This window comes from Bos taurus, chromosome 9, assembly GCF_002263795.3.
Source record: "Bos taurus isolate L1 Dominette 01449 registration number 42190680 breed Hereford chromosome 9, ARS-UCD2.0, whole genome shotgun sequence".
In the NCBI taxonomy this organism is placed as follows: domain Eukaryota; kingdom Metazoa; phylum Chordata; class Mammalia; order Artiodactyla; family Bovidae; genus Bos; species Bos taurus.
In genome coordinates this window covers 64,659,938-64,732,026 of record NC_037336.1, presented here as the reverse complement: position 1 = coordinate 64,732,026, position 72,089 = coordinate 64,659,938, and the positions used below count along the sequence as shown (strand labels likewise).

At 38.9% G+C, this 72,089-nt stretch overlaps 1 protein-coding gene across 1 annotated transcript; it reads right to left on the bottom strand.

Annotated features, from left to right (window-relative positions):
• Window positions 1-42,265: 42,265 nt before the first annotated feature.
• Window positions 42,266-70,085, bottom strand: TBX18 (T-box transcription factor 18). Its single transcript, NM_001192462.2, has 8 exons — window positions 69,779-70,085; window positions 68,429-68,633; window positions 66,092-66,193; window positions 62,813-62,984; window positions 56,599-56,766; window positions 51,868-51,932; window positions 45,179-45,273; window positions 42,266-43,580 (listed from the first exon to the last, which is right to left on the bottom strand). The coding sequence occupies exons 1-8, from the start codon at window positions 70,083-70,085 to the stop codon at window positions 42,856-42,858; spliced, it is 1,839 nt and encodes a 612-aa protein (NP_001179391.2). The 3' UTR covers window positions 42,266-42,855.
• Between the last annotated feature and the right edge of the window lie 2,004 nt (window positions 70,086-72,089).

Sequence of the window (72,089 nt, the reverse complement as noted above, 5' to 3'; positions counted from 1 at the left end):
TTATGGTGATCTGTGGTCAGTAATCTTTGATGTTAGTATTGCAAAGATTATGACTTGATGAAGACTCAAATGATGGTTAGCACTTTTTAACAGCAAGTGTTTTTTAATTAAGCTATGTACATTTTTAAAAATATAATGCTATTGCACATCTGATAGACTATAGTATATTATAAAAAGGATTTTTATATATAATGGAAAACTTTACAAAATTGTGACTCTCTTTATTTCAATATTCACTTTATCAAGGTACTCTGGAACTGAACCCACAATATCTTCGATGTTTGCCTCCATTTTAACACCAGCCATTTGTCAAACTCTTTCCACTTAACCTAACCATATCCTTTTCAGTATGTATTATTATCCCAGGATTATTGCAGGTTGAACAACTTGCCTTGGGACACTCAGATCATACAGTTGAGTAAGATCAGAAGCCAGGTCTGTCCCTCCTAAAATCCTTGTTACCTTTTTATATCATTTTCCACTGAGAAAATATTTGATCCAAAGATGTGTTCTCCAAATACAGTAGTCCCTTGATATCCACTGGAATCGACTCCAGGACTGCCCACAGTACCCAAATCCACGTACATTCAAGTACCTTATATTATATTGGCATAATATTTTCACATAACCTATTTCGCTTCAGTCATGTCCAGCTCTTTGTGACTCCATGGACTGTAGACTCTGCCTCTGTGCAACTGGAAACAAAGGCCCAGCCTTATTATTTATTTTGCATCCTCTTAATGCACTTAACTCGGAGCTCACAAAGCAGGTGCTCTAAATATGCTCTTAACATTTGAAACATGAAGAACTGTGATTGATTTTTACTACATGAACCTGATTTGTGTGACAGAACTATTGTATCCACTTGACAGGCTGCAAACTCAAGACCCAAGAGCATAGTCAACATCTAGTCTGTTTTTGAAAGATGGAACCTGGAAGGATTGCTCTGTCAACTCAACAAACTACATGGATATAAATAAGAATGGAATGTATGTATGTTTTAATGAACCAAAAAAGATGAATAGAATGCACTAGAGAGTCTTCAAAGCTTAGAGAATGAAAAAGCATGAATCTAGGAGTTGAACTACCTAGGCTTGAACCCAATGGTACCACTTCAAGCAATGTGACCTGGAGAAGATGACATCATCTGTCACAAGTTCAGTTTCATCTTTAAAGTGCGTGTACAATACACACACTTGTCATTCACTGGAGTTTTCAAAAACTTAAAGGAATTTAACAAAATGTATAATGTTTAATTCAACTGTAGAGCTTATGACCTGACCTAAGGTAGGTCACCTCATTTCTCTAAGGCTGTTTCATTTTTTAAATGAGCATATATATATATATATATATATATATATATATATATACACCAATATTCCCTCTCTCTGGATTCTTAAAAGTACCATGCAACTTAATATGATTTTTCAGTTCAGTACAGTTGCTCAGTTGTGTCCCACTCTTTGCGATGCCATGGACTGGGGCGCACCAGGCTTCCCTGTTCATCACTACTAACTCCTGGAGCTTGCTCAAACTCATGTCCATTGAGTCAGTGATGCCCTCCAACCATCTCATCCTCTGTCATCCCTTTCTCCTCCTGCCTTCAATCTTTCCCAGCATCAGGGCCTTTTCTAAGGAGTCAGTTCTTCGCATCAGTTGGCCAAAGTATTGGAGTTGCAGTTTCAGTATTAGTTCTTCCAATGAATATTCAGGACTGATTTCCTTTAGAATTGACTGTGATCTCCCTGCAGTCCAAGGGACTCTCAAGAGTCTTCTCCAGCACCACAGTTCAATAGCATCACTTCTTTGGCACTCAGATTTCTTTATGGTCCAACTCTCACATATATACGTGACTACTGGAAAAACCATAGCTTTGACTAGAGAGACTTTGTTGGCAAAGAAATGTATCTGCTTCTTAATATGCTCTCTAGGTTGGTCACAGCTTTTCTTCCAAGGGGCAAGTGTTTTTTTAATTTCATGGCTGCAGTCACCATCTGCAGTGATTTTGGAGCCCAAGAAAATAAAGTCTGTCACTGTTTCCATTGTTTCCCCATTTATTTGCCATGAAGTGATGGGACTGGATGCCATGATCTTAGTTTCTTGAATGTTGAGTTTCAACCCAACTTTTTCACTCTCCTCTTACACTTTCATCAAGAGGCTCTTCAGTTCCTCTTCACTTTCTGCCATAATGGTGGTCTATCATCTAACTATCTGAGGTTATTGATATTTCTCCTGGCAATCTTGGTTCCAGCTTGTGCTTCATCCAGCCTGGCATATCGCATATTGTATCCTATATATAAGTTAAATAAACAGAGTGACAATGTGCAGCCTTGACATATTCCTTTCCCAGCTGGGAACCAGTCCATTGTTCCATGCACAGTTCTAACTCTTGCTTCTTAATCTACATACAAATTTTTCAGGAGGCAGGTAAGGTGTTCTGGTATTCCCATCTCTTGAAGACTTTTCCACAGTTTGTTGTGATCCACACAATCAAAGGCCTTGACATAGTCAATAAAGCAGAAATAGATGTTTTTCTGGAATTCTGTTGCTTTTTCCATGATCCAACAAATGTTGGCAATTTGACCTCTGGTTCCTCTGCCTTTTCTAAATCCAGCTTGAACTTCTGGAAGTCCTTGGTTCACAAATTGTTGAAGTCTGGCTTGGAGAATTTTGAGCATTACTTTGCTAGTATGTGAGATGAATGCAATTGTGCAATAATTTGAGCATTCTTTGGCATTGCCTTTCTTTGGGATTGGAATGAAAACTGAACTTTTCCAGGCCTGTGCCCACTGCTGAGTTTTCTAAATTTGCTGCCATATTGAGTGCAGCACTTTCACAGCATCATCTTTTAGGATTTGAAATAGCTCAATTGGAATTCCATCACCTCACTAGCTTTGTTCATAGTGATGCTTCCTAACGTCCACTTGACTTCAGACTCCAAGATGTCTGACTCTAGTTGAATGATCACCCCATCATGGTTATCTGGGTCATCAAGATCCTTTTCGTACAGTTCTGGGTATTCTTGCCACCTCTTCTTAATATCTTCTGCTTCTGTTAGATCCATACCATTTCTGGCCTTTATTGTGCCCATCTTTAAATGAAATGTTCCCTTGGTATCTCTCATTTTCTTGAAGAGATTTCTAGTCTTTCCCATTCTATTGTTTTCCTCTATTTCTTTGCATTGATCACTTAGGAAGGCTTTCTTAACTCTCCTTGCTATTCTTTGGAACTTTGCATTCAGATGGGTATATCCTCCCTTTTCTCTTTTGCCTTTGGCTTCTCTTCTTTTCTCAGCTATTTGTAAGGCCTCCTCAGACAACCATTTTGCCTTTTGGCATTTCTTTTCCTTGGGGAGGGTCTTGATCCCTGCCTCTTGTACAATGTCACGAACTGCCGTCCATGGTTCTTCAGGCACTCTATCAGATCTAATCCCTTGAATATGTTTGTCACTTCCGTTGTATAATTGTTAGGGGGTTTGATTTAGGTCATACCTGAATGGTCTAGTGGTTTTCCCTACTTTCTTCAATTTCAGTCTGAATTTGGCAATAAGGAGCTCATGATCTGAGCCACAGTCAGCTCCCAGTCTTGTTTTTTCTGACTGTATAGAGCTTCTCCATCTTTGGCTGCAGAGAATATAATCAATCTGATTTCAGTATTGGCCATCTGGTGATGTCCATGTGTACAGTCTTCTCTTGTGTTGTTGGAAGAGGGTGTTTGTTCTGACCAGTGCGTTCTCTTGACAAAACTCTGTTAGCCTTTGCCCTGCTTCATTTTGTACTCCAAGGATGATCTTGCCTGTTACTACAGATATCTCTTGACTTCCTACTTTTGGATTCATTTCCTATGATAAAAAGGACATCTTTTTTTTTTTTTGGTGTTAGTTTAGAAGGTCTTGTAGGTCATCATGGAACCATACAACTTCAGCTTCTTTGGCAATAGTTTTTGGGGTATAGAGTTGGATTACTGTGATATTGAATGGTTTGCCTTGGAAACGAACAGAGATCACTGTGTCATTTTTGAGATTGCACCCAAGTACTGCATTTTGGACTCTTTTGTTGACTATGATGGCTACTCCATTTCTTCTAAGGGATTCTTGCCCACAGTCACAGCTATAATGGTCATCTGAATTAAATCTGCCCATTCCAGTCCATTTTAGTTCATTGATTCCTAAAATATCGATGTTCACTCTTGCCATCTCCCATTTGACCACTTCCAATTTACCTTGATTCTTGGACCTAGCATTCCAGGTTTCTAGGCAATATTGTTCTTTATAGCACCCCCAGAACCTAATGTTCTACCTGAAACATTGTGGGCACTTACATTAAACAAAAAAATTAAAAAGTTAAGCCTGAGAGATATCATGACTTACTCAAACCTGGGATCCACAGGAAGAGCTTTTTTATTGACATATCGTAGTAGAGAATAGTATTATGGCCTCATGCTCATGTTTAGTCATGTCCAACTCTTTGTGGCCCTATGGACTGTAATCCACTGGGCTCCTCTGTCCATGGGATTTCCCAGGTAAGAATACTGGAGTGGGTTGCCATTTTCTCCTCCAAGGGATCTTCCTGACCCAGGGATCCAACCCTTGAATCCTCCATCTCCTGAATTGACAGGCAGATTCTTTACCACTGAACTACCTAGGAAATCAATATTATGAGCTAAAGGCTGATGAAACCAACTAGAAAGTAAAACAATCTCATTTAATCTATCCAAAACTAAATTGGATAATCTACAACCAAACATGAAATAGATAATTCTAGAGGCTCTACTAATATTCTTTAATGAAATTCCTGTGGGAATTATATATGGAAACTATCATGTTTATGCAGAGATTTTTTTTCCTCTTTAATATATATTTAGAAGACATAGTTCCCAGGCTTAACAAATGAAGGCTATAAATTTTAACAGAGTTTTAAAAGTTTAGAATATTATTTAGAATAAAAGGAGCAAACCAGAAAAAAGTTTGTGGTTATTGTTCAAATTGAGTCAGAATTTTGCATACATACTATGTTTATGTAGGCATACATACTGTGTTTAAAGAAATCTTATTAAACACCTCCTTACTGTTTATTTAACCTCTTAGCAACATATTTAATTTGTTAGAACATGGAAACAAGTAGTGTAATTTTTCTAAAAAATAACAGGGCTCATATTTTTATGTTATTTCCCTTAGTTGCCAAAACTGCAGTGCCTCCTTTGTCCACCTGGTGGAAATGCCTGGAATTGCAGGAATAGTTTTCAGTGGCACAAACCTCTCCAGTACATAAAAGAAACCAGGATGTCCGTTCCTACGTTCAACACTTAGATACTAAGAAATGTGAGATACTAGAACATAATGAAGAATGTCAGTGGCAACAAAGTTTTTAAAAGTTTAAAAGTATGTCATATACTAGTTAGAAAAGGGTTTAAATACAACTGTGATGTACCAGCATACAGCACTCAGTTATTGAATTTAAAGTGCTACAATCTAATGAGTCTTCACCCTGGTTGCATATCTATCAGCACTTTAATTAAAACCATGTGTCTTGCAACAGGATTCCAGTTCCTGTGAGACAAATTCAGCCCAAAATACATCTCACAAAGATCACTTGTCTAACCCTGATTGTTTGAATACCTGTTACAACTGATAGTTGCAAAAAAAGTAAAAGGAAAACAGTTGTGTGCCCCGATGAACAATTTAATTCAGGATGACTATTCTTCATTTTTATTGGATACTGCTCAATTTTCCCACTCCTCAAGGGAAAAGAACTTAAATTTGCTCTGTTTTGCAAAAAATATAATCTAAAACACTCTAACCTGTGAGCTGAAATGCCTCTTTAAAACCTGTTGAAAACTATGTCTTTGCTGACTAGTTCAAAACAATTGCAAATACATAGTCTATAATTTAGGGCACTGAGCAAATTAAAACTATTTCCTAGCCTGCCCAAGGCCACAGAACTTGCTGTAATAGGCTCTGGAGCCAGTTTGCAAGGGAACTAGTAGATGCATGAAAGGCTTTTTAAAATACCTATTTTCTTTTGTTTATTTCTGTATCACTCAGGGATACAGAATGAGCCAAGAACCCATACTTTTCATCTCTTTTTTATTTTAATTTTTATTGTTTTTGGTTGTGCTGGGTCTATGTTGCTATATGTGGATTTTCTCTAGTTGTGGTGAGCAGGCTTCTCATTCTAGCGGCTCCTCTTGTTACAGAGCATGGGCTGTAGAGCACATTGGCTTCAGCAGTTGCGGCACCAGGCTCAGGACTTGCTGCATACTGGCTAAGCTGCCCTGTGGCATGTGGAATCTTTCTGGAGTAGGGATCGAACCCATGTCCCCTGCATTGGCAGGTAGAGTCTTGCCACTTGTCCACCAGGGAAGTCCCATACAAATACTTGATGCAAACACTTGATTCAGAGATGTTTTTCACTCTTTAGACCCAACTCTGGTCTTGAACTCTGGTCTTTAGACCCATTTCTGGTCCTGTGCATGTCTAAATGTGGCCTGCCTCTTAACTAAGATGGTAAAATGACCACACCAGAAATCCATTTTCTAAGCCATCTCTATGAACAGCTCCAGACAAACCCGTCCATTATCTGTATCAGTTCATTCAGAGGTTTTCATATTGTTATTAGGAAAGTGTGTTGGCATCAGAATAGGGAACAATATAGAGAAACTTCCCTCACCAAGGCATTAAGGAGAAGAATGGCTTTGCCAAATTGTTCTCCTCTCTGGGCAAAGTGATCCCACTTTAAGAGACAAATCTCTATGTACGCATGCTCCAGGGACCTCAGTGAAATGGAGAAGGATCCTGTGGTCCTTGCTCTCCATGTCCTCCACCTGCCTTTTGTCTGTGGAAAAACATTAGCCAAAGAGTAAGATTCATCAAAAAAGTGACAAAATGCAGAAACAAAAGAAAACACTCCAAGACTAAGCAATAATCATTTAGTCATTAAGCATAGTTCTAGCACCTTTAGTTCCTTCTTAAGGGCTATAGAGAATATTCTGAGCCACTTTCTGTGAACTATTTTGTAGCTACTGAAACCCTTCCAGGTGGAAAAAATTAACTACATGATGACCAGATTGTAGCCCTAACATAACTGCCATAATTCCGAAAATTGGCTTCAAGAAATGGAAACAAACCAACTATGAAACTGAAGATTAACTGTACTTAATCAAAATGACACTGGTCAGACCACCAATGACCAGTTTGAAGATGACTGTCAGAGCTGACTGTGCTGTTTCTCCATGTAGCCCCCACCCTCCACCTATAAAAAGCTCTAGCCCACTGATTGTCAGTGGGAGGGAGTAGGCCTTTGGACAGGCGTCTGCCCTCCCAGCCATCATCCCCCATCTCATAGCTGGCACCCAAAATTAAATAAACTTTCCCTTTCACCAACCTAGCCTCTTTAATGACTTTTGAGTGGCGAGCAGCCAGGGACCCCATTTTTAGTTACCTCAGTACTCAGCAAACATTTTAACTCTGTAAACTACCTCCTTGGAGCTGAAAATAGGTCTCTGGGTAAGTGATGAGTCTTAACCAGTGGACAAGAAAGAAGAAGGAAAATCAAGAGAGAGAAAGTAGAATGTAATGAAGTTAAAGAGGAAATGAGAGGCAGGGGTAAAAAAAAGGAACAAGAGCTTAAGACTACAATAAAGAGAATACCAGTTTGGACAAAAGGAAAGAAGGAGCTCACATGTGAAAGAATGATGAAGTGCTAATATTGACTACTTGGGATTTGCTACCTTGTGATCTATTCTTTTCATTGTGTAGTTTGCTATTGTTGAAAGTCTAAATATAATAGCAATTGTGATGCAAATGGGACCTTGGAAAGCACTCCAGAAAGGGGTATGCCTTTTTTTCTTGCTCTTAGAGGGTTTCACTGGTGGTTCAAAGGTAAAGAATCCACCTGCAATGCAGGAAACACAAGAGATGTGGGTTGAATCCGTCGGTTAGAAAGATCCCCTGGAGGAGAGCATGGTAACCCACTCAAGTATTCTTGCCTGGGAAATTTTATGGACAGAGGAGCCTGGCGGACTGTAGTCCATGATGTTGGAAAGAGTCAGCCACGACTGATCATGCCTGCACGCTTGCTCTTAGAACCCGTAAGAAGAAGCCTAAGCTAGCCTGATGGATCATGAAGAAAACATGATCCAATCACCAACTGTTACCTCAACCAACAGACAGCCAAGCGTCACATAAATGCAGGTGACTCTCCTGGACCTAGCGGCTGACTTCAGAGGCAGCAGTGAGTTGAGCTGAGACTAGTTAAGCTATCCAAATGAGAAAAGCTGTCCAGCTGACCCACAGAAAAATTTTAAAAATCCATTGAGAAGCATTTATGCATCTACCCTAAAGCATTCATAGCTGAGGCAATATGAGTAGGGAAGTAGTGTATGGGCACAGAAGACCAGTTGTTTTGTGTTATGTCCACAGAGGAAGATCCTTCTTTGAATGGAATATACAGGAAATTGTAACCTTGAATGAACCCAGGATTCATTCACCCTAACTTTCCGTTCTACTAAATAAATATATTTTGAAGAAGTAGTGGAAACTTCAATAGGACTTTTTAAGGCTTTTTGTACATTTGGTTCTCAACTTCCTCTAGAACTGCCTTCTACATAATATACTTCCTGTTTGTTACTTAAATGTTCTTGTTGCTTCAAACAAAATGTAAAAGTAAAGGAGTTTGATCAGCCCAGCAAAGTTGCTCTCCACAAAAGGGCCAAACAAAATATAATCTTGAAATTGGAAACCCCCAAATCTGTTCTTCCACTGGCCCTGGAGTTAACCAATTTTTGGACCCAGCTGCCTGAGGAGGAATGAGGACTGAAGGAATCAGAGTTGGCAAGAAAAATGTCTCTCCTCTGAGGCTTCCAGCCGCATATTCAGTAAAGACAGGGCATTTGAAGTAAGAGCATAATCTACCTGTCAGAAACACTTTGATTTTGCTTAAACACCAGGCAAACCGACAACCACTTTTCCCACAACTGAGGAGAATCTCCTAACATGAGCAGCACTTGAAGACGTGTTAAAATTTTTGCAGCTATTAACACATTCCTAAGAAAAATACTGCCGGAGACACAAGTAAGCCAAGGATAACAACCTCTTCTTTCCAATGAAAATGTTCCGTCTGTTTGATTAAAGGAAGATAAATGAAGGGCGAGGGCCAACGCACCTCACATTCTGTGCTACAGTTTGGTTCGCCTTGAGACCAAGTGATTTAGCTTAGGAAACACGCAGCTTTGTCTTCATGACCCTGCATTCCTGGAGCGGGGAATCTAACCGGGAGCTACTTGCATTCATCGGAAAAGCCCAACATTCTCCGACAACATTTTCCAGGGGAGGCAGAAGAGAGAACACAAAGCGGAGTTGTAAGTGTACATGTCCTTACACTTATTTCTGTTTCAAGGGATCCAAAGTGAGGCATAAACTGTCCTAAGTGAACATAACCCTCTGGACCAGGAGAGGTGAGCTCTGGCCCCAGCTCTGGAATAACTGTGACTTTGAACAGCTCTTTTGGTGTCTCTGACCATCAGTGTTATTTCCTAATAAACAGAGCTGCTGCTGCTGCTGCTAAGTCACTTCAGTCGTGTCTGACTCTGTGCGACCCCATAGACGGTAGCCCACCAGGCTCCCCCGTCCCTGGGATTCTCCAGGCAAGAACACTGGAGTGGGTTGCCATTTCCTTCTCCAATGCATGAAAGTGAAAAGTAAAAGTGAAGTCGCTCAGTCGTGTCCTACTCTTTGTGACCCCATGGACTGCAGCCTACCAGGCTCTTCTGTCCGTGGGATTTTCCAGGCAAGAGTACTGGAGTGGGGTGCCATCGCCTTCTCTGAATAAACAGAGCAGTTGATCTAAAATAGTTCAAACTGTGAGTTGTAGCCATTAGTGGGACATGAAATCAATTTAGTGCATTGCAGCAGTCAATTTTTAGAAAGATATAAAAAGATAAGATAGGAAAGAATAAGATAAAAATACACTGTACCATATATTTTCTCATTAGACTTTTGTTTTAGTTATTTGTATGTGTGTCACTGTGTATTACGTTCTTTTTATTTTCTTTTTTTAATTAGAGGATAATTACAATATTGTGATGTTTTCTGCCATACATCAACACGAATCAGCCATAGGTATACATGTGTCCCATCCCTCTTAAACCCTCCTCCCACCTCTCTCCCCATCCCACCCCTCTAGGTTGTCACAGAGTACCAGTTTTGGGTATATTACATTCTTTAAAAATCTTGATAAACACTGGGTTTGATCTCTTAAGTTTTTTTTGTTTTTGTTTTTTTTAACTCTAGCTTTCTGGAATTAGGTAAAACATCCAGGTACCATTTTAATCAGCCTATATTATGGGCTGATCCAGACCTTAGTACACTTCAGTCCTCAATATGAACTTATTTGTATGTACATTGAAATCACTGGAGTGTGTGCTTGTGTATTGATATGCATGTGCATTTGTGTTTTGATCTTACCTAGTACAGGACCTCGGAGAAGGCAATGGCACCCCACTCCAGTACTCTTGCCTGGAAAATCCCCTGGATGGAGGAGCCTGGTAGGCTGCAGTCCATGGGGTCGCTGAGGGTCAGACACAACTGAGCGACTTCACTTTCACTTTTCACTTTCATGCATTAGAGAAGGAAATGGCAACCCACTCCAGTGTTCTTGCCTGGAGAATCCCAGGGACAGGGGAGCCTGGTGGGCTGCCATCTCTGGGATCGCACAGAGTCAGACACGACTGAAGCAACTTAGCAGCAGTACAGGACCTATTCACATAGCCAACATTGAAGTACAATGTGACTGACTACAGTAAAATGAAACAGCACAAACCAATGGCCTTCAACATTGGAGGCTTCAATTTCCAGAGGAATATTCTGGATGCCTTGGGGCTGTGTTCACTTGATTCACAGGAGAAAGTGAGTTGCCACACGCAAACTGCTATAGACTGATAATCACCAGGAATATTTCTTGGGAAACACACCACCACAATGAGGACAGAGTTATTCATAGAAGAAAGTTGCATGGTCTTATGACTTAAACACATCTGAAGCAAGAGCATAAGCCTACAAAAGTGTGAAATATGCCTAATTTATTCAACGCTTCTTTCTTTATACTTGTACACTGTGCCCAGGAGAAAGCAGACACTCAGCAGGTATTTTTTGGTATTCAGTGTGACTTTGCTAGCCTGTGGAGATCTTCTATATCAGTAACTTGGCCCAGCTATATTGTACTAACCTAACATAGATAGGCTTGAAATAATCATGGATTTTTTATGACTAATATTGGCCTCTGCTAACATGATCACTTCCTCTTAGAACACTTTATTTTTAAATTTTTAATTGAAATATACTTGATATACAATGTGTCTGTGACAGGTGTACAGGAAAGTGATTCAGTTATACATACATGTATATTTTCTTTCAGATTTTTTCCCCTATAGGTTATTACAAAATATTGAGTATAGTTCCCTGTGCTATATAGCAGGGCCTTGTTGGTTATCTATTTTATATATAGTAGTATGGACATGTTAACCCCAAGATCCTAATTTGGGATTAAGCACCTGCCTTTCCTCTTAGATAAACATAAGTTTTTTTTCTTACTCAGCCACAAAAAAGAAATACTGTCATTTCCAGCAGCAGGGATGGACCTAGAGATTATGATACTAAGTGAAGTAAGCTAAAGACAAATATCATATGTGGAATTTAAAATACTTTTTTAACTTGGCTTCCAGGACACAACACTCTCTGGTTTTGCTTTTATTCCATTCACTAGCCTGTCTTTCTAGGTATTTTTTCTGATTTTTTTTTTTTTTACGCTCTGGGTGTATCCTTTATAGATAGCATGTAGCTCAGTTCTTCAGCCTATTTACATTTATAGTCATCATTGATAATTAGAATGTGTTTCTATCATCTTTGGTTTCAATTGCCCAATTTTTGTTTCTTTTTTCCTTCTTTTGACTGTTTGAAGTTTTTCCCCCACATTTCTCTCTCTAATGCTTTGGTATTTATTAATATATACTCTATTCATTGATATACTGGAATGGGCTCATACCAGCGCATGAAAGTCAACTGTACACACATCTGTCCAACTTCTAGTTCAATGACTTCATGCCGGTAGCTTGAAATTGGCCATGGCAGGAGTTATTTACATCACAGAAACTGGCAAATGCCACAAATCAGGGTGTTATTTTCAGAGAGAAAATTATTGTACACTTACCAGCTCACGACTGTTTCTTTCTTTTAGTGGTTATGATAAAAAAAAATTACTATTTTTTATAGATTTTTAACAAAATCTAAAATTAAATATCTTGAATTCCTTCTGAATAACACAAAATATTAGAACAACTAATCTTCCCCCACTGAACTTATGAACTACTGTTGTCCAGTATTTGTCTTATCTTTTTTGTGTTCATGTGTGTGTTAAGTCACTTCAGTTTTGTCCAACTCTGTGACCCTATGGACTGTAGTCTGCCATGCTTCTCTGTCCATGGGATTCTCCAAGCAAAAATACTGGAGTAGGTTGTCATGTGTCCAGGGGACCTTCCAACCCAGGGATTGAAACTGTGGCTCCTGTGGCTCCTGAATTGCAGGTGGATTCTTTACCACTGAGCCATTGGGGAAGCCCCTTATCTTTTTTGCAGCACCATAAATCATAGTTATTTTATTTTATACAATGTTTATATTTACCTGTTTGTTTATCATTTTTTATTCTCACCATTCCTTCTTAAATCTCTGCCTATCCTTCTGAGATCACTATCTTTTCTTAGAGTATATCCTCTATGAGTTCCTTTTGAGTAGGATCCTTGGTAGTAACTCTTCTTGCACTTTTATCTGTAAAAGACTTATTTCTCTCATTTATGAGAATAACCTTTTTTTTTTGGTGGGGAATAAAAATTATAGATTGGTAGTTGCTTTCTGTCAGCATTGTAGAAACATTCCACAGTCTTCTGGCTTCCATAATTACTGTTGAGAAGACTGCCACCTTTCTAATTGTTATCCCTGAATAGGTGATTTGAATGCTTTCTCTGATTTCTTTAAGTATCTTCTTGTCTTGGTTTCTAAGTTTTACTGTGATGTGTTTAGGTTTCTTTCCTTTTATCCACTTTGAGCTATGTTGTGCTCTTTGGAAATGTGTAGTCATAATTTTGATTACTTTTGGAAAATCTGCAACTACTACTTGTTATATACTTCCTTTCCTCCATTCTCTCTAGTCTATTATTTTAAACTCCTATTGAGCATGTATAAGACCTTCTATTTCCATCTTCTGCACTTCTCAATTTTTCTAACGCACTTTATATCACCAAAAGGTCTTTGGTCTATTGTAAAAATAATGATCATGAAATTTAGAATTGTGATCATCCATAATGTTCATGGATCTTACAAAAGAGAGCATCCAAGTGAGAGAAAGTTGATTCCCACTTCATCCAGATTTGCCCTCCCAGGGGTCACAATTCACCTAATTATTCATTACAAAAGTACCTACATGCTTGCAACTATTGGAACTTGGTGAGATAAACCAAACAGTGACTGGCTAATTCCCAAAAGATCAAAATGAATTCTAAAGTTCAGAATTTATTGTATTTTGACTGCTTTGTCAAATCTTCCTTTATTTGTTGCCAGTTTTCTTAACTGAATTTTTTTTGTTTTTTGAATGGAGGAAATAAGGGAGCCTGTTTTTTCTAAGAATGTACCTTAACAAATGTTTACTGAGTTAAATGTCAATCTTCATTCATATAGATTTGTTGAGCTACTAAATGGACCCATTTAACCTCTGCTTTCTATTGAAAGTAATTAAAAGCTGAGCCTAATAGAACTCTCCAAATATTGTCTATTACATCCTGTAGTGACAGATTCATGTTTCTGATGCTACAAAGATTCTCTATTTGATTTCATCATCTTGATAAGTATGGCTCATGGTCATGTCTGAGTGTATTTCTTAAAAGATGTATAATCCTTTCCACACCAAAATGTCCAACTCATTGAGCATTATTATTAATCACCATTTTTAAAAATAAGTAAGGTGGTCAAATAAATTTTGGAGTAAAAACTGAAGTTATCTCAGCTTGTGTACTAATGTTAGCAACCATGACAGAACGTTTAAATACAAACCCATTTGGGAAGCAGGCCAAACACTTTTTGATTCACTGATTTTCTATTTTGAAAACACGGGTTTCATTTTGATATTATATAGTGTGGAGTATAGTGATGACTGGTGACAGATTGGTGAAATCTAATAGGTATATCACTTTTCTGGGGATTCTCAACTAAAGTTGGGGGGAGGGGTAAGAGATGATGAGAAAAGGACCTATCAGATTCATCTGTGGAGGTTTTTTTCACAATATACCTGTTGGACTCCAAGAAAATCTGCTATGGGATATGTAAGAGAGATGGCTACCTGAGTGCATAGCTCTACCTCCTGCATTTGAGAGCTGCCTATGTTGAAAATCTAAGGTACCCTAGGCAATATTTAAGTACACTCTTTATTTTAAAGACCCAGATGAAAACTTATATGCAAATGATACCCCTTTATAATGAAGACACAATAGTCTCAGACATAATAATTTCCATACTGTATACTATTTAGTTGGTTTAATGTCAACTTTTCCCCCTGACCAACTCTAGTTAGTCAAAAATAGCCTAGAAAACTTGATAGTCATGTTTCATGTCTAATGACATCCAAATTTCTCCATTATAGAAATTCTGTTGGTCAGAATATATGTTAATAGTTAAGTTAGGGATGCTGTGTTTACATAATGCTGATTTTTTCCAGGCACTGTTCTAACTGCTTTACATATATGAGATAATTTAACTCTACAAAATCTCTGTTAAATGGACACTATTATTATCCTCTTTTTACAGGTAAAGAAACTCAGAAGAATTCTGAAACCTGTGCAAATTCTTAAAGCTAGAAGTGTAAAGACCTAGACATGCATGTGTCCAGGTCCCTTTCACAAGAATGTGATACAGAAACTAAGTGATATTTTTTGTACCTGCAGAGCCCAAAGAACTATCCAAGAATGTCAGATGAAAAACATGATAACTGAGTTCATTGTAAAGACATATAAAGAAGTCAAATCTCAGGAGAATTTAAGTTATATGGACTATCAATTTTCCTTGAAGTTCTCTCTTACAGGGTCTTCTATTCGCCATTTATAAGAATAGGAAAGCTGAAAGTATTCATACAAAATTAAAAACAAAATATGCATCCCCTGTTGATAGCTGGGATGAAATCAAATGTCTTATATCATTGTTATTCTTCCCACAGAGCTATTTCAGAATGGGTCCTGAATAATTGCATGTGAACAGCATACAGTTTCTCCCAATGCATAAAGAGTTGGATTTCCAATCCTCACAACTTCCATCTAAGTTCTTTATTTTCTTAAAAAGTCACAAGACATGTGATGGATGTACAGTTTGAGTTTTCCTGAATGCTATCTATATGCTAGGTGTGTGATTTTCTTGCTAACCTCCTCTTGCTAGTATTTTTAACATAAATAGTAGTTTTATAGTCCGCAATTTAAATATGGACATTAACCTAATTGTAGGTAGATTTTAGGATTTTCAGAGGTGAATCAATATATATCCATCCAATTGAACAATAGCTTCCACACACCAGGTAAAGACCTGTCACACAATAGTTTTATATAAGAGGAAAAAGGCTTTTTACCAAATATTGTTATTGCCAATATTGTATTGTCTTGCCCCCTTTTTTCCTTACCCAGTGTGAACATGAAATGCTTGATGCCCATCAGATTGACTGGAAAGGAAAGGCTAGATTGAGGACACAAAACTGTTCATCTTCTTAAATGTGCACCTTTTCTACTGAAGAATCAATGTTGGAAAATAAGAGTACAAAGTCAACACAGAGGCATCAGATGTGACAATGTCCACTAAATGTCTGTGATGCTGAATTTCTATACCAGCAACATGTATATTCAAGATGATAAACTGTAAGAGAAGACCTGTTTATGGATCTCAGCCATAGATGGGTCATGAGGACAAGAGGAAGGGCAAACAGTCTTTAGACAAGACAAAAAATAATGAAAAAATATTTCTAGCTTAATATTTTCAGGGAATTGAGCTTTGGAGATGGATTTCTGATGGACTATCTTTGGGGACAGCAGGCAAATAATCATCAAGACATAATCAGGGGAGGCCACTTTGTCCTTCATTCTACTGGAGGCAAAACCGTGTTGATGTATAAATGTGCCTTCTTGTTTCCAACTGTTGTTCTCACTGAGCAATGAGGCATGAAGCCTGGGAAACCACAGATATTTGGACCTAAGAAGGCATTTTATTTCCCCTCCAGGACTGTAGAGTGGAAAACACACATGGGCATTTTATCTTAGTCCTATAAGTTCTCATAGACCTATTACCCTCTTCCTCTGAACTTGAAGCTTATTGACTTGATCTGTACATAATTCTGTTATCAAGAGGGATCCCTGGTACACACATCAGAGACCAGGAAAAAGAGTGAATGTCCCCCTTTTTCAAAGGCCATACACCTCATCTTTTTGGCTTTTCAGTTGCCAGAAACCAAACATCTTAAAACAAAGCAGCCACAATCCCTTTGCCTAGTTATTTAGCCTCCATATGCTTTGTTTCAGTAAGCTCCTCACTGAAAAGGAGAAAATTGGTCCTTACCCCTCCCAGTGTGCACACGTACAGACACAATTTTTTCCCTGAAATCTCTATATCATCTTAATTTCTTCAGGACCTAGTCAATCCCAATCTCTTCTGTGAGGGGAGGGGGAGACAGAGCAGTGGATTCAGGGCTTCCCAGCATGGTTTTTATTTTCCTGACTCCTTAGAGACTTTCCTCCACAACTTTTTTCCCAGCTGCACTTGGAAGCTGTAACAGATCCAGAGACCATTTTAGAACCTCATTTGTATTATCCTGACACTTAGGAATCCAGTTTCTGTTACAGGGATGTCATCAAAGTTGGTGGGCTCAAAACATGACCTACTTTTTAAAACCCATCTGTTAGGAGCCTATAGATTTTCTTGGTTTGTTTGTTTCTGACTGTCTACAGAAAGGGCAACAGCAATGTTCTCACTTTCCAAGCCCACCCCCAAATAGCAATCAACTGAATGCTCACCATGAACAGGCTGAATGCCTTCCAAATATCCTGCAGGCTAAAAAAAAAAAAAAATCCAGAAAACAGTGATTTTCCTTAATCTAGAGGGAGAAGGCTGAGGGCAGGAAGTAGTGTTCCATGTAATTTATACACATCTAGGCTATTTCCCATCAAAAACTCACTCCAGACCAAAGAGCTGCATTAGAAAACAGAGCACGAGAACTACCAGTTAGCTTGCCAAGCTTTATCCACCATGGGGTCATGAGGTTATAGTTCCAGAGAACAGTCATGGAGTCAAAGAAGGAAGATTTGGGAACTGTAAATTGAAGTTAATGAACATAGCATAACATAAGCCACTATTGCCCTTGGATAGTATCTCTTCCATGTGTCATCTTCATTGATTTTTTTTAACAAAGATTTTTTTTTTTTGACATGGATCATTTTTAGCTAATCTTTAAGAAAATTTTATATGGAATGAACTGCAGTTAATATTTTTAAACGACCGTTAGATCTTCAACTGGCTCAAATGGTTCAGAAAAAAATAATATATCCTTCTACAGGAAAAGAGAATGATAAAGCAAATGTAGCAAAATGTTAAAACTGAGAAATACAGTGAACTACATGTGGAAGTTCTTTGTGCTATTTTCAAAATCATTCTGTAATTTTAAAAGTATTTAATAATAATTTTTAAACAACCACCACATAAAAATGGGAGCTTTTTTGTTTGTTTCATTTTGGTTTTTTGCCTATGACATGGATTCCAAATGCTAGCTAATATTAAGAATTGTGTGAAAAGTTTAAATTTAAGTTCTCAGGCCTGGGTCCAATCTACTGAACTAAAATCTTCAGAAAATGGTTTGGGAAACTCAGGTGTCTGTTATAATGCTTGGAAAACATTACCTGATGACTTTGACAATAATTTTTTAAAGAATAAATGAAATAAGACAAAATGAAATAATAATCAAATAAAATTTAAAAACTATAATAAGGAAAAAAATAAATAAAGTCACTACTGAACCTGTTACAATATGTTTCTGTCTTATGTTTTGGTTTTTTGGTCACAAAGCATGTGGGATCTTCGTTCCCCATCCAGGGATGGAACCCACACTGACTGCATTGGAAGGCAAAGTCTTAACCGCTAGATTGCCAGAGAAGTCTCTCTCCATTTTTTTTTTACCCTAGCTCGATGACCAAATGTGTTCATGTGTGAACACACACACACACACACACACACACACACACACACACACACTGAAACCTCTAGGCTCCCAAAGATGATCATTTCAGGGTTGGAATAAAGCTATAAATAGAGAGATGAGGGACAGAGGGAGAAGACAGGAAGGAAAAAAAGACTTATATATACTGACTATTCAGTTAAATTGTTCATCTTTACCTAAAAATCAGATTTCAGATTCTAGTAATAATCAATTTTACATCAAGTGCACCCTAACCCAGTTTTAGTTAGCGATTCAGATGTTCACCATAATACAGTTCAAGGTCCTAGTTTAGAGGTTTACTTTTTAAATTAAGGCCCAGCCTCTTGATGCTCCTGCCACTGACTTGGAATTCTGTAGCATCTCCCCTCTCTACCTCTGACCCTAGACGCCACTGTACTCTTGCAACTCTTGCTTAAAGCCTTCCCTGTCGTTCACTATCTCCTGGAGTTTGCTCAAACTCATGTCCATTGAGTCGCTGATACCATCCAGCTATTTCATCCTCTGTTGTCCCCTTCTCCTCTTGCCTTCAATCTTTCCCAGCATCAAGGTATTTTCCAGTGAGTCAGTTCTTCACATAAGGTGGCCAAAGTACTGGAGCTTGAGCTTCAGTATAGGTCTTTCAAATGAATATTCAGGACTGATTTCCGTTAGGGTTGACTTGCTTGATCTCCTTTGCAGTCCAAGAGACTCTCAAGAGTCTTCTCCAGCACCACAGTATGAAAGCATCAATTCTTGTATAGTATGTGATGTTAAAATGTGGCCTGGAGGAAAAATAAATGGAGTTTTTTTTTTAACCACCTTGAATAATTTGTAAGCATTCCTTGAAGGAACTCCAGAGAAGTCTTTCCTGGATGTGAAACAGCAGGAAACCTTCCCATCTTTCTTTTATTCCATTACTATATCTACTAATTTGGGCTGGTCTTTCTTGTTGGTACTCTTAATTTGGCCTCTGCACTATCTTCTCTTTAAAATATAAGCTCCCAGAAATCAGTATTTTTTAAAATTTTGTTTTAATTTTAGCAAGCTTCGAAGCTAATCCCAAAGATAAAGGTTCCATACCCAGATCTGAAGAAAGGCAGGCACAGCCCAGGGACTAAGCTTCTAAGCTGTACTTTGTGACTGACTCACGGTGTGGGCTTCAGGCAATTCATCTCTCTCCTTCCATTCACTCATCTCTGCAGTGGGAATAATAGCAGCCGTCCTCACTTATAGAGCTGTTTCCTTTGTCATTAAATATTTATTAAGCATCCACATGCATGACATAAAGTTGGAGCTGTATAGACTAAACCAGACAGACTCCATCCCTGGCTTTAAAGTAGTTTCATGATGCAAAACACAGGCAGAATATGGGCACTTAAGTACAGGGCAAAAGTGTGCAGATTTGTGTGGGTATGTGTGTGTGTGCTTGTGCACTGAAGTACAAAACCTGGAAACACATCCCACTGGCCATCTTTCTAACTCCATGTGTTTGCCTTGGTCTTAGGTTTTCTTTGACCATTAATATATGAAAATATATTCAAATTTTCAAAGCACTGGAGTTCACAGGAGAGCATAACCAGATTCTGTCTCCTTTTTTTTTTTTTTTTTCTGTCTCCTTTTCTATTTGCCCAAAGGGTATTAACTACCGTGTTCCCAGAAGGTACTCAATAGCAAATACACACGATGATCCCTACAGAAGAATAAAGACAAGCATTTGCAGTACCAACGAGATTTCTCATGTGTTGGTGGCACCTCAGTGCATATTACCACCAGGGCATTCTTCTGTATGGGAGATGTCAATATGAGACCAAACTATAATAGCTATTTCTGCTAAGATAATACTTTCTCTGGGCAGAAGAAGGCATTCAGAGATGTGGTAACCAAGAGGGTGCAGAATGGATGTTCCTGTGTTAATATGTCTCCAGCTAGTAAGCCCTAGTCCTTCCCACTAACCTGGTGTCAATCTGTACTAGCAAGAGATAGACAATCACATGAGGTACATTAACATTTGTTTTAAGTGAGCAATAGTTGGAAGTGTTCATCCAGGCCCTAGCTGCGTTTCCCTTGTTTGCTTAATCTAGGCTTTCCTCTTCCTGAAAGATGAAAGGGTGCCATTTTAGCCTCCATACATCCTAATCTGTGCATTCAACCCAGCACTGCCTCATTATTTATTAATGTCAAGCTCTGATACTTCAGTGGAGGATGGGGGCCGAATCAGCCATGGTGACAGATGTTCCAACATATCAGCTTATATAATGAGAAGTTGGGCCAAATCTGTCGAAAGGGGTGTTTTTTAAAAAACACACTGACTTCAAAGAAATGAGTTGTGGCATCTGTAACATCTAGGGCGCAGCGCCAGCGGAGGCGAGCCGGGCTGCAGCCCGGGGGCGCGAGTTGTGCACTGATTGGAGCTCGCGGCGAGGCTGGAACAACATCTGGGCTGCAGCACGCCCAGCCAGGACGTTTTAAAAGAGCTCCTGTGGTGCCTCAAACTTTGATTTTACAGAGCTGCGAGGAAAGAAACAGGCTTCCTTCAAGAGCTCGTGTGTTTTGGCTCACACGTTGTGTCCTCGGTCACCGGGACAAGACCTACTCAGCTGGAGTATGAGGGATGCACTTGGACCATCGTCCTCTGTCCACTTTGCTTACTCTGTGGGTCTGTGCTGGGATCTATACCCCTAAAAGGCATATAGAATAATACTTCTCACCAATCCATGAAAATTACACTTAATCTTTCTCAGCAAGAAACTCTCAAGGGATGCATTTGTGCAAGAACTTGACACCCATCAGTTAGTTTTGAATAGTATGCCAGTTGGAAATGAAATCATGTACTGTCTGTATGTGAGTGTAGTTGAGGGAGCAAGGACCCTGCCTACAGCTGAGAATTAAGACTGCATCCCCAGTATCACCATATACCAGTATCTATTCCCAGTATCATGATGTTCAAAAAACCTTTTTTCCATCCTGAAGCCCCCTCCCACTTCCCTCCAAAACCAATACAATATTGTAAAGTAAAAAATAAATAAATAAATAAATAAATAACCCATAATTAAAAAAGAAAACTTTTTTTCCTGTCTCTTTTCTAGAGTGTTCATTTATTCAGCATATATTATTGTGAAAACAACCCAGTGTGACATAAAGTATACAGAGACCTCAACATGGACAAGACCTGGGACTGAATTGCAGCCTTGCAGCACCCGGCTCTGTGAACCTGTTACTGTTCAGATGCTTTGGAAGCCCTACAATTCTTTAACATAGCAGAGGTGATGAAAAGCATCATTTCTGGAGCCAGAAATACGTGTGGGCATGCTCAGTTGCTTCACTTGTATCTGTTTGCAACCCTCTGGATTGTAGCCTGCCAAGCTTCTCTGTCAGTAGGATTTTCCAGGCAAGAATACTGAAGTGGGTTGCCATGTCCTTCTCCAGGGGATCTTCCCCATTCAGGGATTGAACCCACATCTCCTGTAATGGTAGGTGGGTTCTTTACCACTGAGCCACCAGAGAAGCCTCATATAAGTGATTGCTTCTTTAAAACATAGATCTGCATGTTTGTACACACACACATACACATACGTACACACACACATACACATTCACACACACACACACACACACACATGAATGAAAGCTATTATTTCAGAACTGAAGCCATCAGATGAGAAAATCAAAACTCCCTTTTCTTGCTTCTGCATCCTTTTTTTTTCACCCTTCACTTGGCCAAATTTTGTTCTAGATTTCCTGATTCCCTTGTTTTTATAACTTTGTATATGTGTGTCTTTTAATCACTGTAAGGTTCCTTTGCCAACTTTGTATGCATTATAAATTTTGGAAGCTTTCCATTCCCAAAACACAAGCAGGAGCAGAACCCAAAGAGCATGTTGGACATATAAATCAGAAATGGAAAAGGAAGCACGGGAGCCTGGAGAGAAGTCAGTAGGTAGAGGAAAGGACTGGAGCCGAGGAGCTTGGTTTAAGACTCTCACTTACTAATGCCTACTAATACTTAACAGCCCTTCATAAAGTGGGCTTTGTGAAGAATCAGACCTGGTATGAGTCTTGCCTTGAGTATATACTAGCCGTGTACCTTTGGTAAATTATCTATTTGGCTGAGTCTTAGTTTCTTCATCTGTAAAATCAGGGTAATAAAATTACCTGTCTCCTAGCACAGTTACATAGATTATATAATATAAATTAGGTGAAGGGCTTAATAGAGTATCTGAAACATAGAAAGTACACAAGTAAGAGCAGCTATGACTGTTACCACTAGCTGCCCCTTAATCACCGAGGACTGTGGGAAAGGAATCACCTCTATAAGAAAGAAGGAAGAGAAAAGAAACCTCCCAGCTCTCTGCCTTTCTTCCCTTCAGAGGACTGATGCTGAAGCTGAAGCTCCAATATTTTGGCCACCTGATGGGAAGAGCCGACTCACTGGATAAGACCCTGATGCTGGGAAAGATTAGGGCAAGAAAAGGGGGTGACAGAGGATGAGATGGTTGGATGGCATCACCAATTCAATAAACATGAGTTTGAGCAAACTCTGGGAGATGGTGAAGGACAGGGAAGTCTAGGGTGCTGCAGTTCATGGGGTCACAAAGAGTCAGATACAACTTAGCAACCGAATAACAACAAAGCTTCTGAAAAAGCCTTCTCCTCATTCTTGATAGAAAAGAAGTGGGCTAAGGAAAAACCACAGGCTGTTTGCCCAGGAAAAGACTTACCTTTAATAGAATCAACATGAAAACCAAATTTCAAAGAACTTAGGAGGAAAATATTGTGTTTTTTTTAGGGGTCAATAATAGTTCTTCGTGCCTGAAACAAAAAAGGAAAAAAAAAAAAAAAACCCAAGCCAAATATGCCAACAGATCAGGAAAAATTAAAGAATGACTTTAATAGATTATCTTCACAAGCTATTACATTTGTTCCATTTTCAAAAACTGACACTCATCAGGGTAGAACCGTTCAAGTTCACGTTTCAAGGACTTACAGAATCATCCCAGTGTGGAAGCCCATAAATGAGTCACTTGGAGAACAGCACATTTTTCTCTTCTTCTTCCAAATTCAGTAACAGCAGAAATCAAATCTCTAGAAGCCACAGTGATAATCTGCCTTATCCAGCCTATTTTCACTTCAGGAGGAAAGACGGTATGGGGACCCAGAAGATTTTTCTTGAAGTTTATGATGGGCTATCTAAACAAACATGAAGTCCACCTTCTTTTTTGATAACTGCCTTTATGAGTTTCGTGCCTAAGGATAAATAGGCTTGTTTCTGTTATTTTACTGATCAAGTTTTACATGGCTACTACAGTGGATATGAGGAAAGAAAGAATGTTAATGATTACTAGGTACATATTATGTGTCAGTTCCATTTTGTGACTTCAAGGATCTTACCTTCATATTGTTAATATAAGGCTAACAAATTCATATTAATGGCTACCACTTTTTAAGCACTTGCAGTGATCCTGTGTTACGAGTTTCTCTTTCCAGTCTTTGTTGTTGTTCAGTCACTAAGTTGTGTCCGACTCTTTGCAACCTTCACTGTCTCCCAGAGTGTGCTCAAGTTCATGTCCATTGAGTCGGTGATGCCATCCAGCCATCACATCCTCTGTCACTCCCTTTTGCCCTCAATCTTTCCCAGCATTAGGGTCTTTTCCAATGAGTTGGCCCTTTGCATCAGGTGGTCAAAGTATTAGAACTTCAGCATCAGTCCTTCCAATGAATATTCAGGATTGATTTCCTTTAGTAGTGACTGGCTTGACCTCCTTGCAGTCCAAGGGACTCTAAAGAGTCTTCTCCAGAACCACAGTTCAATCTTTACCTCCTAAAGAGAAGTCCCACTGAAGCCCTCCTGGGGATCACAATGCTCATACTTCTCACGTTTCCAATAACTCAGGTATAAGATTGCATATGTTCAAGTATTTAATAGCATGAAATTAACTTCCCAAATCACAGAGATCTGGCTCTCACTGAAGCTTGAGGATTATGCTGTCCAATATGGTAGCCACTAAATCCTTGAGGCCACTGAACACTTGAAATGTGGCTTATGAAACTACAGAACTAGATTTTACTCAATCTTAATTAATTTAAGCTTAAATTTTAAAACAGAAGCAATGTAAAATATCTTTCCATTAAACAAAACTTTAATTTTGGAAAGGTTACACTGAAAAATTAGCATCTAAATTGAGATGTGCTATTAGTGTAAAACAGATACTGGTATTCAAAGACTGACTAAAAAAATAATGGAAAATTTCCCATTAACCATTGTTATATTAATTACATTTTAAATGATAATGTTCAGGATTCATTGGATTAAATAGAATACTTAATGAAAATTAATTTCACCTGTTGATTTTTAGTGTGGTCATTAGGAAATGTAAATATACATATGTGGCTCATTTTATACTTCTGTTGCGCAGTGATGTTCTAGAAAAGAATTATAAAGAGAATAGAAAGCATAGTTTCTACATTGAAATGCAGGGGGAGATGGATAGAGGAGGGAAAAATTAGAAACTATTAATCTAGCCTGTCTAACTATATGAAAAGGCTTTCCTGGCGGTTCAGACTGTAAATAATCTGCCTGCAATGCAGGAGACCTGAGTTTGATCCCTGGGCGGGGAAGATCCCCCAGAGACAGAAATGGCAACCTACTCCAGTATTCTTGCCTGGAGAATTCCATGGACAGAGAAGCTTGGTGGCAGACAGTCCACAGGGTTACAGAGTCGGACAAGACTGAACGACTAACACTTTCACTTTTCACACAACTATATGAAAGGAAAGTAATTTTATTTGAGACAAAACCGCTGGCTCATAATTCCCTTTAGGGTTAATTTTCCAGTCTGTGTTCCTAACCAAAATGCTGCACTAGCCACTTCTGGGTGCTGAGATTGTTGTGTGTGATGCCAACCGCTCAATGACTGGACAGGACACGTCCCTCTCCCCTTATCAAAGTGCTTCAAATGATACAATAAACACACAGCTTATAGCAATGGTGTTAAGTGTTCCCCTACATGGTATCTGTCTAGAGCTTGACTAGATGGAAGGATTACAGGAAAAGTTTGTGTCATAATGATTCTTTAAAGTAAAACCGTGGATCAAAGTTCACCACTGCCAAATACACAACTTGAGAACAAACTCAAGTGCTGCTATTAATCATGGTTTCTAGGGATTTGATGACACAGACTAAACTGCTGTAAAGAACACTGCTGTGCATCATGTTCTTGCAACTGTCATCAACACTTTTGCCAAGTGTTCATAGAGCAGGAAGGAAAGCTGTTGGGCCTTCGTTGTAGGTGCCTCTCTCACCAAGATTAGTCAAAAATCTGCAACAGGTTTAAGTTCATGACAACACCTCAAAGGTATCTGCAAAGCCTCTGTTTTCTTGTTGTTTAGTCACTAAGTTGCGTCTGCTTTCTTTGAAGGTGAGAAAAGTCTTGGAGAGATTGAGAGACAAAATGGAGGTGGAACATATGGGGTCAAGTAAAATGAGATCAGATTGACATTTAATTTCACTTCCATTGAACTTCCAGTCAGATATAAAACTTTCCATAAAGATTCTATGAAATAATTTTAAGTAATTTATAGTAAATCATGGGCTTCCCTCGTGGCTCAAATGGTAAAGAATCTGCCTGCAATGGGGGGGACCTGGGTTCAGTCCCTGGGTTGGGAGGGAAGATCCCTTAGAGGAAGGCATGGCAACCCCCTCCAGTATTCTTGCCTGGAGAATCCCCATGGACAGAGGAGCCTGGCGGTCTACCATCCATGGGGTCGCAAAGAGTCAGACACGACTGAGCAACTAAGCCCAGTGCTGCATAGTAAATCATATCACAAATATCCGAGGGTATGGAGCTTTTTCTACATTTTTAACACCTTCCAAACAGAAATGCTTCTGAGACTTGATGGCATCTTATGGTCTCTGTGGCCAGGCAGCAGCTATGATGAAATCATTGTTGCCTGTATGCTGTGTGCCTTTTTTTGGTCTTATTTTAATCACTTTCTTTGAGTTCTTTGCACTGTTGGTACAAGAGTTGAGTTTAACTGCAAAATATAATGTCTCTAAGAGGATTACATCAGGATACAGTATTGAAAACAAAGGCTATTGCACTCATAAAAAGGCATGAGAGAGAGAGGATGATGGGGCATAAATTGACATTAGTGAAGTTATCATTGGCAAGATGATGTCAATGCCACCTTTTCTTACAAAGTAACAGCCAAGTGCTCTAGTTCATTGGAGACATGTGCAAAAAGGTATCCTATTGCCTGCCAAACAATGCAATGGAAGGCAGAAGAAATAGGAAAGAAACAAGAAACTGGTGTGACTGATCAGGTGTTACACAGGATGATGGATAAGGCCTTGTATCAAGTTTAACTAGCATCATGTTTTCTTCTTAGTGGCTCAAAAAAAATGACAACACAGCTTATATTCCATAAAATTCAATGCATAAGTAAATATACAGAGAGTCTTAAAGAACTGTGCCCTCAGCCTAACTTTGGACCTCACTGATACACTCCTAAGAGACTTCTTTGTGTCTGGTAAACAATAAGTTGTTTCCTGTTCTCCCTTCTAACACAGGCAATGCTTGGTTAAAATTTATATATTTACTTTTTAAAATGATTATTTAAAAACATGAATCACTTGACTTTTTCTTTAGTTAGTGAGCAACATTCAGCTATAAAAATGATAAAATTTCCCTGTGCCCTCCTGCTTGTGAATAAAATAAAATACATCTTCCCTACTTCTTTGCTAAAGATTTAATAGGAATGACCATAGAGATTTGCAAAATAATATTGATAGGCTGTTTTGATTGCTAGGAGGATAGAATGCTTCCTAGTTAGATGGAAGATGAGAATCAAACACATGCCATTTTCATTTGTGTATCAGGCACATTTGTGTTTCAGGTTTGTGTTTTCAATAGTGTACTCTGGCAGCTGCACAAGAAATATTCCCTTTTCTTCCTTAGTAAAGCAATTTCACAAACACACTTGACTCATGGAAATTAGGAACTTGGGAAACCAGTGCCACTCATGTTAAATGGTACAAGGGTATGCAGTTGTTTTAAACTTAAAATCAAGATCAAATATTCCTTTCTTCAATCATATCCTTCTTAGTCTATAATCTCATAGCACCATGGATGCTCTTTTCATGGAGAACATTTATGCCATAGAGCTTTTATATTTATTTGAGTCATTATTTGATTATGTCTCTTTCCTCTGTTAGATCGTACACTCTTTTTTTTTTTTTTTCCTCTAATTTTATTTTATTTTTAAACTTTACATAATTGTTTTAGTTTTGCCAAATATCAAAATGAATACACTCTTATGTGTGAAAGGCAGCTCTGTGTCTTATTCTGATACTTAGACAGTATTCCAATGTCTAGAATGAGACCTGAGTCATAAATAATGCTCAATAAATATTTGTTAAGGATTGAAAGAATGAATACCCAAATGATTGTGAGATTTATTTTCTACTAGCTATGATGATTATTTTTAGTCTTTCTCACTAGAATTAGCACAGTGCCATAAATGTACTAACATTATGCTTTACACTTTTATTTTAGTAAAATATACATAACAAAATATACCATTTAACCATTTTAAAGAGTACAGTTCTGTAGTTGACATCATTGTGCAACTAACACCACCATGTATCTCCAGCACAATTTTGTTTTCCCAAACTGAAATTCTGTATCATTAAACACTTATTCGCTTTTCCTATCTCCCCCAGCTCCTGACAACCACCACTCAACTTTGTGTCTCTTTGAATTTGACTACCCTAGATATCTCATATAAGTGGAATCATGCAAGAATTGTCTTTTTGTGTCTGGCCTGCTGGGCATAATGGTTTCAAGGCTCATCCATGTTGTAGCATGGACCAGAATTTCATTCCTTCTAAGTCTTAAAAGTATTGCATTGTATACATAGGCCACACTTTATCTGCTTATTTGTTGACGGACATTTTGGATCACTTCTACCTTCTGGCTACTGTGAATAATGCTGCTGTGAATGTGGCTGCACAAATATTTGTTCAAGTCCCGGCTTTCAGTTCTTTTGGATATATGTCCAGAAGTGAGAAGCTGGGTTATATGGGAGTTCTATTAATCTTTTAAGAAGACACCATACCTTCTTCCACAGAGGCTGAACCATTGCAGCCTGCAATGCATAAGGATTCTAATATCCATTCTATAGTTTTATGAAGTGATAGCTCACTGTGCATTTCCCATCACTTCATGGGAAATAGATGGGGAGACAGTGGAAACAGTGTCAGACTTTATTTTTTTGGTCTCCAAAATCACTGAAGATGGTGATTGCAGCCATGAAATTAAAAGACGCTTACTCCTTGGAAGAAAAGTTATGACCAACATAGATAGCATATTCAAAAGGAGAGGCATTACTTTGCCAACAAAGGTCCATCTAGTCAAGGCTATGGTTTTTCCAGTGGTCATGTATGGATGTGAGAGTTGGACTGTGAAGAAAGCTGAGCGCCGAAGAATTGATGCTTTTGAACTGTGGTGTTGGAGAAGACTCTTGAGAGTCCCTTGGACTGCAAGGAGATCCAACCAGTCCATTCTGAAGGAGATCAGCCCTGGGATTTCTTTGGAAGGAATGATGCTAAAGCTGAAACTCCAGTACTTTGGCCACCTCATGTGAAGAGTTGACTCATTGGAAAAGACTCTGATGCTGGGAGGGATCGGGGGCAGGAAGAGAAGGGGACGACAGAGGATGAGATGGCTGGATGGCATCACTGACTCGATGGATGTGAGTCTGAATGAACTCTGGGAGTTGGTGATGGACAGGGAGGCCTGGTGTGCTGCGATTCATGGGGTCGCAAAGAGTCGGACACGACTGAGGGACTGAACTGAACTGAACTGAATGCTTTGTGATGCTGAGCATCTTTTCATGTGGCTGTTGGACATTTGTATATGTGCTTTCAAGTCCCTTGCCCATTCTCTGGGCTTCCCTGGTGGCTCAGACTGTAAAGAATCTTCCAGCAATGCAGGAGACCCAGGCTGCTCATTCTTTAAGCAGGTTACCTTTTAAATTTGTTTTAATAGCCATTTCACACCATTATATATGACAGATAGTTATCTTCATGGACTTGCTTACTTTGTGCATTATATATTAAGCTAATTAATAAATAATATTAATGCCTTATCAGATATATGATATTTTCAAATATCAAATATTTGCAAGTATTTTCTCCTATTCCATAGGTTGTCTTTTCACTCTGTTGATAGTGGTCTCTGACACACAAATGTTTCCGTTTTGATGAAGTCCAATGTATCTATCTTTTGCTGCCTTGCATTATGTTTTGTAACACAGTTCAGTTCAGTTCAGTTGCTCAGTCATGTCCGACTCTTTGAGACCCCATGAATCATAGCACGCCAGGCTTCCCTGTCCATCACCAACTCCCGGAGTTCATTCAGACTCACATCCATCAAGTCGGTGATACCATCCAGCCATCTCATCCTCTGTCGTCCCCTTCTCCTCCTGCCCCCAGTCCCTCCCAGCATCAGGGTCTTTTCCAATGAGTCAACTCTTCGCATGAGGTGGCCAAAGTACTGGAATTTCAGCTTTAGCATCATTCCTTCCAAAGAAATCCCAGGGCTGATCTCCTTCAGAATGGACTGGTTGGATCTCCTTGCAGTCCGAGGGACTCTCAAGAGTCTTCTCCAACACCACAGTTCAAAAGCATCAATTCTTCGGCGCTCAGCTTTCTTCACAGTCCAACTCTCACATCCATACATGACCACTGGAAAAACCATAGCCTTGACTAGACGGACCTTTGTTGGCAAAGTAATGTCTCTCCTTTTGAACATGCTATCTATGTTGGTCATAACTTTTCTTCCAAGGAGTAAGCATCTTTTAATTCCATGGCTGCAGTCACCATCTTCAGTGATTTTGGAGCCCCAAAAAGCAAAGTCTGACACTGTTTGCACTGTTTCCCCATCTATTTCCCATGAAGTGATGAGACCAGATGCCATGATCTTCATTTTCTGAATGTTGAACTTTAAGCCAATTTTTTCACTCTCCTCTTTCACTTTCATCAAGAGGCTTTTTAGTTCCTCTTCACTTTCTGCCATAAGGGTGGTATCATCTGCATATCTGAGGAAATATCAGATCTTTGAAATATCTTTTCATTGGAAAAGACTCTGATGCTGGGAGGGATTAGAGGCAGAAGGAGAAGGGGACGACAGAGGATGAGATGGCTGGGTGGCATCACTGACTCAATGGACGTGTGTCTGAGTGAACTCCGGGAGTTGCTGATGGACAGGGAGTTTTGGCGTGCTGTGATTCATGGGGTCGCAAAGAGTTGGACATGACTGAGCAACTGAACTGAACTGAACTGAACTGAAATATATTTCTAGACTTCCCTGGTGGCTCAGTAAAGAATCTGCCTGCCAATGCAGGAGATGGGAGTTTGATCCTGGGGTCGGGAAGATCCCCTGGAGAAGGAAATGGCAAGCCACTCCAGTATTCTTGACTGGAGAATCCCATGGACAGAGGAACCTGGTGGGCTACAGTCCATGGGGTCGCAAAAGAGTCAGATTTGACTAAGCAACTGAACAACTACAACATCACATATTTCCAGGGGGATCATAAGAGGGAAAGCTGACCATTTCATTTTTCCTCTTCTCAATCCCTAATAGTAAACCCTGTTAAGTTAACTTTCGAGGCCATTAGACTGAGGTGGCTCTGAGGCCACCTGTGTAAGCAACCCCTAATTTCAGCCTGCAGATGCTTCAAGTTTCCAAAATCAAAATCCTAAGGACAGCCCAACACAAACAGCCAACTAGGCTGGACTGTAAGCTATAGTCAAGCAGTAATTCCCTCCCTTTACTTTGGACTTTATAATAGACTAACCCTAAGCTCCTGTCTGTGGAGCTCTCCTAACCACTTAAAATTTAGCACTGCCATATTAGAACCAATTTTTTGCTCAAATAAACTCTGAAAACATTTAACATGCCTCAGTTTATCTTTTAACAACTTTTAATATAACTAAGATTTTCCCACTGGCTTGGAGCTAGCTCTGAATGCCTCAGCTACCCACACAAGTTAGGGGCTGTTCCCAAGAAAGCAGGTAACAAGAGGAAGGGAAGCTGTACTGATAATTCTGGGAATTATTACTGCCAACCAATTGCTTTTCCTGGAAAGAGCTTCATGTTTTAGTCACACAGAATCAGCAAGGAGCACTTTCCTTCCCTTTTCTCTCTTTCCTTCTCTACCAGTTAGGATTTCCCCTCACCATTATGACTGCCCCAATCACCTTCCTTCAGCACTGTCAGACACTATGTAGGCATCAGGAAACAGGCTTTACCCCAGTTTGTCACCCAATGGCCCAGTGTTTGTGGGAAAGTCCTTAATTTTCATGAAACTCAATTTCCTCACCTATAAAGTGAGGATTAAAGCATCTCACACGAGTGTTGTAAGGACTAAATGGGATAATGTATGTGACTATGCAGTATGTTCTATAAAATGCTGTGCAAACACTAGTCATTTTTTAAATAGCTCACTTGAGGAACAGTCTGCATTAATTTTCTTCCATCTTCCCCTAGAATGAATAGTCTTCTTAATTCATTTAATGGAGCTAAGGCAAGAGAAGGAGGCATATTCTCTAGTAGTTACCTGGACTTTACCATGGTTTGACAAAGCAATACAATGACAACCTTTCATCCTGTTATTCGTCAGTGGGTACTGCATGGAGAGGGTAGGAGTAGAGCAAGGAGAAGGGGCCTGAGGTATTTTAAGTCACCTCAGCCAGGAAGGAACCCACTAACACCAGAAAAAGTCCTTTTTGCTTCAGAATTAATAACCATTTCCCCCCAAAACAAGCCTTGTCAAAAGGAATTATAATGTGTAAAGACCCCTGAAAGAACTTCCTTGGTTTCTCCCTGATAGAAGAGAAATGACCTGAGGCGTGACTCATTGCTGGATGACTGTGTGACCAGCCCAGCCGTGTGGAGGACAGAGGAGAGCTGCACAGGTGCTCAGTAACGCACATGGACCCATTCATGTCATGGATGGGTTGCCAGGCAGAGTCTTGTAGCTTAGTCCGTTTTCAGTGACAGTAGAGTCACCACCTGCTGGTAATAACCCTCCGAAGCATCATCCACATAGTGGCTGAACCGTGTATTGAGGAAGTTTTATTCTCACTGTTGTCCATTCCACACTTCTCTTTCTGCTTCACAGAGCTTTCTGGAGCTTCAGTGTCCAGCGTGGTAGCCTCTAGCCAGGTGGTTTTATTTTTTACTTAAATTTGAAATAATTAATATTCAATGAAATAAAAAAGCCAGCTCCTAAATCACGCTAGCCTTATTTTGCAGTGCTCATTAGCCGTGTGTGGCTACGGTAATGGTTGGTGCAGATAGAGAATATTATCACTCTTGCACAAAGCTCTATTGGACTACTGGAGAATTCTGCCCCAGAATATTCATTCCCTACTCCCGCAAGCCTTCCTTGAACTTTATCAAATAGCATCTCATCTTCACAGCTTTACTTGACCCCTTCCTTGTCCCCTTCTAACCTCAGTCACATCCTCCAATGTTCCCACAGCTCTTGGTACTGCCTCTATTGTAACATTTACTACACTGTGTCGGGACTGTGTTTTTGCAACTTCCTCTCTGTTGGGACTCTGAGCACCCCTCAAAGAACATTTCCTTGTTCATCTCGACTCCAGCAACAGCAACTGGCATGCGGCAAGTGTTCAACACTAAACACAGGGATGAATAAGTGACTGAAGTGCATGTAAATAAGCAAACACGTGTATTAGGAGCTCAGGGTGTCCTTCACAGCCTTCTCTTTGGGGCTCTGACAGGTACATCACACACACATGCAGAAAACAGAAAAAACAGAAATGAAATACAGTCTTATCAATCTGAGCAGATATCTGGTACCCCCGCCAAAGTACAGCTACGGTTAAATTTACTTTGTGAAGGCGGAGGATGCTCACTTCTTTATGGATGCTCACTTGTTGTATGTCCATTTCACCCCCAATCTCTTAGGTGGATCTTATCACTAGAATCTGAAGAAAAGCCAAGCCAAATATTCTCCTACATATCAGAGAAAAGGGAACAGGCAGGTAGCAAGAAGAGGCTCCTTCTATGCCCCAATATGCAGTGCCTCACTCATCTAAGCTGCTCATCCTGAAGACAGCACCAGATGCTAGGTCAACAGCCATTGTTATGAGTTTCCTCATAGCAAAACAGATTTTCTCCAAGGAGTCTTGGGTCTCCACCAATGGAGAACATATTTTTTTCCTGACAGAGCACTCTTAAACCATGTGAGCTAGAAAGATCTCTAGGTCCTCTTCTGTAATTTTATTTTTTCATGTTGCAAAACAAGCACTTTTTCTAGATGAAATGATATTGCAATATCAACTCACTGGCACAAATGTATAATAATAACCTAGAAGTGACTATGTTAGTAACCTCATGTGTTATCTATGTTAGGAAGGAAGGAAAGAAGAAAGGGAGGAAGGAAGAAAGGAAGGGAAGGAAGGTGGAAGGGAAGAAGAAAGAAAGTCTTTCTTTTCCTGTCCTTCTATGAGAAGCTACTGATCTCTGTGTCTCTGCTAATAACAGCAAATTGGCAGCTCACCAAACAAAACCTCCAAACCTACCAAGTTTTAGATTCCTTTGCAAGTCTATAAAATTAATTTAAATTTTCATTAATTTATTCATATACTTATTCATGTATCCATTTCTTCATTAATCACTTTTTAAAACAAATTTCACCACACGCTGTACAAAAATAAATGAGACACAGCACCCTCCCTTGTGGACCTCCCATTGTGGCTGGGCTGGTCAACCTATAAGAAAGCATATATTGAGGTACTTTCTTTTAAGACAAGTACACATAGCGTACTGCGGTGACATTCTGAGGTGGGGGGGTTATTTCTGCTGGGGAAAGGAAGACAGAAAGAATGGGAATTAGAAAGGATTCACTGAGGAAAGAGAAAGCAATTCCTTGAAAAATGAGAATGTAGGCTTTAAGGACATTCGGGGCTGAGGGAAAAACATGAAGAAAGACAAGGAAGCTTGAAAGTGTTTAATGTCATCGATGGAGGCTATCCCTGAGTTTTTTGAATATCTTGTTTGAAGCTTGTAGACAGGTCAACATGGTTATTCCGAAGGCCCCTTGCTATTCCACATATTACTCTCCTACTTGACCCCTCAGGATCTTCTAGCTCTACTTTTTATATTTCTGTCTCCCCACCATGCCCTCCCAAGGTAAAATTGAGAGGACAGCAGACATTTAAACATATACAATTTCTATTTCCTCTCTTCTCTACACACCAAGTTCATCAAATTCAGAAAAATAAAGTAAGCGGAAGCTTCAAGGCACCCACCATGATATTCATTCATTCCTTAGTCCCTAAGGCAAAGACTACTAGAACTTTGTGACACTCCTTTATAGAAATGACTTTTGAAATTGTCTTTATCATTGCTGAGTGAGAGCTTCTATTTTGTTGGGGAAAAAAAAAAAAAAACAGTTCAAGTCATTTTCCCTTGAAATTCAATTAGGCAAATTAATAAGAAGAAATCTGCACATTTCTGCAAAGCCATTTCACCAAACACCTTTAAGAAAAATGTGCAGGAGTTTTCCAAAACCCGAAACTAGTAAGTTTTCCCCTTCCAGTTATTAATAGAGAAATATCTTATTACAGTTCTGTAAACAGAGCCAAATTGAAGAAATTGCATTTAAATGATGTTAGGGTTTCCAAAGAAAACCACAAAACAAACTCAGAATTAAGGCGATAATGCATCCCTGTTGTACCTTGGCACAGGAGCAGGCATTTTGCAGTGACCATCTGGGATATGTAATATCATAATAAGGGCGAGGGCACCAACACACAGAGAAGCCAAGAGGCAACACTTTTTTCCTGCCAACTGTGATATGTTGCAGTATGAAGGCTTTTCCCTAGGAAACCAGCATTTCAACTTTTACAGGGCATTGAAGACACCCAACATTTTTTAACTGCAGTACCCCAAATGTCTAAAATAATGCCAATGTAGATGCTCAGTAAATACTTACTGATTGAATAAATATTGAAAGTGCCAACCTTTTTCTAGGGTAATAAAAGTGTCATGATGTTTTGGGATCCTTTCACTTTCCTTTTTTTTTTTTAAGACACTGAAGGGTGTATAATTATTTTCATGTGCGCTGTCACTGAGTCGTGTCCGATTCTTTGTGACCACATGGATTATAGCCTGCCAAGCTCCTCTGTTCATGGAATTTTCCAGGCAAGAATATTGGAGTGGTTTGCCATTTCCTCTTCCAGGGGATCTTCCCAACCCAGGGATCAAACTTGTGTCTCCTGCATCTCCTGCACAGGCAGGCATTTTCTTTACCACTGAACAACCTGGGAAACCCATGTAATTATTTATCCAATGACAATATTTCAGGTGAGTTGGGAGGAGGGATAATTTATCAGATATATAAATTATATATATAATTTAGCAGATATATACACTCAAAAAGAACTTTAAAATGCACTTCTGTTACTACTACTTTTACTAAGAATGTGAAAAGGCAGATTTTTTAAAATTCATCCAGTGTCTTAGGCCTCATACCAAAGGTACAAGCAATGAAAGAAAAAAATAAGTAAATTAAATCTCTTCAAAATTAAAAACTTTTGTGAAGCAGAGGACATCAACTCAATAAACTCAAAACACAGCTCACCAAATGGAAGAAAATATTCACAAACAATATATCTGATGAGATTTATATCTAGAATATATAAAGAAATCTTATACCTCAATAATTAAAAGACAACCCAGTTAAAGATGGGTGAAGGATCTGAACAGACATTTCTCTAAAGATCTAAAAACGACCAATAAAGCACAGGAAAACACGCTCAATATCATCAGTCATCAGGGAATGAAAATCCAAACCACAATGAGATATCACTCACACCCACTAGGATGGCTATATACAAAAAGACTGATAATAACAACTGTTAGTGAGGATATGGAAAAATCAACCCTCACATGGTGCTGATAAGAATGTATAATGGTGCAACCACTTGGGAGACAGTCTGGAAGTTCCACAAAATATTACAACAGGATCCACAAAATATTATGACAGGATTCATTCTTAGGCATATACTCAACAGAAATGAAAACATATTCACACAAAAACATGTACACCAGTTTTTATCAGCATTATTCATAACAGCAAAGAATGAAAATAATCCAAATGTCCATCAATGAATGGATTAATAAAATGTAGTGTATACCTTCTGGAGAAGAAAATGGCAACCCACTCAAGTACTCTTGCCTGGAAAATTCCATGGACGGAGGAGCATGGTGGGCTACAGTAGCAAAGAGTCAGACACGACTGAGCAACTTCACTCACTTAGTGTACACCTACAATGTAATACTATTCAGCAAGAAAAAGGAATTGTGTACTGATACATGCCACAACTTGAATGAACCTTGAAAGCATTATGTTAAATGCAAGATGCCAGTCACAAAGGACCACATATCCTATTGTTCCACTGACAATGAGAAGTGGGCAAATCTATAGACTGAAAGTAGATTAGTGGTTGCCTAGGAGTTTGGGGTAAAAAAAGAGTAGAGGGAAAAGTGAGTGACATTTGATTGGTATGGAGTTTTTTGCAGGGTGATGAGAGTGTTCTAAAATTGTAGTGAGGGTGGCACAGTTATACCCAAAACTACTGAACTGTTCAGTTTATTTAGCCTGCATCAGTGCAGCTTGCAGGGATCTTAGTTCCCCAACCAGGGATCAAACTCGTGCCCCCTGTAGTGGAAGCTCAAGACTCCTAACCACTGGATTGCCAGAGAATTCCCTGAATTGTTCACTTTAAACAGGTGAATTGTATGGTTTGTGAATTATATCTCAATAAAGCTGTTATTGAGAAAAATATCTTTGCTGTATTAAGTTATTCTAGTGACTTAATATAATTTTTAAATTATGAAAACATACATTACCACATGTAAAATAGATAGCCAGTGAAAATTTGCTGTATGATTCAGGAAACTCAAACCAAGGTTCACTAATAATCTAGAGGGGTGGGATGGGGAGGGGGGTGGCAGGGATGTTGAAGTGCAAGAGTACATGGGTAAACCTACGACTGATTCGTGTTGATGTTTGATAGAAACCAATACAACCTGTAAAGCAATTATCCTTCAATTAAAAATAAATTAAAAAAATAAAAAATACTGTAATTTAAAAAATATTTTAAAACATAATTTTAAAGTTAATATAATTTTTCTAATGAACAAAGAGTAGGTATGTTGATCCCACCTTGTGTAAACTCAGTGAATTGCAGAGTAATCAGCTGTTTTGTATCTAATTCAGCATGAATAAAACCTTTCAAAATGACAAATTAAGATTTTTGCCAATGAAAATTTAATTTTTTAAATTTATCTTCATTTTCATTTAAATGAAAGTTTAATTTCATTAAATTTAAATGAACTTTGAATGACTTGGAATTCAAATTGGAATCATCTCTAAATGTTTTACTAGATGCAAATAGATGGGGAAACAGTGACAGACCTTATTTTGGGGGGCTCCAAAATCACTGCAGATGGTGAATGCAGCCATGAAATTAAAAGACACTTGCTCCTTAGAAGAAAAGTTATGACCAACCTAGACAGCATATTAAATAGCAGAGACATTACTTTGCCAACAAAGGTCCATCTAGTCAAAGCTATGGTTTTTCCAGTAGTCATGTGTGGATGTGAGAGTTGGACTATGAAGAAAGGTGAGTGCCGAAGAACTGATGCTTTTGAACTGTGTGTTGGAGAAGACTCTTGAGAATCCCATGAACTGCAAGCAGATCCAACCAGTCCATCCTAAAGGAAATCAGTCCTGAATATTCATTGGAAGGACTGATGCTGAAGCTGAAGCTCCAATACTTTGGTCACTTGATGCAAATAACTGACTCATTTGAAAAGACCCTGATGCTGGGAAAGATTGAGGGCAGGAGGAGAAGGGGACGACAGAGGATGAGATGGTTGGATGGCATCACCGACTCAATGGACATGAGTTTGAGTAAACTCCGGGAGTTGGTGATGGACAGGGAGGCCTGGCATGCTGCAGTCCATGGGGTCACAAAGAGTCGGACATGACTGAGCAACTGAACTGATAATTATTTAACTTATTTCCAAACTGCAACAATTTTATACCATGCAATTAAGAGCATCATGAAAAGGAAATTTTATTAACTTCTTTTTCTGTTCAGTATAAAATAGCAAATGCATTATTAAGTGCTGCTGCTAAGTTGCTTCAGTTGTGTCTGACTCTGTGCAACCTCATAAATGGTAGCCCACCAGGCTCCCCTGTCCCTGGAACTCTCCAGGCAAGAACACTAGAGTGGGTTGCCATTACCTTCTCCAATGCAGGAAAGTGAAAAGTGAAAGTGAAGTCGCTCAGTCGTGTCCTACCCTTAGCGACCCCATGGACTGCAGCCTACGAGGCTCCTCCATCCATAGGATTTTCCAGGCAAGAGTACTGGAGTGGGGTGCCATCACCTTCTCCATTATTATGTGCAGCTTCCTTCAAATAATAATGTATAAAAGTATGTCTTACATATTATAACTAAATAAAGCACAATTCCATTTTTAAAAGTTATAAGTAATCCAATAAATTTTTTAAAATTCTGGTAGTGTAATGTTCTTTATAAAGATATATACCTAAATATTTTTATAAAAAGATATCTTTTGGAAATATATGTATAGCCAAATACATGTACATATCTCTGAAAATTCATTTTTATAAAAGTATTTTTCTTTTATTAAGCTGAATATTATTTATACACCAAGGTTGTCTATGAATTTGAAACTGAAAGGGCTAGTTAAACTTCTCATCACAGACACTCCTTTAACACATAAAAAACTGAGATCTAAAGCGGTTACATTTTGTCTAAAACCATGATTGGGAAATCCATGGTTTGAAATCAGGTTCCCTCATTCTCAAGGAAGTGATGATCTGCTTCAAACTTCCAAAAAAAAGAAAATGCATGATTTGAAAATCTATCAGCATGTAGATGGATATTAAGGTTTATCAACCTCTGTTGGATGTTTCTATACTTGAAATATATATATATATATATATATATATATATATATATACATACACACACACATATATATGCATATATATTTGTTCATTTCCCCAGACAATGTTTTTAAGCTTTGAGCTTCCAGAAGGCTGTAATCATGTATGTCTACTTTACTCTTCATATAGTCAACTTCACCTGCAACTTCTCTGAGCACCTATTTTAAGGAATGATGATTAATGAGATTAAAACACAATGTGGTAATGATTTAATAAAATGATTTAATTTCCAGTGGAAGAAACTCTCCATGTAGATGAGTCAATAAACTCACCATGAGGACACCTGGCAGAGTTACACTTTGAAATAGAGGATTCTTTACAAACCTGTCTAATAGAAGAGAGCATCAGCATAGCATCTACCAACTCTACCATGACTCCTAAATAAAACTTATGAAATTATTTTTAATGGCTTTACACCAGACTTGGTTAGTGATCACTCTTCTTGCACCTTCTCCTTCACATCTAAATCTTCTCAGAACTGCCCTACTCCAAAATTTACTCTCTTCTCTTAATCAAACCTCCAGTTATCTCCAAAACTTCTGTGTTATCTATTTCATACTAAGCTGTGAGTTGCTAATAGGTTTATGTCTAGGGAGTGAGGTCTCAAGAGGAATTCACACGTTAAAAGTTGGGTGCATTCTGTTCAAAATTCCACTAGGGTAAAGCGTGTGAGCCACTGCCATATCCGCAGTACTATGCCCCAACCTCCTCTGGAGGCCACCAAAGTCTCCTGACCCCCCTACATTCCAGAAACCAGGGGTCAGCAACTGGGTGCCCTGCTAGAGAAAAGCTGTTGACCTCTGGGACGGAGCTTGTGTGGAAACAAGTGTTAATTTTCAAAATGTGACTGGTTGTGATAGCAACAACCTCACCTCATCACAATGTCCCTTGGAATGTTTTCTGGGCAAGGGGTCTAAAAGTGATCTGTCATCACTGGTCAGTGGTACAAGTAGCTTATTCTTACATCCTTGCCCTTCCCCCTTGGACCCAAAACAAAACATCCCAGTCTGCCTTCCTCTTCTTCTCACATTTGAATTTTCATGTGTTCACCATTTGTCAGGGCTTCACCTTCAATGACATGGTCAAGGCACCAAGAAATTATATTTAACACATGAAAAATGAATACCAGGCCCATGTCCTCATGCCTTGTAATTGTAAGCTACAAAATTTGTGTTTGGAGTCTGCATGTGTATGCCTATTCTTGGAACAACGTTTATAGACACTTTAAATGATTCCTCTTCAAAGCCATAAAAGGGTTTAGTAACACACTTTAATATATAATTTCTTAAGCATTTTTTAATAAAATACAGATATATAATTATAATTATCAATGCATGTATGTCATTTAATATAATGATAAAAGGCTAGTCTTTGAAGTGACATGATGATTAATATTTACAGTAAAACCTAAAGGAAATAGCACTTGTACAATATTGCTGATCAAAAGGAAAAGATTAAAAATTCTCCTCATATTGTGGTGTCATCTCAAATCACAAAGAGCAGAAAGGAAAATTCTCATCTTATTAATATATATATAGGAATAGATCATTACTTTCCATGTTTTCTCAAGTTGGAAAACTCTCTTGTTCTCCTGAAATTATGCCAGACTCTGAGGCTGGGATATGTTCATAATAAGGACTTTTCCCAAATCTTTATCTATTAATACCATACACAAACATGTTACATAGATCTACTTACTGGAAATATGTCATGTACCTTCACACTAATTTTAAATTTAAAGATCAATACTCACTTGATGAACTGTTAGAGCATCCATGAAGAAATTTATCAGTATGTATAAACAGAGTCACATTGTGTGAAAATACTGTTCAAATAGTAATCCCCCTAAATATATAACATCCATGCTGTTTTAAGGTAAAGAAGCAAATCAGGAACTACATTCTTTCCCCATCAAACTAAGGATAGGACAATGCCATTCTGTTTAGCACTGAAAGGAAACTCCACTGCTTTCGCTTGACAAATATATGAAACGTAATGAGTCAATGTCCAGACACATAATTTTATTCTCAACAAATATATGGTAATGCTCATCTTGCATTCTTAATTTTTCCTATTAATCTCATTTTGTGCTATCAAAGTTACTACTTGTTTTGAAACCATGTGCACATTATTTGGGGGAATTTTTTAAAAATAATCTTTTTCTTTTTTTTTTTTTCAGTTTCAAGGCTAAAAATGATGTTGAGGTTAAAAGTTTTACAGCTCCTTTATCATAATTGGTATCTTCCTCCTTAGTCTTCCAAGAAGGACTTTATAGTAATGGGTTTTGGCCTTTGCACTGCAACCCCTAAAAGACAGATTGCTGGAGATAACCCCCTGAAATTCCTTACAGCGCTATTTAACACCATGAAGGCCTAGAATCTATCTGTTTTGAAAAAGACTCAGACAAAGGGACAAGGTTCAGGGAGGGGAGAGGTTTCGATTTGCAGGAATTTTCGAGACATAAATAAGTAGTGTAAATGCCTTTTCTTTTTACTTCTAGATCATGGGTCAGGAATCTCAAAGCAAGATGGAAAAAGAAACCTGAATGAAAAAAAACACACTATAAAAACCTAAGGGAAAGCAGAAAATATTATTCCTCTTGATTTAAAAAGTTAAGACATTTTTCATTGGAATTAAAGTATTTGAGGTGGATTTATTTTCTTTTTGCCATTTCAGTCATAGCATATATTCCTTTTCTGGTGAAAACTAGAATTTAAAATATTTATTGGTCTACTTGATACTAAATAAAATGAACCAGGAAAGTCCAAAACACTGGAAATTTATTCTCTGCATATGAATAAATACCTCTTATATGTCCGATGGAAAGTGAAAAAATTACAAGCCTCTCTATCTTTTTTAGGGAAATAATTATTATGGATTATGAATTTTTACAGGACCAAAGTCACCTAATAGACGTGATAAACAAGAGCAAGCAGGAACACAAAAGCTAATCCTTCATGATTACAAATACCTCAGAACTATTACTGAGACTTCAACTGGCTTTTGCATCTTAGGTTCTCACACTGTGCCCAAGAATAACAAATTGCAAGACTCTGTGTGCTGGTTACTGCTGGTTATCAACACTCAAGTAGGAAACTGTGTAGAGCATTTTCCTGATAAATTAAGTTATACGTCTTAGTCTGGTTAGTATCATTGCCAAGTTTTAAGTTTGCTGTTTGTTTTTTTTTTTTTTAAGTATAAGAACTTTGGTTAAACATACTACATGATGCCAATACTCTGTGCAACTGGGGAGAAAAATAGAGGGAGGATGTGGTTTTGTAGGCTGCAAACTCCACATGCCACATACAGTATACATATATACCATAGCTAATCACAATCTCACCATGAGGAAGTCAAAAACCTCAGTGAGCCTTCATTTTCTATTATATATACATTTTACAAGCTACTTGATAAGTTTCTTTTCATATTGCTTTCCAAAGTGAAAGAAAAAATAGTAAAAGAAAACAAAGAAAGAAAATACATTAGCTGGATTTGAATGCAGTTTAACTTAAAGGCTTCATCAGACCATATGTGCAGATACTTGAGATGATGAGAGAGTTAAGCTTCCTAGGGTCCTAGAGTCAAAGAAACTCTGCTGACCCCCACTGCTAAGCAGGTGCACGCCTTCCACGGGGGGCAACATCTGCCGATCCGTCATGGTCCCACTTGGTGAGGACCCCAAGAAACTTCCTTGGGAAGAAACAATTTTCTCAGGACTGGCAGCCAGTTTAGGGGATGTGGAGAAGTTATACCCATACAAGGCACAGGGGCTGTGTAATCTGAACGTGTTGTAGGAACCCTGGTGGGTCTGGTTAGCAGCAAAGGCGTTGCTGGGGGGTGAAGGCATGATGTACTGGAGCTGGGGAGACATCCCTGAAATCTGCATGGACAAGCTGGTCTGTGGGCAGCTGAAGGTGTCCCCATCCGTGCCGCCCATGGACATGTTCACCGAGGCACTGCTGCTGACGCCCACGTAGGAGGGAGTCCTGGGAGGGGCGAACGTCTCCCCTGTCTGGTTGGTGAGCCTGTTGTAGGTCTCAGCCAAGGATGTGCTGTATCGGTTGAGGGTGAGGCCAGAGCGGGCGCAGGCGGAATAGTCAGCTGGGGCCAGACCACACAGCTGGCTGGTGTTGGGTCCCAGATGGAAGGCAGGAGATGAGCAAGGGGAGCCGGACAAAAGATGAGGGTGGGTGGCTGCAACACCATTCCCAGAACCTTGGAGTAAGGTAGAGGAACCTGTATTTCCTACAAAAGAAGTTGAAATGTAAAGAGCCTCTTTTCCTTTCAATTTTGTACACATGAGCTAGACGCAACTTGTTACATAGAGCAGGTAAAAAGACAAAAAGGAGATGGTCTCCGCTCTCAGGAATTGTAATGTAATTGAATTTAGACTGAATGACTTTAAACACAGATACTCTCAAAATTTTCAAGAAAAATTATCTCCCCAAGGGATGGTCTTTTTTGTTTATTTGTTTGCTTTTTATTGTTTTTGTTTGTTTTTTTTGCAAAAGGTATTAGGACTCTACCACATCAATTTTTCACATTTTCTCCCTCAATTAGTTTTCTCAGAGTTTTCTCATTATTTTGTAATAAACATTACAAATATTAACTTTCCCAGCAACTTAAGAAAATATAAATTTCATCTTACTCTGTAATTTTTTCCAGAAGTATAACCATCACCTCATTTCTACCCACTTTTTACTCTTTTTTTCAGCAGAGTTTGCTCTGGATCAATATATTTTCTTGCAAGAAAAAAGAAGGAATTCAAAGGAAAGATCGAAACTGGCCAGACCCATCCTGTCTCAAACGAACTGGCAACCTCCCACTGAAAGCTTCTATGGATCAGTGACTACCACGCATGCAGGGCTACTACAATATGGCAACAGTCTCAAACTTCAAAAATCTCATTTCCAAACAGAAAGCGGTTTGGTGAATCACATGCTAACCCAAGAGCAGAGGTCCAACAGATAAACAGTCCTGTGAAATAGAGAGGGTGTTTAACCCTGCCTCCAATCAATAACAGTGGTGGCAGCTGATCGCCCCCCACTCCCCAGATTTGCTGGCAGATTGATGTCTGCAACTTGATGGAACTTAGGGAGAGAAGAGAATTCCAATGGGCTGGACAGGTTGTAAAACCTTCATTGCTCTAGAGACAGTGTTTTATATAGCTTCTCAAAATAATCTAAAAGCGCAATCCACCCAATGATAATTATCTAAAATCCTAGCATGCTAAATTCTCATGGGGATGCCAGGCAGGGTCAGGCATTAAGTGCAGGACTGAGTGCAGGATTAGGCTGTGAGTCCTAGCTACCCAGTAGAGAAGGAAGCATCATCCTGTTCCATGCAGCCTCTTTGAGGAAACACCAGCCCTGGGCTTGTTTGAAATGCTCAACAGTGATCTCAGGGAAGGCTGCCTCAGTGTACCTGAACTTCTCATCATAAATCAGCAGGAGAAACAAGCCTAGAGGCAATTCAGTTGAAGGAAGTGAAGAAAGAAGGGAGCAAAAAAGATGATCTGGGACCAGTATCTGTAATTTCTTGTGAAGTACACCAGGTACCAGGGCCAACTAGTCTACTTCTAATTTTAAGAAAAAAAAAATAATTAAAGGTGAAATAAAGGTCATGAAATACATAAACGGCCTAAAACATCCAAAACTTAACTTATGACCACACTAGCCATTTTCCATACCTACACCAGATACAAAAGGGAGGGATCTTGTAATAGAAGGATGTTGGTAATGAGGTAGCCATTAGACAATAGTAATGACTGCGGCATTTTTCAGTGCCTGAGCATCTAGGTAGGAACTGACCATATCTATGACCCAGGAGACTTCATGATTTACCTTGCTTGGGAATTCCAGGGATATCTTCAAAGGTGAGGGTCCGTAGTGAAGGTCTCCAGAATGCATATGACTCCACAAGAGCTTCCAAACCCATTCTAAATGGAAGGGTCAGGACAGGGGACGAACACAAGAAGCCAAGTTAGGAGCAGTTGGAGTTTTCACTCGTAATAAGCTGCTCAGGAAACACCACTGGAGTTGACAGTGCCTCCCTCATTGGCAGGTTAAAAGCTTGGCACACACACACACCAAAAAAATGGTCTGGAGATGAGCTACTATTCTGTCACCAAGAGCACAGAGGATAGAAACCACCAGCAGGTCCTGTTAATATTCTCTGAAAAATGAGCTGATCTCAGGGGATACAAAAGCTGGCCCCTGCGCTAGGAAGACGACGTGAAGCCCATCCATCCTGGCCGCCCTGAGTCCAAGGCTCTGTGTGATCTGGAAGCACCCTTTTTCCCTGACACATCACTACCCCTCTGATGAGGAGGGCTCTGCCACAAAAGTGTGCTCCTGCAAAGAGGCATTTCTACCCATCGTTCAGTGCCTTGACTGCCAGCCAAGAAGAGCAGTCATCCAAGGAAAATTCACTTCTCTCTCTGAGGCATGATCACCACACCCAGGACAGCCAGGGAGAGCTCAGGGCAGCAGCCCTGAATTCTCAACCCAGCCTCCAGGAGGACCACAACAAGGTTATCTCACAGGGGGCTAAGGTACACAGACCTAGTATTAGCATCAGACATTATGGTAAAGCCTCTACATACACTTAATAAATGGACACAAAGAGATAGGATAACTTCATAATGGACTATCCACATAATATCTATAAATTTTAAAACATGGCTGACTACTCTAAATACACACAAAAATGTATGTGTCTCCTACCGTAAGTGATTCAGAGTCTTCCTTATTGTATATCAGATAATTAAGTCCTCCAGGTCCTAGAAATGAGTTCCTTCACTCAACTAGCACCTTCTCAAGGCCTTTCCACTTTTCCCTCAACCATTTGAGCCCTAATCAATCTGTTAATTCAGGTAACATTACGCTTTCCATGAAACGCACAGCTTTGCTGAAGAAAATGCCTGATTCCTGAGTGTCACACTATACAAGGCCACCTTTTTGAGATTGTCAGATACAGTTTTAGTGAATGCAGATAATCTGTGTTTAATGCAAATTTAAAGACAGTGAGTATGATTAACAGCTTAGACTCCATGTGATAGCTGCTGTAGATTCCCTGCATCTCCAAGTCATAACCTATGAACTAGGACTAGAGAAACACCCCCTTCAGAGTCACACCTCCTATACAACATGGTGAAAACTCCTGGGAGACCCAGAGTAAGTGACCTGTGCATACAGATAAAACCATCTTCCCTTACTTGCCCTGGGCTGCACTGAGCATGAAGAACAGAGTCTGGCTTTGGATGGAATCATTGTGCCCCAGAGAGAGGACTAGTTAGTGCTCAGGACACTGGATTGGGGTCAGGACAATTGGACTGTGACTACAACCCTCTAACATTGAGTAAATGTTTGGAGCTCCCTGGACTGCCATTTCCCATAAAGTGAGGACTGGAATACAAAGTTCTGAGTCCTCTCCTAGCCCTAAAGTTTACCACTAAGCAATTTACAAACCAGACATTGTATCCGTGGCTGACTACAAACCACGTCTAAGAACACTCTACTCAACAATATTTTATGTAAAGTATTGAAGGTATAAGTTTGGCAGCCGTTATCAGTCTCAAAGCCCCACATAATCTGCAGGTTGCAGACTCATGAATGCTGTACATGCATGCATGCTAAGTTGCTTCAGTTGTGTCCAACTCTTTTTGACTCTATGGACTGTAGCCCACCAGGTTCCTCTGTCCATAGGATTCCCCAGGCAAGAATAGTGCCGTGGGTTGCCATGCCATCCTCCAGGGGATCTTCCCGACCAGGAATTGAACTCACATCTCTTACATCTCTTGCATTGTCAGGCAGATTCTTTACCACCAGCACCACCTGGGAAGCCCCTCATGAATGCTGGGTGCTGTTTATTCCATTACTTTATTTTAGCCTGTACTAATACTCAATTTTTTTATGACTTTCTAGAAACAAGCTTTTTTAAGTTATAGAATTTAGGACACAGTTTTGTCCTAAACTGTTTCATTAAACACAGATGAATTTTTGTAATTACAGTTTTAAATATTCAGGATACGTAAGTAGTCCTGGAGGGGCCTCAGGGGGAATTTACTAAGAGGCAATTAATGAATATTTACAGGACTTAGAAATTTATTAACTGTGGAGATGAGCATCAGTGCATTATTTGCTTTAGCGGTGTAAACTTGACTATGTTTCAAATACAAACCCATACTCCAAATTCTTAGGGAGAAGTTACTAATCCTCACAAATAGGTAACCCTAAGCCTTAAAGAGATGCTCTGAAGGTTACAGATCTACAAGTGGTCTGATTTGGACCTATTGATATTTTTCTTGAGGCTGCTGTTTCACACTGCAAGTTCCAGAAAGGATTTCAGATATTTTGCAGGAAACAGTTATAAAATATTTATTAGCTGAATCTGGACTTTAAAAAAAAAAAAGTCTTCATTTTCCCCAGTAATGGAGACTTTTCCCGTCTAGTTAAAGAAAAGATAAAAGGCACCTCCTGCAGGAGTGTAGCCAAGGCGATAATTTATACAAGATGCCTTTGAACAATTTCCACATTTTATCACCACCCTAATTTATGCTATCAAATAGCCGAGTTTATTTAGTAAAATGGTTATGTTTTTTCCTAAAGTATTTAAAGAGAAGAAATTTTTGTACCTTCCTGAGTAAAAGATTTTATAGGGTCAACCCTAAGGCCTAACTGAAGAATGAAACTATTCTCAGCACATAAATTCTCCTTCACGTAACAAATGTCCTGCAGGAGCGCTTTTAAGGGCTGAAGCTACTGATTTCTATAAAATAGGCTGTAGGACCATAAATAGCCAGGAAGGTATAATTTTTAATTAAAGCAAATTGTTTTATAAAGTTTAAAAAATCACAAGTCCAAGTTTATTTCTTGTCCTGCATAATTTGTTTATTTCATGTATAGGGAAAAAATAAAAACAGAATGTATATTAAAAAGTAGTAACAGTACATCAAAATCAGGGGTATTAAAGAAATATTTTGCACTTTTTCTCATGGGATTTTTCCTCTATTAACATATGAAAACATATTACCCCTTCCCCAAGTCCTCAGCACTAATGCATCCTCCTGATCTTATAGATAACTTGGGCTCTTTTTTTTTTTTTTTCTTAAGGAAAATAACACATAAGTTAAAAATCTTCAAAGCTTACCACATTCTCTCTTTTCCATAAAAGTGTCTTTCGCATTTATCAGTGGAAAACGTTAAAGTATTTAATATTGACTCACAGATATTTAATATTGAGTCATAGATATTTAGCATTCAAAAATAAGCACTGAAGAGTTTGTCTGTCATAAGCAGGAGAATTCACTTTAATGAGAAAAAAAGTGAAACTATTCATTTCACCAACAGGGAAGCTATATATAAGCTCAGTAGTTTTTTTCCTATATTAAGGTATTATTTAAACAGTTGGAGTAAAATAAAAATTTCAAAGTTTAACAACCTTTTAAAAAGTGTTAAGATAAAATTCATTATTTTTTGCATATCTATTAAAAACTTTAAAAGGTGTAGAATCAGGAAATAAACAGCAGCCAGCACCATGACTTATACCCCTTCAACAGTGAAAGGAAAGAAAAATTTCTATTGAACCTAGCACTTTGACCTAATGATACCAAACAAGAGACTTAGTGGTTTATTTTGACCAATGCCTCTGATTTTTTTTTTAACTGATCCAAAAAAAAACACCTTTTAATTGTGCCAACTTACCTAAAATTCTTTTTGAAGCCTTGCAATATTGGTTGGCTAAAAAGTTCGTTTGGGTTTCTCCATTACATCTTATGGAAAATTATTCTGAACAAACTTTTTGGCCAACCTAATATGTATCTATCATCTCACTTCCATTTACAGGCTTATGCAGTATAAACACTACCCAAGATACATCTTTAAAAATGTTTAAGGTTATCACTTCAAAAAAGAACTGACAGTAGTGTACAAAATGATAAACATAACTAACACTGCTCTATGTTATATAAGAAAGTTAAGTTCTCGTCATGAGGAAAAAACTATTTTTCTTTAATTTATGCCTATATGAGATGATGTATGCTCACTAAACTTATTATGATAATTGTTTCATGATGTATGTGAGTTAAATCATTATGTGGTACACCTTAAACTTTAGCAGTGCTGTATGTCAATGACATCTCAATAAATGTGGAAAGAAAAAAAAAAAAGACAGTGTTCAAGCCATGTGACCTCACAATGTCAACAGCAGTGAGGTCTTTGCTAGAGTCATCCTACAGGAGAGCCTGGAATTAGTCCTGGCAGTATAGTCACATGGCTTCCCAGGTGGCTCAGTCAGTAAAGAATCTGCCTGCAACACGGGAGGCCTGGGTTGGATCTCTGGGTTGGGAAGATCCCCTGGAGGAGGGCATGGCAACCTACTCCAGTATTCCTGCCTGGAGAATCTAAATGGACAGAGGAGCCTGGCAGGCTACAGTCCATGGGGTCGCAAGAGTTGGACATGACTGAATGACTAAGCAGAGCACAGTATAGTCTCAAGTCTCAGTGCTGCCTTTCTGGAGTTTCAGTGAGTTTCAATAAATTCATTCTCTGCTTAAAAAAAAAAAAAAAGAAGGTTCTTAAATAGATAAATATTCTGCTATCAGAAAAGTCACAAGAAGATTTCATCAAAGTATTTGTCAAGGTCAAAAAAGGAATCATCCCAGGGGCTCCCAGTCACCTCACCAATAAGCACCTCAGTTACTGATTTCAGAAGATTTCAGAAGAGCTTTCAGAAACTCCTCTGAAAAGCAATGTTAACTAGGAGCTAATGCAATGATGTAACAAAAGCCAAGCAAAGTTTTTCTCCACATGGAAAGAGACATCTAAAACAATAGAATCATCTCAGTACAGCAGACGTATGGTAGGAATATCCGGAAATCTTCCTACAGAGTAAAGGATTTCAGATGGAAGCTGCATTATTAGTCAGTCTTATTGATCTGCCTGCGCTAAACTAGAGGGTATTCTACTCTCATACATTTAAGTCCTGGAAATGGCAACCCACTCCAGTGTTCTTGCCTGGAGAATCCCAGGGATGGGAGAGCCTGGTGGGCTGCTGTCTATGGGGTCGCACAGAGTTGGACACAACTGAAGCAACTTAGGAGCAGCAGCAGCAGCATTCAGTCAATTCAGTCACTCAGTCGTGTCCGACTCTTTATGACCCCATGGAACTGCAGCACACCAGGCTTCCCTGTCCATCACCAACTCCCAGAGCCTACTCAAACTCATGTCCATCAGGTCGGTGATGCCCAGTCCTCACAGTACATGGTGTTTAAAAGAACCACTGCATTACCAAAGGGGGAGGGATAAATTAGTGATTAGCAGATACAAACTACTATATATAAAGTAGATAAACCACAGTGTCCTACTGTATAGCACAGGGAACTATATTCAATATCTTATAATAAACCACAATGGAAAATAATCTGAAAAAGAAAAAAATAAATAAAAGAGCCATTGCACATGAAGATGAAATCAAGTCTTTCTGCAGGCACATAAGTTTATTCTGAGAAAAGGTCTCTGTCTATACTTACCTTGCTCAGCCAATCATCTGAAAGAACTAAAAGTCTGGACTCCTATGTGATTGTTTTCTCTCTACAATTTTAAGTGTAATTGTTCCTAAAATAAAATAATCGAGGGTTTCGACCTCATATAGCCACAGCCTATCAATACAAAGTTTTTAAGAAGTATTAGAATAATGTCTGGAATAAGTGATAAAAATGTCTCAAATACTTTTTAAAAACAAAATGCTTTTCAAAACATTTAAGTCAAAGTCTTACCCAGAGAGGGCATCTGGAGAACGTTAGTCTATTATTACTATCAACAGTTATAAAATATTTTAGAAAATGTCACACCAACTCTATTGGAATAGAATCATATCAATAAATTCAAAAACTCTTGGCACACAGACTAAGGAGATCTGCTTTTTGATAAAGAGTAATAGAGTGGAATTCATTACTGTAGCTCTCCCACTTAGTACAAACACCATAAAACACGACACAGAAAAAATAAACAAGTGTGTGGCTGTCAGTAGAGCCAAGACAAATTTGGAAACTAAAGAACATCAGCTGTCTTGGCAGTGGGGAGTAGTTTCAAATTCTAGTTGAAAATCTGAGTGAACAAGAGTCTCTGTCATATTTCGAAGACAGATCAATACATAGTTGTGACATTGTTGAGCAAATTCTAAACCAAGAGCAGATGCAGACAGTATTTTGACTTGGGATATTAAAGATCCTGGCTCTGGAGGCACAGGTTTCTACAAAGTCCCTCCAGAGGCAGCATGCACTGTACACCCTGAGAACTTCCGTTTTCACCCCAGCATTTCACATCAACATTCAGCTTAGAAATGAGTAAGCCACAATGATGCACCCAAAATAAGTTATATTCATGCCTCAGTGATATTAACAAATTTAAACTTTATAAAAAACGATTTCAAAATCACATAAGTAAATTTAACTGTTTACTTTGTAGTGGAAAATTCACCATAAAAATCAAATGTATTTATCACAGCCAGAATGTTTTTAACTAAGACTCACCTATTACGCCCGGAGTCTCGGAAGCCTTTGGCAAAGGGATTCCTATCTATCTTCAGGCGAGTAATCTGCAGAGTAGGGAAAAAAAAAATCACATCAAATCTTAAGATAAAAGCCAAGGAAGGTTATAAAAAATGGTAGTGATGGAAGAACTATAAGAAACTCCAGAATCAACTGTCAGAGGATTCTACTGTGTTCTTCTCCCCTGTTTCTCGGGTATTTTATTATCTTAGCAGCAAAGCTACAAGAATATTTCAGAAGTCATCTAGACATTCATTTGCTATGAAAAGAACATTCCCCTACTTCTATCCAAGCACTGTAATAAAGTTTGCTTTGCTATTAATATCCCTGGAGAAGGGGATTCTGAATCGTCTGTTGATAATTGCCCTTCGTTTGACAATCTCTTTAAAACTCTTCCCTTTCTTAACTCTGTGAAATGTGTCTGCTTCTTTTGCAGTAGTGCTGATGGAGAACAGCTAATATCCAACTTCTATTTAACAGCCATGTATACACTTAAATGTTGTTAATGTTCTTCAGAAATGGGCAATATATACTCCTTGAACCTTCCTGCCTTCCGTTTTTCTTTGTCTCTCCTCAAATCATCTTTACAGCTCTCATCTCCTCTTTCATCTGTGGAGTCGTGACCTGGTCAGAGGACTACAGTGAATGTCTAACCAAAGGTAACCGTGACTTGAAGGTTTTAATAAGATTCAATCTTATACACATAGGAGAAATAAATAATAGCTTCATTTTAACTACAGCTGTAATTTGTTGACCTATAACTAGATTTTTATTCAGGAAGATCCCAAGATATGAGGGAAATTTTTTTATAAGTGGTCTAATCATCTCCATTATAAACAATTTTTTTAGTTATACCATCTTGAAATTGACACTAATAAACAACATCCCATCTGTTTCTGACCATATCTCCATCTTGCCCAGAGAAGTTTATAGCCTATTTTCTAAGAAGCACATCATGCTTTGTTTTCTGTGTTTCTTGGTTTAGTAGAATCTACTAAGTTCTAATTGTGCCATTTTGGTCAAGGACAAATGAACACTGCTGAATGACACTAAGGCAAAGAAAGGCATCTCTGGAGAGTCACCTGAAATCCCCCTATATCATGTTGTGTGTGCTTTCAGCCATCTGCCAGTCAGCTTTGCAACACCTAAGGGAGGTGTATTCCACATGCTACTACTTAGTTTGTGGATGCTGCTGCTCAGTTGCTTCCTTCGTGTCCAACTCTGTGCAGCCCCATGGACAGCAGCTCACCAGGCTCCTCCGTCCACAAGATTCTCTAGGCAAGAATACTGGAGTGGGTTGCCATTTCCTTCTCCAAGTTTGTGGATGAAACTACATTATAACAAGATAATGTAAGGGTCTGCTAAGTAATTCACTATGTCTATCACTCTGCCATTGAAAGAATTCTTTATAATTCATTATAGCTCAATTATCTGTTCATTTAAATAATGCTTAAAGAACACCTAATAACTTAAACATTCATTTAAAACAGTATTTTAACACAGTGGGAAAGGGGAGGGTGGAATAAATTGGGGGAGGAATATTGACATATATAAACTACCGTGAGTAAAATAGATAGCTAATGGGAAGCTGCTGTATAGCACAGGAAGTTCACCTTGGGGTTCTGTGATGACCTAGAGGGGTGGGATGTTGGGGTGGGGTGGGAAGGAGGTTCAAGACAGAGGGAATATACACATATACATATGAGTTATTCATATTGTTGTACAGCAGAAACTAATACAACATTGTAAAGCAATTACACTCCAATTAAAAAAATTAAAAATAAAAAAAATAAAGTACAGGGGAAGAAGTTTAAAAAAATATTTCTGAGCTATAAGTAAATGGAAAGACAAAGCAAAAAATAGTATTTTAAAAAAGTTTACAGCTATTACAAAGAATGCATTTGAATCAATTCTAATGAGGTGGATGAAACTGGAGCCTATCATACAGAGTGAAGTAAGTCAGAAAGAAAAACACCAATACAGTATATTAACGCATATTATGGAATTTAGAAAGATGGTAACAATGACCCTATATGCAAGACAGCAAAAGAGACAGATGTAAAGAACAAACTTTTGGACTCTGTGGGAGAAGGCGAGGGTGGGATGATTTGAGAGAATAGCATTGAAACATGTATATTATCATATGTTAAATAGATCACCAGTCCAGGTTCGATGCATGAGACAGGGTGCTCAGGGCTGGTGCACTGGGATGACCCTGAGGGATGGGATGGGGAGGGAGGTGGGAGGGGGGTTCAGGATGGGGAACACATGTACACCCATGGCTGATTCAGGTATGGCAAAAACCACCACAATGTTGTAAAGTAATTAGCCTCCAATTAAAATAAATAAATAAATTTTTAAATAAAAAAAATAAAAAGGAGCTCAGATTTATATCATGGTGCTTGTTTAAATACATTGCAATCACCAGCATCATTACACTGACATCACACCTATTACGCGCATACCATGTATGCTGTAATACGAGTTTTGCACAAATTATTTCATTTAATTCTCATAGCAACTTAGATGTAGTTATTATCCCAATTTTATGTTTTCTTTTATACTGGCTTAAGTTTTTTATGATTATAAGGTTACTTGGCCATAGGACTGGACTGGAACCCCAAGTTTCAGAGCTTATGCTGGTAACCACCAGGCATGGAAGCCTATCAATTTCCCATAAGTTCTTCAAAACACAGTTGAGAAGTTAACCAAAAAAAAGAACAACTGCATTTTTCATGATCAATTTCCTTTCTTCCAACTTTTCCACCCTCTTAACTGATTTATCAGCATTTGTGAATTGGTGTGAGTCACCAATATGTATCAAAAACCCACTGCATCTTGTTTATTGTATAACAGAGGCTTGGAGAAAATACATGTTTAAAATAACATTTAATACACAGTTAATTGGATGCGTAATTCAGAGAGAGACAGACAGAGAAGAAAGATTAACAGGGTTGTTTAAAAGGTACCAAAGGTACAAAATGCCTCTTTTCTCCTTACACATTGTATTTTCCCTGAAAAAAAAAAATCATTTTCTATGACTGATATATTTTAAGAATATATTCCTGGGACTTGCTGGTGGTCCAGTTGTTAATACTTTGCCTTCTAATGAGGGGGCTTCTGGTTCCATCCCTGGTTGAAGAGATAAGATCCCACATGCCTCACAGCCAAAAACACAAAACATAAAACAGAAGAAATATTGTAACAAAGCCAATAAAGACTAAAAGGGAGCGTGCATGTGTCACTTCAGTTGTGTCTGATTCTGTGTGACTCTATGAACTCTAGACTGCCATGGACTCCTTGTCTACAGGATTCTCCAGGCAAGAATACTGGAGTGGATTGCCATGCCCTCCTCCAGGTAATCTTCATGACCCAGGGATTGAACCCACATCTCTTACATTTCCTGTATTGGCAGGTGGGTTCTTTATCACTAGGGCCACCTGAGAAGCCCTAAGGGGCTATATCTTAAAAAAAACTTAATTATCTCCAGCCCTTTTAAAGGTTAATTTCATGTTCCTTCCTAAAAGCCTACATAAAAAGTGTGACAGTGTGAGTGTGAGAGGACAAGACAGCTTGGGTGGTGTCACCCATGGATGAGAGCAGAGGAGCTTCTCAGCCCTAAGGGAGAACTCATAGGGCAGGGCTCAAATCTCCTAAGAAGATTTAAAACAAAAGAAAACAAAACAGAGACCTTAAAGCCTTAGATTGTTGACTGAGATGTATATAAATGTCAAGAGAAGTGAAAATCTAAAATAATGCTGCTGACCTTTGAAAATTAAAAAAAAAATCTACCACAGACCACATTGCTCCACTACATTGCTATTTCTTATGAAAACTGGCCAGAAAATTGCATGGGTCAAATAATTGCCTCCACTCAATTTTCCACCTGCTTGATACAGCCTTAAATAATGACATATATTAATGCTAACTTATAGAGAAAAGAAATATTTCACTTCTCAAATTATTTCTAATTTAATGGAAGGATTACTCCACAATTGCTCATCTCTCAGACAGTAAGGTTATGTATAACCCTCTATCACAATTGAAGAAATAGCACTTTTGTACATATAAGAAGGATAAATGATTCTGAAATACTTTCCCGAACACATGGATGGCAGCTTTAAAATAAAGTGAGCTGACAAATCTCATGTCCTGTGATACAACTCACTTTCATATTCTACGGGTGTATTTCCTAGTCAGTACACATGCTTTCTAATTTTAATTATAACATCAGGATTCAATGTCTCAAAATGGAAAGTAAACTTACACTGCCAGTCATGAGAGACATTCTGGTCTGAAGAAATCTTCACTTGTAAAGAGTAGCTTTACAAGGGCATCTTGGATAAATATTACTACATATGCATGCATGCTAAGTCACTTCAGTCATGTCTGACTCTTTGCAATCCTATGGACCGTAGCCCACCAGGCTTCTCTGTCCATGGGAGTCTCCAGGCAAGAATACTGGAGTGGGTTGCAAAACCCTCCTCCAGGGGATTTTCCTGACCCAGCAATCAAACCCCTTTTGTTATGTCTCCTGTGTTGACAGGTGGGGGTATATGTGTGTATATATATACACACACACATTCTGGATGTCATACATGGCAAGCACTTTATGACCATTCTTAACTTTTAGATAGAGTGAAAAAGAGAGCTAGCTTTTAATCTGCACATGAAATTAAAAGTCTAGAAAGATTCTAATTCTGAAAACAATACCTGTTGGTTCTGATAGGCGGTGACAGTGGTGAAAACAGTTTCTGGAAAGGAAAATGCCTTCACTCCCTCTCCAGATGGAACAGGCTTGATAGGAGAAAGATCATCCCCACAGTCTTTACGGATGATGTGGACTCGCGGTTGGTATTTGTGCATAGAATGAAGTATAATCTATATCAAGGAAAGAGAAGACAAATTTGTCAGCAACTTCTACCCAACCTCAACCTCTGACTAAATACTGAATGTGTAAAACAAATCCCAGTTAGAAATAAAGATACCCAAGGCTGTGAAAGTCCCAATTTAATACAGTGTATGAAAACTGGAGTGAGACAATTAGGAAGCTATTTGGAAAGTGTGCATACAAAAAGAAAAAAAGGCAAGTAATTATTTTGGTTGAAGCCCTGTGTGCAACCATATGAATGTAGCATCACATTTTCTGTTTCTGAAAACACAAGAATAAATTCATCAGCATTTTTATTTATAATGAACCTAATGGAACACAGAGTCCAAAACAATAAAACTAAAAATGAGACTGAAATGATTGTTTTAATTCCACCACACCCATCCCCTAAAAGTAAGTATTTGCACACCAAGATTTTCTTCAGAGAACATTTTTCCTCTGTTGGTAACTACAACATATCTACTCAAGGGCAAAGGGATTTTAAGGATACCCCAGGGTCTGCCTTATGTGTGGTTCACAAAGTCTCTGGTTTGCCTGGAAAGCCCAGCATTCGTGCTTCCATCACAACAAGGCTTCCAAAACCCAGATGTCCGGGGATGAAAAAGCTCTCAGACTCAGCTCGGGGAATCTGATGATATGGTTCAACTGCCTTCTGCCCAATGATTCCACTTCTGAGAATTTATCCTAAGGAAATATTCCAAATCCCAAAAAGTGTTTCATGTACAAAGATGTGCAATGCACCATTTACAACAGTGGAAAAACTATAAACCACATGAATAGATTGGTTAGGTAAATGAAAATCCACACAATGGTTACAACATTATTCAGCCATTACTAACGCTTTTAGAACATTTTTAACGACATAATGAAACACTTCTTTTTAAACCCTAAATTAGAATAAAGGATCCAAGTTGTTTTTAAACTTACCATAACTACATAAAAATAGACAGTAAAAGGACCCATACAAAGATATGAACAGTGGTCATCTCTAGATGATGGAATTGTGGATGAATGTTTTCTTCTTCATTTGTTTTACACTTTCAAGGTAGAGGAGGTAGGTAAAGAAATAGCTTCATCCAATGAGATTTTCTATGTGCTGCTGGAAATCCAAATTCAGTTATTCACTAATGAGTTTAATTAACAAATCTATATCTTTCCTGAGCTATACAACTTGAATTCAAGCTTTGAAGTGTTAGAAGTTTGGAGAAATGCTTAAACAAAAGTCTGAGGGAAAAAAACACAACCACAGTGATTGGTTTACCTGCCTCATGCTTTTCAGGATGTGCACAGTTTAATAAACCAAATTCAGAATCACTGGTCAACCTAAACATCTCTCTACTTATAGAGCGTGTTTGCTGCCCCAAAGGAATGTGTTTATCTTCCATTATTAACCAACAGTTGTGAGGTTTTTCTAACCTAAACTTTTCTTTCTATCAGTGGAGGAAATGCCTAGAGAGTAAATCTAATGATGATACTCACCACACATGCCTGATGGAGGGATAGCATGAGTCTGAATAAAGGACAAGAGGAGACAATAGCCCTCATTGTCATCTGGGGGGACACAACACAAATCAGCAACCTCGGGAAAAGGTTTTTTTCCAGATATATAAAAGGACAGAATTTCAACTTATTCATGACTCACAAAGTCAATTAAAGGGTTACAACTGGAAATCTTTAGATAAATAAAATTAGCAAATAAAGTAAAAAAATAAAACGTGCTGTATTTAGTAAGGATAAGTTCTGTTTTGCAAAACACTGCCTGTTGGGGTGTGTGTATATACACTAAGTTAAACATAAAATGTATGTCTGGCTGTAATCAGATTAAAAGTCTGAAAAAGCAAGATTTAATTCTAATGATTCATAAATTCCAGAGCTGGAGAAAAACTGGAAAAAGTCACTTTACATTAAACAAAAATAAAAGGCATGGTCAGTTTCAAAAGATGAGAGTTAACTGACTTGAAGTGAAGGAAATAAAAAGTCATTTAGGTTTCTGTTTACTAGTCAATGAAAAGTAAATTCTTGTTTTATGAAATCTTTTTTCTCTCAAGCAGATTTCTCCATACAGCTCTCTATATTTTAATAGTATTATTTGTTTAAGCTGCTGCTGCTACTACTAAGTTGCTTCAGTCGTGTCCGACTCTGTGTGACCCCAGAGACAGCAGCCCACCAGGCTCCCCCGTCCTTGGGATTCTCCAGGCAAGAACACTGGAGTGGGTTGCCATTTCCTTCTCCAATGCATGAAAGTGAAAAGTGAAAGGGAAGTCGCTCAGTCGTGTCTGACTCTTAGCGACCCCATGGACTACAGCCTACCAGGCTCCTCCATCCATGGGATTTTCCAGGCAAGAGTGCTGGAGTGGGGTGCCATTGCCTTCTCCGATTATTTGTTTATGTCCTTATGCAATCTCCAAAATGATTTAAGGTGGGATATACTGGGAGTAGGGTACAGAAATAGCTGAGGCATGCCTATGTTTGTACATTAAAGGGCAACTGCCAACAGTAATCTGAATATTATTCAAAAATAATTTATTCTCAATATTACCTATAGGAATTTAGTATATCCCTACAAATTTTTAGGGAATGCTAAACAAGCCTTAGTTCCTATATATAAAATAGCATTATTTGTTTTTTAACGAACTATCGAAGTTATGATGACAAATGGTCATGAATAATTTGCTTTTTATTAGAACTAAAGTAGAACTAAGAGAACCACTGCCCTTATGAACAAAAAGACCACAATGATAATATCCATTACTGAAACTCAAATAATTATAATCTGATCTGCATGTTCTATATTCTCTGTTCTGTTTAGATGGAGGATATTTTTTCTTTTGGATGCTATCTATTAGCACAGATAGTAACATAAATCTCTGTCCATACAAACAGGGTGCTTTCCCATGTGTAGGTTAATACACATTTTCCCCATGTTAAAGACATTAGGTTTGACATTGGTGGGATAAGTAATATTTTAAAATTTAGCCATTACTAGTCTTCCAATTTCCTTCTCGTATATTCTTCACAATTCTGACTCTCTTTCAATTTCTTTATTTCTTATGAAGCAGAATAAATTACTTTTTTAAAAAGACACTAGGTTTGAGTCAAAAGAAGCGTTATTACTTAGTTCTGATGCTGCCTATCATATAAGGGCAGAGGGATGAGAGTCCCTGTGAGGTCCCTGCATCAAGAAAGCGACTGAGTTAGTCCCCTCACAATAGTACTGTTGTCTTCTCAGACCCTGAATCACATCAACAGTAGAATATGACTTCCTAATCTCTAATCTAACCTTATTTAGGGTGATAAAACTGAGCAAAAAAAAACCCTAATAGACACCTTCTTTGCAGAGCCTTCCCAATCTCTCTTGGCTGGAACAAAATGGCTGCCGTACTGCGCTGCTCTGACAGCACCATAATCTGTGTGCTGCTGCTGCTGCTGCTGCTGCTGCTAAATCGCTTCAGTTGTGTCCGACTCTGTGCGACCCCATAGAAGGCAGCCCACCAGGCTCCCCCATCCCTGGGATTCTCCAGGCAAGAACACTGCAGTGGGTTGCCATTTCCTTCTCCAATGCATGAAAGTGAAAAGTGAAAGTGAAGTCGCTCAGTCGTGTCCGACCCTCAGCGACCACATGGGTTGCAGCCTAGCAGGCTCCTCTGTCCATGGGATTTTCCAGGCAAGAGTACTGGAGTGGGGTGCCATTGCCTTCTCTGAATCTGTGTGCTAGTCTTCTCTTTTGTCTAGGTTAGATCACTGAAGCCAGAGACTATGGCTTTTCATCTCTTACTACATTTTACAAAGTCGTCAAAACTTTTGTTTTTAAATAAATAACAGACAAGAGTACTCTCCGTCCTACCTTCTCCTCTAGTATCAAGCAATACGTGATTTCTACTAATAGCAAAGGCAATTTTCTTGCTTCCAAAATGTATAGGTACATATTTTTCTCTCTCCATTCCCCCTACACACTACTTTTTTTTTTATTAAAGTATTACATCCTGCCACAACTTTAAAAGAAAAAAATTTTTTGGAAGATGACACACTTCTATAGATATTGCTTGTTTTCTGAGTTTTTATTTTTCTTAATAGTGAAATATTATAATTATTCAGGTATAAACAACTGGGGTTCAATTGGCAATCTATTATTTTGTGTTTTAAGCAAATGTTGTGTGATTTAAATCAGTAGACATCTGAGCAAAGCATATTATCCTCTGTAATACAGGTGGGTCTCATCCAATTAGTTGAAAAACTTAAGAAAAAAAAATTGAGGTCCACTGAGGAAAAGGAAAGTCTGCTTCCAGACTGCCTCCAGACTCAAGTTGTAATATCAGGTCTTCCCTGGGTCTTTGCCAATCCACCCTGCAAATTTTGGACCTACCAGCCCTACATCTGTGTTAGTCAGTTCCCTAAAATAAATGTCTCTCTCGTGTGTATGTGTGTGTGTGTGTGTGTGTGTGTGTATAATATAATCTGTTGGTTCTGTTTTTCTAGAGAATGCTGTTTTAAATAGAATCTAGTGAAATTATGAAGATAAAATCATATAGATAGATAAATTACTACCTCTAATACTGTAGATATATTAGGTATAAAGCCAGTAATTTGATCAGAATTAGAATTATAAAATCACCATATTTATTTAAATTATTTAAAGTCATTTGTATCTTATCTATGACAGTGTATAGTTTTTGGATCCATTATCTCTTCAAAAGATATGTACTCAAAAATATATATATATATACACTCAAACTATAGAACTCCAAAAAATAGAGTATATTTAAGCTTTTGAAAATCATCAACATTTAGTGCCATTTATTTTTCAATTTTTTATTCTAAAAAAAAGTAAAGACTCTTCAATGGACACACTGGCAAAATTTCACACTTAGCTCCCTCATTGAGACAGAAGAAACTAATGTCCTTTCACTGAAGTCAAGTGAAAAAGAACTGTTACAACCTGACTATGTACATAAAGAAAAAAACAGAAAGTAATGTACTTTCAGGACATGAAGTTGTATCATTCAGAAGTGAAATGTACTAGGCTTCAAATTACAAAAAGCACTGGCAGTTTCAGAGAGATGAGTCTTACAAATCTAGATACTGCATCTGTACCACAATGAAATGTGTACTTGAATGTCTTCGTTAAGGTCAATTGCTTAAGATATTGTCTAGCAACTTACAAATCACATCCTGTCATCACTGTATTACCATCTTACAACAGTTTGCATTTTTTGTTTTAAAAGACTGGCCCGTAAATAAGCTATCTTCATGTCACCCCTTTGAGAAATGAATGAATTGGTATTCCTTTTATGTATGATACACTCTTCAAAAGGCACATCAATCCTGCTTCAGTCAAAACTCTCTCAAATAACAGAAATCTAACAGAAATGCTAGCACTGAGTGGAAATCAGCACATATTCAGTTTCTTATTTATTAAAACATCAATAATAAGGTAGATATCTCACCTACAAACAACACTGTGTGAAAATCATTAAAGTGTTAAAAATGACTATATTATTGAAACTACTGATTTTAGCATATATTTCATATTTCAGTTTTAAGATGAAAGGAATTATTATTACAACATATTTTGACACATTAGATGTCATTACAAAACAATTGGAAGCTTGCAGATGGAACACACAGATAACATAAGCCTGGGCCATTGTTGACAAGCGATGAACCTCAGCTGGGAAAAGAAGAGGCTATAGGCAGGACACCATAAATCATTATCACTGTTCACCCAACTTCTAGAATTCATATTCAAAGTGTAGTAATTATCACTTTATGAAATTTCAAACAAATGTGCTGGCTAAAATTATCTTCTGACACAAGTGCAGTATCCAGTTTTACCTATTAAAAGCTTCATAGAATACTCTGGCCACAGGCATAGCCTCTGATGAAAATGTAACCTTGATGTTGCACAGCTGTGCACACTCTAGTCAACCAGGAGAGGAATGTCACGATCTTAGAAAAGTTCATTTCCTTCAGGCAGACACAGTATAGATAATGGTCATGCCATCCAACGGAGGCAAATTAGGGAGGCCCTCTACTCACGTGGCCTTGGTCGTCCAGCTCGTTGTTGGTGAGCTTCAGCTTGTCGAAACTGATCACTTGTCTCATCCAAGTCTCCCCTGAGGCAGGTGAGTCTGGATGAATGTACACGCGGGGTGGCACAGGGGAGTCAGCATTGCCTGCCACCATCCATTTAGAGCTGTGATAAACATACCTAGAAGGCAAGGACAAGGCTCTGTTTGTGGATTGTTGCTTTCTTGGAATTTCCAACTCTGTAGCCTCAGACAAAACGGGCACCCTTTTAAGTCTAAAATTCAAGGATTTGCTCTTTAGATTCAATGTGTATAAAATAAGAATTCAAACACTTTTAAAAAACTCTCTGAAGCAGTGGTAGCCTGCTGACCACTCAAGGTGATATGTTAAGGATTTAGTGAAAAATATGCACATTATTTCCACCATAAATGCAAGAATTTCAATTTGGATAAATCACACTTATTCATGTTAGACATTCTGTCTGTATTCTGATGTTCTCCATTTTTCTTCTGGATATGCAATTGACATGAAGAAACTATTAAGTTGTCAAGGTCTGCTTTAAGGAAATCCCCAAAATACTTGAGAGTTATATCTTCAACGGTCTAACTTTCTTTATCACTCCCCATTTTAGGCTTATGTTCAAACTGATAAGAGACATGGTAGAAAGTCAAGGGGAAATTGTCAGAATGTACAGCAAATTTATTTTCATAGGGAAAAAAGTCCCATCTATTATTTAGAATTATTTTTTTCTAACTCCATTACACTAGAAACTGAAAATTCAGTTTAATTTTGTTAAAATTCAGTTTAATTTAAAAGTTTGTATAATCATAAAACATAGGCTTTTATCTCTTCTAATTCTCTTTTTTTACTATTGTCAGAAAATCTTTAAATTTTTATACCACTAATTAAAATATACATCAAACTTTTAAAATTACGATTTATCTAAATAATATTACCTTTCTAATTAAGAGGCAAAACATCCTATTCTACTTGTTTATGTCTGTCAACTACACGGACTCTATAAAAATAACATACTTATATAACAATGTTTCAAGTAGTATATAAGATAATAATGTTTAATCTTATATTCAGACTATCACTTATGGTTAGTTTAAAATAGACTAACTCAAAAACTAGAAACTAGTATATCAATGATTAATTTAGAAAAGGATAGAAAATGAAAATATATATTTGGATGCTTGTCTTCCTTTTGTTTTAAAATATGGCATACAATTTAAAGCAACAATTTATGAATAGTCTCAAAGAATTCTACGAGTATACTATGAAATTTTCTTTTTAAAATAGCATGAAGTATTTTCATAATATCCCTGATGAGGCCCACTGTTTCAACTATGTTCACACATTTCATTCTCTTTTGAATTCAATATGCCTTCTATTCTCTAATTCCTTTTCTTGGGAAAAAATACATTATCACAAAATTAAGAATAACAATAAAAACAATTTCCCTTAATTGATACAGTGTAATTTCAATAAATAAGCTCTGTGCATGGGCTTTTGTGAATATGAATTTTACATTCTAATAAGTCACAATCACTTTTCATTTGACCAAATACCATTCTTTGATAGCAGAGAAAGAGCCAAAATATTTATTTCTACTATTGCTGAAAAAGTTGGAAAATAAATCTTAGAAATGCAAGAAAAAGCAGCACAACGGATACAGAGCTATTGCCAAAATAAATAGAACAATATGCTCTGTCAAAATTTTGAAAAGTATGCATATTGAACAGTTCAAAAATCTATACCCACTAAGAGAATAAATGCTACATGTTACATATTCTTTGTGAAACATTCTAAATACAAATGCTCAAAACAAATTTTTCTTGAGAAGCAATTTAACTGAAAGCAAATTTATGTTTTAGAATTTGATCTTTTAAAATCTGGCATCTTAGTACTAATACTTGAAATTTTTCTTGTTTTATATGTGACGAATAAGCATCAATTAAATAAAATAAGCCATCCAAAATATATGAGAGAGATTTGGAAGAAGAAATAGAAGACAAACTTAGAAGAGAAAGGAAAGATGTCTAAACTCACTAGAATTACACTGTTTTCCTCTGCACAAACCCAAATTAGAATATGGATTTTAAACCAAGTATACTTAAAGATAAACTTCAAGGCACTTCTAGCTTCTATTATGGAGTAGACAATTTTAACAAAACTCCCTAATGAATTATTTAATTAAAATAAATGATACAACTTATACACAAAATGCAAATCATAAAACTGTCCTTTTTACTACCCATATTTTTAGCATTCCATATGTGCCTCTACTAATTAAATCTGTATACTTTTGACACCATAAACCTGTTTCCAAAAAGTGACTCCCTAAATCTTAAAAAGTAATAAAAACCAAATCTGATTTCATTTAAAAACTTACTAAATGTTCTAGGTGTTTATTTAAAAGACAGAAACAAAAGAGACCAAAATTTAAAGCAGGGTCTTCCAACTTGCCACTCAGAATTTCCTTTTTTTAAATGTTAGCATTTTCAACTCCCCAGGAAAATAAAAATAATTGTCATTGAAGACTGTTGATTTGTTTACTCACAGAAGGAAAAGCAAAGTTTGGCTTGGTACTGAAGAAAGTATCTTTTCCAGCTTTACTGGAATCCAGTTTTACTTGATATCTAGATAAATATATTCTCTCAAAACCCAAATATTATAATAATTTTAAAAAATTCTCTGTTAACTACCAGCCACAAAAAACAATAAGATAACAAATTTATTACCAGCTTAAAGATGTCTTGATATCATAATGAATTATGATTTTGTTTTCCTAAATTATAAAAAATCTTCAATAATTTTCTCATATTAAAGAGAAAAAAGCCTGTAAACAGTTATGATTTTGTACATAACAAAATAAAGGGAATTTATTTAAAGGTCACAAAATAATCAGGAAGAAATTGAAACAGTTTAACTATTATGTACACGTACAAATTTTACTTCATATTTCCTCTCAAAATCCTAATCAAAATGTGATCAACATAAAAGACATACTTAGCTTACCAATGCTAAACTGGCCACTTATTAAAATTCCTCAACACTTAAAGACATTTCTGTATCTATTAAAAACAAAACAAAAAATAAATGTTCACATTTACTGCAAGAGAAGGCACCATCTAGACTACTGCAAGTGACTGGGGTTGGACTGTGGATCCAGTCATTCTACAGGCTTCTGGAAACAAATATCATAGTCAGTACAGATGAAATCCACTTAGCCTGTGAAATCCTGGGGCTTTCTTATTCTCTGTACCCATCTGATCACTGTACCTGTATCTTTTGTTGTCCACTGGCACAATATCCATGGCAATATAATACTGCTGGTGAGGATCTAATCCTGAGATCTTCACTCTCATTGCTGGAAACATGCGCCTATGTATAAGAGAGGGGAGGAAAGATGGTTTGGGTTTTGTTTTGGGTTATGATTATGCTTGAAGAATGAATAAGCAAAGAAAGCTCTTGAATCTGTATTTTTCATGTGGACAAATTTATAGCATTCACTTTGGCAAATGTAATCCAAAGAATCTGAACACAGGATGTATAAAACTGAATCATTTAAATGTAATTTGTTATACCTGTATTTGCATTCTATGTTTACTGAAATGTCAGTATATCTAAAAGCCAAATACACACACACACACACACACACACAAACACACACACACACACACACACATATATATTCTGAAGAAATAATGGTACAGAAAGCACTTTATTTTTTAAACAAAAATCAGTAAGCAGGCTGACTTTAACAAAACAAATAATAAATGGTTCCAAATAGTAGAAATAGAAAATTTGATTTTCTCAAAGTGATAAAATATACTATAATGTGAAATTTTAAAAGGGTTATAAAAAAGCACAAGGAGCCAATGTGCCATGCCATAACCAAACAATATGTTCTTTATTGAGACAGGACTTCCTGTCTGCCGCATGGTAAAGGTGAAGTGCAAAAGTTGCTCTAAATTTGAAAGGTATAGTAAAACTTCTTTATTGAAAGCAGAAACTAAACACAATGTATATTTACCAAATCATTCCTTCCCCCACCATGCCCTGAAAATACTTTAACCACACTTACTCACAACTTTGCTAATTAAAACAAATGAAACCCACATTTCTTTTAGCTTCCCAGAGATGCTTATCAAAGGAGATACTAAAGTAAATGCATCTATCTTTTTAAAAAGCACAGTAGCAAGGAATACAACAGCAAATTATTGTGTATATATATATGTGTGTGTGTGTGTGTGTGTGTGTGTATATATATGAGCAGTTCCCTCTTCAAGAAAAAAACAAAAAACTTTCATCTACTGATTTATGTCTAGGACCCTTCCAGGTAATCTAATTTTTGCTAATTTAACCTTATAACACAAATTTTAGTACTGTTATTTACCAAAAATGTTTTCATAACAATAATGCCATTAAAGACCACTTCCAGAGAAAAGAAAGTCCATTATTCCTAACTAGGCATGAGAACAGTTTAATACACTGGCTGTTTAAGTGTTTTTCTCAGTGCACCTGTAAGATAAAGAGTAAAGGTGTTTAACTACAACCTTTATAAGACAACTGTTGCTTTATGTTGTTGAAGACTGAATTTGGATCATTAATAAAAGCTCTGTGAAAATGTAGAAGGTAGCATATGGATTCAATAAAATATGTTTTTGTAATTTCTAACTAGTTTGGATACTTTTATACTATCCAGGTTTTTGCCATGTGTACTCCCTGAAAGAGCTGTGTGTGTGTGTTAAAAGTTTCTTTTGAAGAAGATAGTAGTCATAGATTTCACTGCACTAAATGAACTGAAAACTTAAAAACGGAAATATTGCTGTGCGCCTTCGAATTAACATGATCTGTGCAACAAATCCATTTATTTTACTAACTGATGGATGTGGAAATTTCACACTTTCAAAAAATAGATAAAACTTACAAATTTTGTTTTGGTATTCCTCAGCAAATTTAGGCTAATTTGTTGGATTTCACTAAGGGGAAAAAACTATAGTAACTGTGAATCTATAAAAAGAATGGTTTTTAAAAATCAGAGCAATTGTTTTTGCAGGGATTAAACATGGTTTACAGATGATTCTAGTAATTTTCATCCTAATCTAATATCAAGAGAGCATAACACAGCACATACTCATACTGCCAGCGAATCTGTGGATAAAGAAGCAATTGGAAGTTTCGAATCTATAAAAGCAAACGACAGTTTGGCTAAAGAGTAAACTGCGTTTTTTAAAAAAGGGGTAGTGTGGTGGTGGATAATCTGTTCCACAGTTTCAGAAACATAACGAAAGTCTAACTAAATACATGAACAGATGCTAAGTCGGATCACGAATCTTTAACACCCCTGCCCACGGAATATCAGTAGTCACCGTCACCGCCTCGGCGGCCACAGTGATTTCTCCGCAGCATCCAACGAGAGGACTCCCCGCGCCGACTGCACTCCAGGTTAGGTAGGCAAAGTCGGTCTCAAAAGTGAACCACTACCGAGGGCCTAGTCTTATCTGTACAAACTGCTAACCAGAGACCCCATCGTGCTGCAGATCCTTTTCCCTCACCCACCAAGGCGTGGAGTGAGGCCAGGGCCCGGGCCGTTCGCGCCAGCTTGCCCTTTACCTGCCCGCCTTGGTGATGATCATCTCCGTGCCGATCTCGTGAAAGCGCTTCCAGAGCTCAGCTCCTTGCAGATCCACCCGCGGGGCCTGCGGCGAGGGCAGCGGGGTCCCGGGCCGGGCAAGGGTGGGCGCCGGAGACCCCTTCGGGGAGCCTCCTGGGGATGCCAGCGGGGAAGCGCCCTGCAGGAAGCCATCCTCACAGCCGCCTGGGCAGCAAAGGGTAGAGAGGGGTACCGGTGAGGGCTGGAGATAGGAAGCCTAGTGGAGAGATAAATCCCCCGCGGGCGGCTGGGGAGAGAAAAGGGCAGCGGGAGAAACGGAAGTTTTCCTGCCATCCGGCCCTTGTAACAGGCCCACGGGTGGGTAAATACCTGCTCCGCCCGCCGAAGGGACGGGCACTCGACGCTCAAGTAGGGCCCTCTTGGCCCCCAAGTCTCAAGTCCTGAAGAGGCGTGCGGCCCAAGTCCACCCCACCCTCTCTGCTTCCGCCCGGTCAAGGCCCCAAAATAAGTTTTGTGCCGCAGCCGGAGTCTGGGATCCGTGCCGGATACACCCGAGCCATGGAGAGCACAGAGCAAAAGCGCCTGGCGCTCGGGTTCCAGGTCTCATATGCTTGGGCCTCGCTTCCCAATCGGCGTCTTTGCTTAGGGCCCGGCCGGAGGTATCCTCTAGAAATCTCTCCAGACACCGCTCTCGCCAAACTCCCCGGCCGTCCAGAGCGTCCTAGCAAAGCAGCACAGGGAACAGAAGAGCGCGAAAAACAAGCCCAAGATCGCCGTCGGCCTTGGTAGCGGGAACCAAGGGTTGGGGGGAGGCAAGGGAACCGCTCAGCTAGCCCTTGGGAAACCACGTTTGCAAATACACCGCCCTCTTCCTGGTTTGCCCAAATGGTTTAGGCATTTGTTTCGGTTTCGGGGGGGTACGCCGTCGCTCACCCTACTCTCTAGCTTTGAAAAGTTAGGAAATAAAAAGAGCACCCAGGGGCTAGAAGCCCAAGGGAGGCAGATGCGGAAAGCACAGATCTGCACCGCTGAGCGCCACAAATTGCAGCTGCTACGGGTGAGCTTCGCCTAGTGGGCGGCGGCCGCCTGAGAAGCCAGACTGGAAGCGGCATTTTAACCGTCTGGACGGTGACCCGAGTTGCGCGGAGGAGCGGCCAGGGCAGCGGGAGCTTTGAGCCCTGACACCCACCGCTAGTGCTCCTGTGGCTGAGTTGCCCTGGGTGCGTAGGGACACCGCGCGCTCGCACGCCCACAACTCGCATAAGTTCAGGTTCTCCGCGGCGGTACGGGCCCGCGGGACCGGGAGGGGACGTGCAGGGAAGAAGTTTAGGCGGGAGGGGCCGACTCACCCGCGGTTCCGCGGGAGCCGCAGCTCCGCTCCAGGTCTGCGCAACTCCGGGTGGGCCCGGAAGCCGCCCCAGCCGGCGGCTGGAGCGCAGAGCCTTCATCTCCCTCGGAGGAGCCCTTTTCGCCGGCGCCGCCGCCGCGGCTGCAGCCTCCGTCATCTAAGGCCCCGGCCGCCTCCTCCGCGCCCAGCTTTCGCCTCTTCTTCTGAAGCTGTTGCTGCTTCTCGGCGCCGATCAGTGCCTCCACCGAAAAGGCGTGCGCCTTAAGGCTTAGCATGCTGCACGGCGAGCCCCTCCGTTTCTCGGCCATCCCCGCCGCCCGGCGCCCTCCCCTCGCTCATATACACGCGCGCGGGCACACGCACACACTCGTTCTCCTTCCCCCACCAAAATCTGAACGACTCTCGGGGCCTCCCGCAGGCCCAGATCAGCTCCCTTCCCCGCTGCGGGCAAAGACAAATTTGGCGTTTCCTCTCTCGCGACTGTGTTGGGATCCGAGGAACCAGCGACGCGCCCGCCAAGTTTCCTTCCCTCGGTCTCTCGCGCGCGCTCTCTCACTGATGGACTCCTTCGCTCCCACCCCCTCCACCTCCTCCTGCTGCTCCAAGATCTGCCTCGACTGATGCGCCAGCGAGAACTAACATGGGTAAAAAACACTCTGCGGACACAAATTAGGGATTGTAATTGAAATTTGTTGCCTTGATCTGTCAGCACTTCCAGGCAGGAGAGCGGTGGGAAGAACTTGCTCATTAGTGTCAATAAAGGGGCGGGGGCGGAGTCCGGGGTCCTGTCAATCACTGAGACGTCCAGCCAATCAGAAGGCGCCGACTCCGCTCAGCCCGCGCCCACTTCCTTACAAGGTTGCAAAAAACCTAGAGTGGAAAGCGCCGCCATCTGGCTTGGAAGCGCCAACCCGGGCGCTGAACTGGGTCAGTCTCCTTGCCTCCCACAGCCCAGTCCAGCCCAGGAGTCTCCAGCTTTCCCCACCGGGACCTGGAAAGGCTGAGGTTCCTGGCTTTGAACCGAAGTGATCACCACATTAGAATACCAAGAATCTTTCAGTAAACCTAAAGTTCCAGTCCCTTTCCCGTATCGCTTAATATTGCCACAACTAAGAACATTTTGAATGGAGAGAATTCACAGCCGCCAGGCCCATCTTTTCTGCTCTACACATTCCTGCCTTTACTAACACCCATTCTGCACCGGGAGTGGCATAGACGTATTTATTTCTTTTACTCTGTGAATTTTTCTTGGGGAGGGCGGGAGAATTCAAGGTATGTTTAAATCCTTTATATTTAGGAAAGCAAAATTCTATCCTATTTTAGTTCAGTTCTTTCTATGAACTAGTCAGAAAAAGCACGCTCTTTCCGGAGCCTCCCATTTCTTTCATACCGTGATAGTTAATTTAAACCTAGGATTTTAATTTTTTAACGATAGGACGTAGCTTTAAGACGCCTAAACAGTTTGCAAAGTGAAATATGTTTTAAGATGCAATAAGATTTCCATTGCAGTTTTAAAAGTGTCTCTGTGACTTAACGTAGCTTCATATTTTCCCTGTTTTTTACAATTTGCTACTTCTTTTCTCAGGCTTTTATTAGAATCAACATGTTTCTTTAAAACAAATTTTAAAATGCTTTTTAATTGAATAACACTAGCGTATCTGCACAGTTTGTTTTGTACTTTCTACTCGATTTTTGCCCTGGATTAACTGAACTGAACTGAACAAAAATAATGGAGGTGGTGTAAGTAGAGCGAGTCTCTTGTAGAATAAAATTCATGATGCATATTACTCTTAAATTTTTGATGTAAAATACAGGACAAAGGGTTGTGTTGTTTTGTTTCTCTCTCTTTCTCTCGCACTGTTTAACCTCCACGCTATCCGCTGCCCCATTATCTCTTACTTCTCTCGTAGTTTCCAGTACAGCTATTCAAGCAGTAGCTTCTCAGTTTTTTTTTTTTTTTTTTTTTATCCAGGGGGAACTCGCGGTTCCTCCAAGGCAACCAGGAGAGCAGAAAGCAGAGCAAGCTGTGTTCAGAGGCGTCCCCGCACTCGCTGCCCTCCGGCGGGCCCAGCAATCTCTGTGTCAAAAACGACTCCCTAGCAACCTGCGGAGAAGGCCTTTTTTAAAAGATTGAGAACCCTACTCAACCTGGCGGAGGTGTTTTGCATTTGCAAAAGAAGGCTGTGCGCACAGTGTGGAGCGGGTCGGTCTTCGGAGGACCTCCAAACGCCGCGGCGCCCTGGGCGGGTAGTATAACTTTAAAAGTAAGCGCAAATCCGGTTTCTGAAGCCTGCCCTAAGATGGGCGCGAGC

Bases quoted from the DNA above. Each gene is read 5' to 3' on its own strand.
- TBX18 (NM_001192462.2), bottom strand. From the start codon at position 70,085: ATGGCCGAGAAACGGAGGGGCTCGCCGTGCAGCATGCTAAGCCTTAAG. The intron at 68,634-69,778 runs GTGAGTCGGCCC...TTTGCTGCCCAG, and splicing joins CGGCTCCCGCGGAACCGCGG to GCGGCTGTGAGGATGGCTTC. The intron at 66,194-68,428 runs GTAAAGGGCAAG...TCTTATACATAG, and splicing joins ATCATCACCAAGGCGGGCAG to GCGCATGTTTCCAGCAATGA.